At 36.5% G+C, this 72,089-nt stretch overlaps 1 protein-coding gene and 1 pseudogene across 3 annotated transcripts; both read right to left on the bottom strand.

The window, feature by feature from the left end:
- Nucleotides 1-14,137: 14,137 nt before the first annotated feature.
- OLFM3 (olfactomedin 3) lies at nt 14,138-58,435 on the bottom strand. Of its 3 annotated transcripts, none has more exons than XM_045895384.2 (8): nt 58,290-58,435; nt 57,069-57,074; nt 55,924-55,956; nt 48,395-48,530; nt 41,959-42,114; nt 37,025-37,244; nt 18,313-18,419; nt 14,138-17,218 (listed from the first exon to the last, which is right to left on the bottom strand). In XM_045895384.2, exons 1-8 carry the CDS (start codon nt 58,433-58,435, stop codon nt 16,541-16,543), a joined length of 1,482 nt encoding a protein of 493 aa, XP_045751340.1. In that variant the 3' UTR covers nt 14,138-16,540. The 3 variants fall into 3 exon arrangements, with proteins under 3 accessions (XP_045751340.1, XP_045751341.1, XP_045751342.1); XM_045895385.2 differs by lacking the exons at nt 55,924-55,956; nt 57,069-57,074 and adding exons at nt 50,404-50,409; nt 52,298-52,318; XM_045895386.2 differs by lacking the exons at nt 55,924-55,956; nt 57,069-57,074 and having other exon boundaries at nt 48,395-48,541; nt 58,307-58,435.
- LOC123858297 (large ribosomal subunit protein uL24-like) lies at nt 23,295-23,731 on the bottom strand (annotated as a pseudogene).
- Nucleotides 58,436-72,089: the final 13,654 nt, after the last annotated feature.

The following is a 72,089-nucleotide window of genomic DNA, read 5'->3' as shown; positions in this document are numbered from 1 at the left end:
GGATCCCTACCTTTGTATCTTTGGGGTAAATACCCAGTAGTGCAATTGCTGGATCATACGGTAGCTCTATTTTCAACTTTTTGAGGAACCTCCATACTGTTTTCCAGAGTGGCTGCACCAGCTTGCATTCCCACCAACAGTGTAGGAGGGTTCCCCTTTCTCTGCATCCCCGCCAACATCTGTCATTTCCTGACTTGTTAATTTTAGCCATTCTGACTGGTGTGAGGTGGTATCTCATTGAGGTTTTGATTTGTATTTCCCTGATGCCGAGCGATGTTGAACACTTTTTCATGTGTCCTTTGGCCATTTGGATGTCTTCTTTGGAAAAATGTCTGTTCATGTCTTCTGCCCATTTCTTGATTGGATTCTTTGTTCTTTGGGTGTTGAGTTTGATAAATTCTTTATAGATTTTGGGATACTAGCCCTTTATCTGATATGTCATTTGCAAATATCTTCTCCCATTCTGTCAGTTGTCTTTTGGTTTTGTTGACTGTTTCTTTTGCTTTGCAAAAGCTTTTTATCTCGATGAAGTCCCAATAGTTCATTTTTGCCCTTGCTTCCCTTGCCTTTGGCGATGTTTCTAGGAAGAAGTTGCTGCGGCTGAGGTCGAAGAGGTTGCTGCCTGTGTTCTCCTTTAGGATTTTGATGGACTGCTGTCTCACATTGAGGTCTTTCAACCATTTGGAGTCTATTTTTGTGTGTGGTGTAAGGAAATGGTCCAGTTTCATTCTTCTGCATGTGGCTATCCAATTTTCCCAACACCATTTGTTGAAGAGACTGTCTTTGTTCCATTGGACATTCTTTCCTGCTTTGTCAAAGATGAGTTGACCATAGAGTTGAGGGTCCATTTCTGGGCTCTCTATTCTGTTCCATTGATCTATGTGCCTGTTTTTGTTACAGTACCATACTGTCCTGATGATGACAGCTTTGTAATAGAGCTGGAAGTCCGGAAGTGTGATGCCGCCAGCTTTGCTTTTCTTTTTCAACATTCCTCTGCCTATGCGGGGTCTTTTCTGGTTCCATACGAATTTTAGGATTATTTGTTCCATTTCTTTGAAAAAAGTGGATGGTATTTTGATGGGGATTGCACTGAATGTGTAGATTGCTCTAGGTAGCATTGACATCTTCACAATATTTGTTCTTCCAATCCATGAGCATGGAACGTTTTTCCATTTCTTTGTGTCTTCCTCAATTTCTTTCATGAGTATTTTATAGTTTTCTGAGTACAGATCCTTTGCCTCTTTGGTTAGATTTATTCCTAGGTATCTTATGGTTTTGGGTGCAATTGTAAATGGGATCGACTCCTTAATTTCTCTTTCTTCTGTCTTGTTGTTGGTGTATAGGAATGCCACTGACTTCTGTGCATTGATTTTATATCCTGCCACTTTACTGAATTCCTGTATGAGTTCTAGCAGTTTTGGGGTGGAGTCTTTTGGGTTTTCCACATAAAGTATCATATCATCTGCAAAGAGTGAGAGTTTGACTTCTTCTTTGCCGATTCGGATGCCTTTTATTTCTTTTTGTTGTCTGATTGCTGTGGCTAGGACTTCCAATACTATGTTGAATAGCAGTGGTGATAGTGGACATCCCTGCCACATTCCTGACCTTAGGGGGAAAGCTCTCAGTTTTTCCCCATTGAGAATGTATTCCCTGTAGGTTTTTCATAGATGGCTTTTATGATATTGAGGTATGTACCCTCTATCCCTATACTCTGAAGAGGTTTGATCAAGAAAGGATGCTGTACTTTGTCAAATGCTTTTTCTGCATCTATTGAGAGGATCATGTGATCCTTGTTCTTTCTTTTGTTAATGTATTGTATCACATTGATTGATTTGCGGATGTTGAACCAACCTTGCAATCCAGGGATAAATCCCACTTGGTCGTGGTGAATAATTCTTTTAATGTACTGTTGGATCCTACTGGCTAGTATTTTGGTGAGAATTTTTGCATCCATGTTCATCAGGGATATTGGTCTGTAATTCTCCTTTTTGATGGGGTCTTTGGTTTTGGGATCAAGGTAATGCTGGCCTCATAAAATGAGTTTGGAAGTTTTCCTTCCATTTCTATTTTTTGGAACAGTTTCAGAAGAATAGGTATTAATTCTTCTTGAAATGTTTGGTAGAATTCCCCTGGGAAGCCATCTGGCCCTGGGCTCTTGTTGGGAGATTTTTGATGACTGCTTCAATTTGTTTAGTGGTATAGGTCTGTTCAGGTTTTCTATTTCTTCCTGGTTCAGTTTTGGTAGTTGATACATCTCTAGGAATTCATCCATTTCTTCCAGATTGCTTAATTTTTGGCATATAGTTGCTCATAATATGTTCTTATAATTGTTTGTATTTCTTTGGTGTTGGTTGTGATCTCTCCTCTTTCATTCATGATTTTGTTGATTTGGGTCATTTCTCTTTTCTTTTTGATAAGTCTGGCCAGGGGTTTATCAATCTTGTTAATTCTTTCCCAGAACCAGCTCCTAGTTTCGTTGATCTGTTCTACTGTTCTTTTAGTTTCTATCTCATTGATTTCTGCTCTGATCTTTATTATTTCTCTTCTCCTGCTGGGTTTAGGCTTTATTTGCTGTTCTTTCTCCAACTCCTTTAGGTGTAGGATTAGGTTGTGTACTTGAGACCTTTCTTGTTTCTTGAGAAAGGCTTGTATTGCTATATACCTTCCTCTTAGGATACCTGACTGTATTCTGTTCCTTCAGACCATCACATCACTCTCACAAGGCATTTATCTTCCTTTTTTTTTGGTTAAAGCAGTGGGTGTAGGCAAAGCTCTGCAGGATGTTCCGGGGAGACTCTAAAGGCAAGTTACTTATGACTGCAACAGATGTTGCTGATTTTTAGGGAAATGCTGACTTTATATTGTGAATCTCTATCTCTCTTAGGGAAAAATAAGGAATTTCCAATTGCCTGCTAGCTATAAGAACAGAAGGGCTAAACAGCCTAGCTATAAAAATGGAACACTAAAATTCTGACAAGAAAAAAAAATGATGACATCTCTGTTCTTATTAGGAAGCAAATTTCTCTCTCAATAGTTCATTATTTGGTTATGGCTTTGCAGATATTAAAGGAAGAGGTAGAAATTTAACCCATAATTCAAAATGCTTGTTATTTAAAACAAAACAAAAAGGCTGATCCCAAAAGTGGGAACAAACACAATCTTCCCTACTATTGTCAGTCTAGCATTGTTATTAGTAGTAGGAGTTGTTGTGGGAATTGTTATAGGAAGTCTAATAAGCATAGTGTGCCACTGTTACCTCTTACTCGTAAAAACATGAGGTATTTGGCTTTGTGTTATTGCAGACATAAGACTTGAAATTTCTCTTAACCTAAGTAATCACTGTGTTTAAACAAACATATTTAATCCTATTATGAATATAAATATAAAAAAATTGAAAGCAATTCAAAAGTTATTGAGGAAATAAGCAACTAACATCAGATGTTGAGATATACAACCTGGAGTTTTGAGCGAGATAAATGTTGATTTTTTTAATTTATTTATTAAAGATTTTATTTACTTATTTTAGAGAGAGAGAGAGAAAGTGTGTGCACATGACATAGGGCAGGGGGGCATCAGGGAGGAGCAGAGGGAGAGGGACAAGCAGACTCCACACTGAGTACAAGCCCAAGATCATGCCCAAGCCAAAACCAAGAGTCCAACGCCTAAATGACTGAGCCACCCAGGCACCCCTAAATGTTGAGTTTTTAACAATTGATTGCTTCATTCAGTCACTTAACAGTTACTTATTGGGAAACTACTTTATTCCAGGCACTAATTTAGGCACTGCAGATAAAAAGAGGAGTAAGACAACTGTGATCCCAGCCATGATGGAGTTTACTTGCTGTTGGGCACTGTATGAAAATTAGATAAAATAAGCAGATTCAAGGACATGAAATGGAATCTTGCAGCTGAGTCAGAAGAAGCATTTAACAATGTGCTGAATGTCTACTTCCTGTTCTTATGAAATTCAAAGCATACCTAGTCAAGTACTATGTACTGCAAAGTTCATAATAGGGCCTAAGTCTGCCTTTAAGTAATTTCTGCATCCATAGTTTATTTAATAGATACACTGTAAATACTACTGAACAGAAGGAATGCATTGTCTCAGCTGAGAATCAACTTGTGTATAACCTAAATTTCTCCTATTGCCTGTTTTTTTCCCCCCTTCCTTTCCTTATTACACATTCTGATTTGAACTGGCCTCCTCTGTTTTGGGGGAGCTGAAATATAGGGTTCCAGGAAGCTCTCACTGGATGCTTTGAAATCAGTCTAAAGGACAGCCTAGGGAGGTTAAGGTCCTTAAGTAGGAATTTCAGTGTGGTCCACACCTGTTTATGCTATAATAAATATGTCAATTTCTTTTCCGGCTGTTTCTCAGGACCATTAGAAGTTATATCATTCCTCCAGAGTAACATACCCAGTAGGAGTTCATGCAGTGAAATGTTGGTTCAGATATAGGGTTTATTTGAGGAGACTTTATAGCATCATTAGTCAGCTTCTACAGAGGTTGGTCTAACAGAACAGCTTACACATATTTGGGAAAGTGATTTATTGGACTGTAGAGTCAGGGGCAAGATTTTAAGTCTGTTTGTTTTATAAACATGTGAGCTGGTACTTCCCTGAAAATCATTTCGCCAATACCACTATATACTTCTGCAGAGAAAAATCACATGTTTCCTTGCAAATTTCTCTGACTCCTATTCTCTATTACTTTTTTAGTTGTAGTTAACATACAATATTACATTAGTTTCAGGTGTACGACATAGTGATTTGACCAGTCTATATATGTTATGCTGTGCTCATCACAAGTGTAGTTACCATCTGTCACCATACAACACTATTGTAATACCACTGACTATATTCTCTATGTTGTACCTTTAATCACAGCGTCTTATTCCATAAGAGAAAGTCTGTATCTCCTACTCCCCTTCACACGTTTTGCCCGTTCCCCTCCCCTGCTTCTGGCAGCTACTAGTTTTCTGTACTTATGGGTCTGATTCTGCTTTTTGTTTCTTTGTTTCATTTTTTAGGTTTCACATATAAGTGAAATCATGTGGTATTTGTCTTTCTCTGTCTGATTCATTTCCCTTAGCATTATACCCTCTAGGTCCATCCATGTTGTTGCAAATGGCAATGTCTCATTCTTTTTTATGGCTGAGTAGTGTTTCATTGTATTTGTATGTATGCACACACACACACACACACACTCCACATCCTCTTTATTTGTTTATCGATGGACACTTGGGTTGCTTCCAATATATATAGGGGTGAATATATTGTAACTATATTGGCTATTGTAAGTAATGCTGCAATATATATAGGGGTGCATATATTTTTTTGAATTAGTGTTTTCATTTTCTTTTTGTAAAAGATTTTATTTATTTATTTGACACAGAGAGAGAACGCACAAGCAGGGGGAGCAGCGGAGGGAGAGGGAGAAGCAGGCTTCCTGCCGAGCAAGGAGCCTAATGCGGGGCCAATCCCAGGACCCTGGGATCATGACCTGACCCGAAGACAGATGTTTAACTGACTGAGCCACCCAAGTGCCCCAGTGTTTTCATTTTCTTTGGGTATATGCCCAGTAGTGGAATTATTGGATCATATGGTATTTATATTTTTAATGTTTGAGGAGCCTCTGTACTGTTTTTTTTACAGTGGCTGCAATAATTTATATTCCACCAACAATGCACGAGGGTTCCCTTTTCTCCACATCCTCATGAACACTTGAACACTTGTTATTTCTTATCTTTTTGATTCTTGCCATTCTGACAGGTGTAAGGTGATATCTCATCATGGTTTTGATTTGCCCTTTGCTGATGATTAGTGATGTTGAGCATTTTTTCACCTTTCACCTTTCACCGTCTGTGTATGTCTTCTTTGGGGAAATGCCTTTTCAGGTCCTCTGTCCCTTTTTTCAACAGATTATTTGGATTTTTTTTGGTGTTGAATTGTAATAAGTTCTTTATATATTTTGGATATTAACCCCTTATCAGATATATCATTTGCAAGTATCTTCTCTCATTCAGTAGGTTGCCTTTTCATTTTGTTGACTGTTCATTTTGCTGTACAGAAGCTTTTAATTTTGCTATAGTCCCAACAGTTTATTTTTACTTTTGTTTCCCTTGCCTTAGGAGACATATCTAGAAAAATATTTCCATGGCCGATTTCAAAGAAATTATTGCCTATGTTTTCTTCTAGGAGTTTTATGGTTTCGGGTCTCACATTTAGGTCTTTAACCTATTTTGAGTTAATTTATTATTTTTTTAAAGATTTATTTATTTATTTTTTAGAGAGAGAGCTAGTGTACCCAGAGGGGCAGAGGGAGAGGGAGTTGGGGAGAGTGAATCTCAAGCAGACTCCGCACTGAGCATGGAGCCCTACACGGGGCCCAGTCTCATGATCCTGAGATCATGTCCTGAGCCAAAATCAAGAGTTGGACGCTTAACCTACTGAGCCACCCAGGCGCCCCTTGAGTTTATTTTTGAATATGGAATAAGAAAGTGGTCCAGTTTCATTCTCTTGCATGTGACTGTATAGTTTTCTCAGCACCATTTATTTTTTTTAAAGATTTTATCTATTTGACAGAGACACAGTGAGAGAAGGAACACAAACAGGGGGAGCAGGAGAGGGAGAAGCAGGCCCCCTCCTGAGCAGGGAGCCCGATGTGGGGCTCGATCCCAGGACCCTGGGATCATGACCTGAGCCAAAGGCAGGCGCGTAATGACTGAGCCACCCAGGGGCCCCTTCCCAGCACCATTTATTGAAGAGACTTTTTTTTCATTGTATATTCTTGCCTCCTTTGTTGTAGATTAATTGACCATATAAGTGTACATTTATTTCTGGGCTCTCTAACCAGTTTTACTCATCCATGTGTCTGTTTTTGTGTCCATGCCATACTGTTTTGATTACTACAGCTTTGTAGTATAGCTTGAAGCCTGTCTTCTCCCTTACTTTTTAATATTGACAGTTCTCTTTATGGAATTATTTGGACTGAATGGGCTCTACATTTGGCCTAGAAACATAAGCAAAGATTCTGTAGGTAAAAGAGGAAAGAGGACATTCAAAATGTGGATATAAACTTGGAGGAAAGAAAAGTAGTATTATGTATGTGGATAAGGAGGAGGGCTTTATGACTGGATTAGAGGAAGTATGTTGGGTATTAATAGAAAATAAAGTTATAAACGTCAGGTGTATTCAGTCAGAACAGCCTGAAATTGATGTAATGGGAAGCAGAAAACTACGGTTTGCTAAAGAACAGGGAATGTCATAATGTTTCATCAAGATGAACCTGACAGAAGAATGCAGATTAGATTTTGTGAGGACGGTCGGAGACAGAGATACCTGACAGCAGAATTTTGTAGTACCTTTTGTAGGTAGAAGATGGGGAGACCTTGTATCACTTGTGGCACGGGGGTGAGTCAGGAAGGTGGAGGAAAAAATCTCTTGAAAGAAGAAACAACAGATTTTTATATTTTAGTAAGGGTTTGAATATAGGGAATGAAGGTAATGGAAGAATTAATGATGTCTAAAACAGTGCTATTGATGAAATGTAATGGTTTGACTGGTCAAGCCAGCAACATAGAGAACCTAGAGTTTACCAGAGAATACTATGCTAATATAGATGACATTTATGACCTCAAGAGCTCATAGTCCAGGGTGGAAGGCAGAAAAGGAAATGAACACTTATTTGTAGGAAAAGTACTATAATTGAGGCAAGTATAAGATAATATGACAGTACAAAAAGAGATCAGGGAGCATAGCTGAGGGAACAATTAGGAAAACTTTCTACAAGAAGCAAGTTCTTAAGCTCATCTTTGAAACACAGGTGGGAATTAATCACATAAGAAAGACACTATGTATATTGCTATAGGTAAAAGGAATAGCAGGAGAGGAATGATGAGGAGTGAAACCTAAGTATTTATTTGTTGAGCTAAATTATGGGTGGTTGTATTGTTGTGTTAAGGAGAGTAGACTTAAGTAGAGTTATCCTCTAGGGAAACTAAGGTAGGAAAGATTAACTCACTTATGGTTATGCTATCTTTAAGTTAATGGAGTATTTGTGATACTCCATTAGCGTATCACACTTAGATAGCTAGAAATTCTCAACTTGGAGATATGAAATGATTTAGAAGTCATTCAGTAAGCTGAAACCATGTGAGAGGGTGAGTTCTTAAAAGAAGTGTGAAGAGGAAAAAACCATGGATTTCAAACAGTTGTGTAAGTGGGGGGATATCCCGAGATAGGTAGCAAGTTTTAGTCTTAATTGGCTATATAAACAATATGAAATGTTTGTCTTAGCTTTTATATAATATAGGTAATTCTCTAGAAACTGCTTGAAAACTTTTGGAAACTGAATTAGTAAACTTTCATTTTTTGTCTTTCCTTTCCTTCTTGTATTTTACCTTTCAATCTGAGCTATACAAGGATCTGAGTCCCAGTTCATGCATAGCTTTATTGATCATTTAGAATAACGGATAGGAGAAAGAGCTTGGGGACCATGTAGTTAAGTGGCTTTCAACTTCTTTTTTTTAAACAACAAAAAATGTTTTCCAACAATAAAACCTAAACATAGGAACATTTTAAAAGGTAGATAAAAGTGAGGTTCTTTATTGGAAGTGGTGAGTGAGGGTTGTGGTTCGTTTTCCCACCTCAATTAAATTTGTCTGTTTTTTCGTGGTAGATTCGGAAGGATCCCTATAAAAACCTCAAGCTCTAAAGGGCAGTTTTTGAAAACTGCTGATAAAGCCTCCTGCTTTCATTTACAGAAACCAAGAAATTTTCTCAAAGGCATATACTTAAACCTAACTTCAGAACTAATATTCTGCCTCTGCAAGAGTTGCTTGCAGTAGATGAATAACCCATCTTCACTAATGCTACTTAGAAGGCATTACAAGTTGCATTTACTTAGACTCACAGGCAAATTAATGACCATCACATTTCTTATTGGTGCGTCCTTTGAAAATACAGGATAAGGAAGGAGGGGGTAACACGTGAAGAGGGGAGGAATGGCTCCTTTACTTTTCCCTGGCCTGGTAGCACATGCCCTTTTGAGAAAACCCTGTTGTGCCAAAGACAAAGTCTTTACTTATAGGAAAAATAAAGGCAAAATTAGAAATAAAGAAGTTGAGTGGGTGAAAACTTAAATGTTTTTTCCTTTTAAAAATGAGTGTGAAGGGGAGGAATAAGGCAAATAATGAGGGTAGCCCTTTTAAGGTATTTTGTCCTGTAATAAAATTCTATACCATGGAGAGAAAATTCACCCAAGAGAGTAAATTAAGCCATTTTTATCTTCTTTACACTTCCTGTATTTAAAATCTTACTTTAGTAAGAGATGGGGATTTGTTTCCAATAAAACAAATTTGGAAAAGTCAATTTCTCATGATGTTCTCAGAATGGAACAAAGTTTTTAGTGTTTTTAGATATGAGAAGATACTCCATCTTATACTTCTTTGGTTATTAACATTTACTGTGGGATTATTCTGTGTTAGAAACTGCCAGGATATATAAGGAAAATAATTAATTGCCCCTACTCTTGAGAAGTCCATACTAACTTGGAGGAAACAAATAATGTGATGTGATAATTTCAGTAATACAAGATTAATACTTTGGGAGCACAAAAGAATGACTTTTTTATAGACTTCAGAAATAAGGTAATATTTTAAGTGAATTCTAAATGATGAACAGGAATTTAATGAAAGGGAGTAAGAAGTCAGTCTTGACTGTGGATTATGAAGGAAGGTATAAACTTTACCCTTTAATCCGACTTGCAAAATGAAGGGCTTGCTTGGTCAGGGAGCATTTCATAAAGCCATAGCTGATGGAGGTAGCCCTTGGCCAAAGCAAAAGGTAAAACTGATTATATAGGAGAGGAAGCAGGTCAATATTTAAAAGAAACGTTTCCAAATAGGGCACCCAATTCTGAGTATAGAAATGGAGATGAGAGGGTTGATTGAAGAGAGCTAGGAAACACTGAGTGAACTGAACAAATTGGAAGGTAATTGTTGAGAACAAACATCTGAAATAGGCATTGATTCAGATTTTAGACATGTTTAAATTTTGTCATATTTTATTTGTCATAGAAATCCCATAATGTGAGGGAAGGTGCATTTAAAGAGCCAAAGGCGTGGTAGGAAGCAAGGCTGAGGATGGGATGATATTTTTGTTAAGTGAAGTAAGAAGGAAGAGCGGTGGGGGCAGAGGGCAGGTGAGGGAACAATAAGTACTTTGGTTTGGAACATATTAAGTGTTAAGTGCCGTGGAACATCTAAAACATAAATATTCTGCTTTCTTTTTAGGGATAAAAACGTTTGCCCTCCCTATTCCATAGGGCTGTTCTAAAGCCTTACATGAAAGAATAGAAATGAAATAGCCTTGAAAAATAGAAAGCCATGTACAATGGAAAGAGTTCTTTTGGTTATATTTGTTCAGTGCACATACTCTAAGGAAGAATGGCAAGAAAAGCTAATCACAAATTAATTATGCATATTAGCCACTTTGCTGGGCCAAACTTTACCTGAAGGGCAGGAATATCACTTATATAGAAATTCATTACTTATATAAAGACATGTTCTGTTTCTTTTTCAATGCATACTGCATATTACAAGAGTAGTTTCTAACAGAGTTTAATAAAGACACTGGAGGAGAGAGAATAAAAATACTTCCTTTTATTATTTTTGGTTCACATTGAAGTAGAAGCTAATGGATGTCTTCTCGAGTTCTTTGGTTGGGAGGGGGAAAGAAAACATCATTGACAGAAGCAGCTTCAATGCTTTACTGACTGGAGGTTTTTTTTTTTTAATAAAAATCTTTTTATTTTCTGTAGCTGTAGATTGCATACATATCAAAACCAAGGCAAGTGTTATAACCTTTCCTTTTTTGCTGTTTCTGTGTTGCCACAGTTGCTAATTTCAGAAGAGGAGTTTGCAGTTGAATTTGATGAAGCACACACCACATCTAGTCAATTTCAGTCAGATTCTAATGGGGCTGCCAAAAGGCTGTGCTAGAATTGTAAGAAAGTGTTCTCGAGATTCAAATAGTTATAGGAGCCTTTTAATAGAGACCCTGGGTCACTGAATCTGGCAAGAAGGTGCCCTGAAGACTGGATCACAGAAAAATAATTAGATTTGGACAAAATATTAAATCCCTTTAAAGTTTTTATAGGGAACAACTTAATCTTGAGTTCTTCTGAGGAAAAAAATTACCAATAATATTAGGGTGTTGATTTTTTTCCTCTCTGAAGCAAGCTGAAATTCTTGGATTGCAAGACAGATAACAGACATTCAGTGCTTATCATAAAGATGTTCAGTAAATTTGTGATTAAATTAGATTGCATTGACATAGTGGTGATCTTTTGGTCATGGTTCTTTGGGAATGTGATGAAAGCTGTGAATCTTCTACATGAAAGAATGTACAACCACATATATACACTAAATATAGCACATATTTTCAGGGTTCAGCCATGCCCAGAAGTATATCCTCAAACTCCAAGTTAAAAAAATAACTTCTGCAATAGAGACATATTAAGAAATATTTGATCCATGGGTTCTAGGAATGTAAAGGAAGATGTTCAGTTTTGTATGTGGATTGGACTTGTGACAGTCCATTCTTTGACTGAATTTACCATGGCAGGCTCCTTCTAAGAGAAATCGCCCTTTACTGTTCTCTCTTATACATCACTTTCTACCCCAATCCTGCCCCTAGCAAACATCCACTCACTTTTTATGACTTAAGGTATTTATTTCCTTCACAACAATTAGTACAATTAGAACTTTTTTTTCATTAATATTTTCGTTGCAGCCTGTTCTTACTAAATGTGCTTCTAAATGTAAGCACATGAAGAAAATCTTATCTGTTGACAGCTGTATCCTTAGCATCTAGAAATTGTCTAGATACATAGTTTGCTCAGGGATTATTTTTCAAATAAATGAATAAATAATGCAGTATTACCTAGCTGGAAAGCCCAGAAACTACATATTGGTAACATATATGAATTCATGAAGTTAAGAATTACAATATAGACAAAGAGGTTAGCTGGATATGTATTACCAAGTTCAGTATGATAAATTTCTATAACATGCTTGAATTTAAAATGGCTGATGCTTCTTTTTGCTCATTCTTTTGAGGTCTTTTCAAGGCCTTTGTCATACAGTATTTATTTTCTGGAAATGTCTGCTGATAATATGATATTTCTAGGTCTGATTGTGGTAGGCAATGATATATTATGGCAATATTTTGGTTTTATTTATTTATTTATTTATTTATTTATTTATTTATTTATTTATTTATTTTAGAATATGGGTGTGAGCTCTTAGAGGCAGACTATACCGTTGGTAAGGATGCAACTTTGTACTGAACTGCATTTATGTGTCTGGTATCAGCAAATTTCTCATAGCACTAAGGTATTCCTGAGAAGTTCTCCTTATTTACCACATTGCTCCACATCTCTAAATAGGAATAATGTTTTAAGATAGTTATAGTTATGAAAGGTACTAAGTACTCTTGGCAAGGTACAGTTCTAGGTCCTTATATCATTTTCAGGACATGTTTAATAATAACTTATACTTGTAAAACTTATTTATTTAATAATAACTTATACTTGTAAAACTTATTTGGCAATCAATGAACTGAGCTTCAAAGGGGATAAGTTTTCTGCCAACCAGTTTGACATTTTGGAGACAAAGCAGAATCCAAACAGGATTAAAATTGCTCTAAGTGTAATGGAACAGGTCACCCAAAAGGGATAAATTAACATAATTTTAAGATGTGAATCTGATAAATCAGCTTGATAAAGTAAGTTTGGGAGACTTTCTTTCTGATTGGTTAAAGGGTAGAGCAGTTTTCTATTAAAGAGACTGTCATCAGTTGAATTCATTATTTCATAGAAAAATAGCTAAAAGATTTTGAGGTTGGTTTTCCTTCCATAAACTGTTTTCATTGTATTTTTTCGAGTATAAGTTAAATTCAAAACAATATATTTTACAAAGCCCCAGACCTTCTCTGAAGACTCACTGATTATGAAAAATTATTAGCTAAGAGATTTATTTATGCTAAGCTTACTTAATTTTAGAACCAGAAACCATTCCATGATCTTGATTTCAGTATGGATATAGCCTACTGAACTGAGTGATATTTAGTGCCTCTGAGACTTTCTAGAAATCAATGTTTCTCGCTATGAGCAGTCAGAGATGAAGGTTTTGTGTCATCCTGTAACAGCTGAATTTTAATTTAATGCTCCCTGCCTATAGTGCTAGGTAGACCACTTGATAGTAGTTCTTCTTGTGATCCACTTATCATGTGATGATGGAGAAGGCTACGTAAGATTTGTCTGTGAATGCCCATTCTTTTATAATGCCATAGGAACTCAAGGTGTTCATAAAGGATATAATGGTACCTTCCTGGTCAAGTCAGCAAGGTGCCATTTTTAAATTCTGTCTTCAAAAGAAGACAGATTTCAGCTTTTAGAACTCTGCAATGTCTATTTTTTCATATTTGCTCTAATTCGAAGGAATGGTTTTAATTTTGCTATCAGTTGCATTCAAATTTAGCATTTGGAGAAATGATTTGGTAATCCTGAGTGCTAAGGAGACCCGTAGGGTTTTCTTTTCTTCTTCTTCTTCTTTTTTAATCTACTCTTTAAGGAGAATAAAGCTAAAGGATTATCATATGTAAAACTTACCTTCGGAGGAAAATAACTTTTATTTTTAGGAGAACATAAGAACAATTTTGTATAGTTACATTTAAAAAATAATTCTTCTGTGTGAAAAATTTATACTTGTAAGTTTGGTAGTGATTTGAAAGACCATTTTCTTATTAGGAATAAATTGTTTCTGAAGACAAGATTTCATTAGAAGGAGTACTACGGATTACAAAGGATGAAATGACGTATGAGTATGGTGATAAAAACCAGAAATTCTGAATTTATGATAAATCTTATCTAATTACTTGTAATGTTACATTTAGGCATATCATTATTTTCTCTTTTATCCTACATATTAGTAATGTACTGAAACACTATCATTTTGTGAATAGATATAAGTGTAGATAGTAAGTATTGTGATTCAAGTGCCACAAATACAAATGTCACACAAACACAATCAGAGCATAATCATGTTATTATTTGAATGACATGGAAGTTTGTTAATGATCTGGTTAATTCAGAAAATACCAGTTGCACAGTTCATTTAGGATCAAGCTTGGATATCTTTACTGATAAGATTATGTAAATGATTTTAAAGTAGTAAATTATTTCCCTCATAAAATTTATTTGAGATTTAAAAAAACCCCAGTGATTAGAGTAAGTTATTATTTCAGGCACAAAACTGATGATAATTTATTAAGAAAAATGCTTTTAAACTGTAAATGTTTAATGCAAATCACATTTTTAAACTCATGTTACCCCCACTTCTATGACAATAATAAAATCTGTGCTTGCCCTAGCAGCACGTACAAAGAAATTGGAAATGGTGATGATACCTTACAAAGAAAACAATAAAGTGCTTTACAAGCTGCACATCTCACAAAAAAGCCGTGATCATCCAGGTTTTGAATGTATGTGATACTATATTACATAATTCTTTTAAAAAACAAGTAATGAAGACCCAGATATCCATCAGAGGCCATCTACTTAAAAATTCATTCATTTTTGAAATTAACTTTCTTTCTTCATACAAACTCTTGATATACAAAGTATTGGCTGATTATTTTTGTGGTGTGTGTACAATGACAAGTGAATCTCCTAAGTTTTCTAACTCTCAAAAGCAGAGGAGAACTTATATAAACATTTTAAAAGAGAAGACAATATTGCAAAAGGACCCAGAGTGGTCACCAAGTCATGCTAACTTTTTGTAGGCAAAAAAGAAAAGAAGTCTTTGTTTAACAATCTCAAGATTGAGTTATTTAATTCTATGACTTTGACAGTGAGATATTTGAGAATTATGTTTTGTGACATTTGAAATGAATTACTCTTAAGTGTTAGCATTTCTTTACACAATGCTTTATCTGAATTATTATATCCTTACTTTACAAAGGAAGTTGTTATTATGTATGTGTGAAACTAAACATTTACCACAATTTAAGTTATACATTATTTGTTATAGAATATACTTTTTAAACTGTAAAACCAACCCACACTAGTTTCTGTACAACTGCCTTAGGTAAGTATTCTTAACATATGGAAAGGACATCCAAACTCAACGACATGTTTGATAAATATTGATTATGTGTTTTTGGAGTTATTAAAACAAAATATTCTTAAAGCTTTCTTTTTTGGTTACATTATTTCTGTGCACATTATGAATCACGGTAACAAGGGGTTGCCTTCCCATCTTGTTTTCTGAATTGGCTTTTGCACATTTAAACTGCACAGACAACTTCCAAATCTTCCCATCATTTTCTTTTGCACTAATATTGCCAGTAACTCTCCAGAGCTCATAATGTAAATCTAGATGACCTCACAGAAATTTTCTTTTTAAGAGTTTCTATATGTGCTTCATGTACCTTCAGAGTCCTGACACAAGTAATTACATTATTGCAAGTTGTGTGTAAAATTTAAGTTAAAACACTAATATATTTATTTATGAAGAACAAAATTTGGTTGGTTGTATGATAAATGAGTTAAGTCAACTCAAATCCAAAATTTTCTGACTCAGTTGCATCTTTGCAAGCAACAATACGGGTTGCTTTCAGTGGCGTGAACAGAGTAACTCATCTGTAGTGAATCAGTTTTAGCATTCAGTATCAGTGATCCAATAAACTTGGGGTAAAAGAAATATTCTATGTAAGGGATTTAGTTTGATTTTTCCTTCTAGCTTATGAATTTAAGTAAAGGGGTAAGCCGAGAAGATATTTCCTTCTTGACCATACTTGAAAATTGTCCCGTAATAATTACTGAGATTAAATTCAGTGTATTTTATAAAAAATATCACTTACTTTCACAGAAGTGAAGAGATACAATTGCACAATGGTGGTTACAATGGTAGAAATACATATTGCCAATAAAATGTTAGCAAGAGATTTAAAAATGACTGTACAGCACCGCATCAGAGAATTCTATAACAGCAAAATGAGTAATATATTTTTTCCATATAAATAAAATCCTTAAATCTTTTTTTAGAAATAAATGGGAGGAAAGTGCTTTTTTTTCTAATTCCTACCAAAATATTTCCTGATGTAGAGCAAAAGACAGTAAAAAAATGACAGAATTTAAAAAAAAAAGACATTCATGCATTTAAGCCATCATTAGTCTCTGACTCTAATATAAGGCAGAACATTAATCTTTTGCAAAACTATAACTTTAGCCACTTAAGCTCTTTTTAGTGCTTTTCATGACAAGGACATGATAGGCCCTGCAAATTTAGGAGTTAAGATGTGTTTCCAACAGGTTAATTTAGACAGGCTCGGCTGATTTTTGACAAACCAACTTTATAATAAAAAATGCTTTGGAAAAATGATGAAAAGTTATAATAAAGGGAAAACAGAAGGGGTTCTATAGAGTTTATCACAAATGACGCGGTTATGATCAATGAAAACAAATTACATTTGCTTATGTGTCATCCTCTGTCTTAATAATGTGGAAAAGGGTGACATTGAATAGGACCTGGTGACCATTGTTCCAGGCATAAAGAGCTCTATCTCTTGCGTTGTAGTCAAGCATGGATATGTGAAAGTATTGGTTATGAAAGGGAATGTCCGTGTACTCATATGTGGAGGTTTTGGTGGAATATGAATAATACACCTTGGCTCCCGTTAAGTGGGAATTGGTGACATACAGTGTCCCACAAATCATGAAAGATTCCCCTGCACTTCTCTTGGGATAGCCAGTGCTCCAGCTCTTCATCACCTCCAGGGTATCTTGGTTAAGTTGGCTGATGACAATATTGCCAGCATTTTGGTTAGTTGCATACACAGCCCACAGCCCAATCTCATCAGCCATTAGGTCGATGTCAGAGAATCCACCCCATGTATAGGGGTAAACGTTGTGAAAACCAGCATACTCGAGGCTTCGTTGGGCAAGCACTCTCCCCATATCAAAGCTGTATTTGATGATGATGTTACTCTGATATTTGTTAAAATAGAGTGAACCGTTGTAGACAACATGGTTGGTTCCTGCCCATTTGAAAGGGAGGTTGTATGTCCTTGATTCAGCCCCACTGACAAAGTCTGCGATTGATTTGTACTCACGAACAATTTTATTGTTAGTATAACTGTCCATGTACCAGACCTGAGGAAAAGGGAAAAAAAAATAGGAGTGACTAAATTCTGTACTTTTCTGAGATTTCCAAAGTAAAGACAGACTCAGCACATTTTAATATCACCATTCTCAGGATCTGGAAGCCACATTATTTTACTGCTGACCTCCCGCAATGTGATAGCATTGCAGGCAAAAATAGTGGCATTTTCTATGTGGAAAGCAAAAACTCAATTTACTGCCTTGAAGTTGATGTGCTTTCTGTTCTTTTTATGATTTATTTATTTCTTTGACCATTCAGTGCATATCACTGAGTGAACTAAACATGTATCAATGCAAATCACATCACTTTGTTCAGCTGATAGATCAGTGCAATCAGTGATAACTGCAAACAAATATCACCTTCAGCAAATGTGTTCTTTTGCTCTGAAAATTATCGTCTAATTTTATTCATTTATTTCTCCTTTATGGATACCATAGAAACTTATAGTAACTCTTGTTCATTGGATCAGCTTATAGGTGCAGCTGCTTTTTAGTGTAACCATTTTATTAATTTGCCACTAGTCTCATTTGCATGTAACCCTTGAGAATCTTAATGTAAACTGAGTTTTGTAATAGATCATAAATAGCTCTATGTTAAGTTTCCAGTATATTGATTTACATAATACAGGCATTGCCAACTTATGAAAATATACTCCAAAAGTTTCAGTACTATTTACTTTAAAATTACCTCTAGATTCCAGGGATATTTCAGCTTGTTAGTGAATTGGTTGCTCTTGAGTTTTTCACTTAGTGGTTTTTTTTTTTTTTTCCCCTCACACTAAGGAGCAGGTTTTAGAAGGAGTATATAGAGAATTTTGTATACTTGTAATTAGCTCTTTATTAGCATAAAACAAGACTAAAACTAATAAAAATAGGACTTGCTTTACTGGTGAGTTATAGTATGGAATATTTAATAAAATAAGGTTGCTGTAGCTATGTTAATATTATCAAATTGAGAATACTTGCAAACAACGTAATACTTTTAAAGTTGAAACTAATATTCCTAAAGAAAATAAATAATTCAATAGACATAAAGTGCAAATAAGACATGATTCTAAGCAAAGGTGTTTGGGGAAGCAACATACTCTATTATTTTTTTCAGATGCTAAAGGGTCTGTCATCCAAGCGCCAAATCGGGTTCCAGATGTCTTGACTGTAATTGGGCCTGTGATTTTCATCAATTTGCCACATGCTGAAATTGGAGAAACATAAACATGTTGGGTGAACATGACCAATGATTGCAACACAGAGACTTATACCAAAGTCAAACTAATACCATACTCAATCCATACTCAAGAGCAAAGAAAGGGATCCTGAAATAAAGCAAATCCATGAGATTAATATCACATGTTCTGAATGAATGATCATTCATATTGGGTGCTGTGCATTTAACTATAATTTGAACCATGAGTAGCTGCTTTTTCAATGCTCTAAATCTAAAGAGTGGGAGTTTTAAAATAGGAAATGATTTGTACAGTCTGGAAAGAAATAGTGAGGGAAGTCATTATTATTATACCAATTTAGCAGCTGCTTCATTTAAGTAAAGAAGTCAGAGAAATTAAACAAATTGACCATGGGCCTGTTTACCTGATCACCAGCTCTCCTATCTTTCCCCCTCCCCTATGGCTTGAGACTTTGGACAACTTATACTAAGCCAGAAAGATCTTTATAAGCTGATTTTAAGTATTGGTGAATGAGCAGCTCCTGTGAAAGATATCTTTATAGAAGATAGCAATAAAAATTCAATCACAGTCTACCTGAAGGAGGTAGAGTTTTGAAGGGTAAATGCCTTGTGCAGGGCCTGATACGGTAGCCACTGAAGGTGCAAACAAAAAAAGTCCAAAAAACTCAAGCCCTCAAGACCCTGTAGACACATGCAGTGAAAGATATAGAGTATCAGTCAATGCAGTACATGATGAAAAATTCATGACTTTCTTGACTTTCTTGAAAAATTGTAATATTCTTATCACCATAGCTGCAAGATTTTAGGAAAAGCTCAGACTTCATAAATGCCAAAACCTAGGCCAAACAGATACCCAGGCATTTTCTAAGATTTAAAACAGCAAAAATTAAAAGTGACTTATACATATTGTGAAAGGCAATATGAGTACCTATAAATGTTGACCTTTAGTCTATACAAAGGAATACCTTTCCCATCCATTTATGCCCCCTACTTTCCCCCTTATGTTCTTTTTTCTTCCTTTGCTTAAATTTTTTTTTGTTCTGTTTGTTCAGTGTTTCTTCCATTTTCTGCCTATCTTTAGAGTTTATAAATTTCTAGTTAGTTCCTTTTCCTGTGTATTTGGAAGATAACAGATTCCCCAAAGCAAATCAAGGACATTACTAACTGTAGTTTGAAGCTTATTTTGACTCCTTTTTCTTGATATGTGTTCCTCATAAGAATAATTTGTAACTGGTAAAATACTAAGCTGTTCAGTTAGGAAGATGATGGATGATAACGTTATATTTTTTATTTCAGTGATAACTACAAATTTAGTAATCTCTAGCACTTCATGAAACCTGAGAAGAGAAGAAAGTTTAAACAATTTCTAGAAGGCAGAAGGTAGTAGAGTGGTAATTGTAAAACAGTAATTGTGTAAGTGGTAATTGTAAAAGATGTAGGATAAGATAAGATGCATCAGTGTGTCTAAGCAGAAGAGGCAATTGCTAAGGAGGGAGCTGCTTTGAAGAAGAGAAGGGACTCACAAACATAGTTACTGTAAGGGTTCTGGGAGTGATATAGCGCATTGAAAGCATGCCTGAAAAGCAGTCAGTCCTGTCTTCATCCCTAGATCCAGGACCCCAGGAGGCAGCTTTAAAAAAAATCTACAAATCTGTGTTAAATACTTGAAAAGGATTAGGGCAACTAATGTTGGCATTGGAGCTCCAGAACAAAGGCTCCTGCATTCTGACATGGGTAGCCTTCTGCCTTACTCATTAGGGAAAAAAGTGGCAAGCCCTACCTAAATACACAGTTTCCAAGCAGATTTATTGTTCAGATCTTTAAAAATGAATGGATAACCAAGGATTAGCATGTGTTTTCAAAAAGCTTACAATGAGGGGCGCCTGGGTGGCTCAGCCGTTAAGCGTCTGCCTTCCGCTTGGGTCATGATCCCAGAGTCCTGGGATCGAGCCCCACATCGGGCTCCCTGCTCGGCGGGAAGCCTGCTTCTCCCTCTGCCACTCCCCCTGCTTGTGTTCCTGCTCTCGCTATCTCTCTGTGAAATAAATAAATAAAATCTTAAAAAAAAAAAAAAAAAAAGCTTACAATGAGAATGACTAAAGTAAAAGTGCAGAGAAAACAGACCCCATAAGAAGAGAGAGAATACAGAGCAGAAGAGATACTAAGATACTAAGATCTTTAGAGAGTTTTGTATATTGTAGACCGTTCACTGTAAAAGGAAAACACAAAAGAGCTACTAGAAGTTAAAAATATGATTACATTTTTAAAAATAGGTTGGAAGGAGCTATCCCAAAAATTAAAACAAAAAGATAGACATGAATATAGAAGAAATACTAGATGCATGTAGGATCAACAACAAAAGGAGAGGAAAAGAGTAAATTGTCAAAGAAATTCTGCAGGATTCTTTCCCCAGTTACAAAACCTAAATACAGGTATCCTCTGCCCTTCAAAAGTCTGTGTTACCCTGAGCAGTGAGAGTGGTGCCACCAAGCTCCTTTCCTGGAACCATACTCAGAATCTCAGCGTCGAGCAGCTGTAGTTTTGAACTCTGACTATGAGCACCAGTACTTTATCTGGATTTATTTTGTGCATCTGTTAGCTAGATGTGTCCTAAGTTATCAGAAAAGCCTGAAAGAGGTTATTTTTTGGGTCTGGAAATGCTCAAGAAATTTTCTATATAAAGTAATGGTTACTGCTTCTTTAATTTGTGCCATTTCAGCTTCTGAAAGTTTTCATAAGAATGCTCTACTCTCATATAATGGGGGAAACCTGTGTTCATACTAAAAGGGCATGCCATAATGAATCAAAAAAGATTTAGTCTTAGAAAATTACTGTGAAGTTTTAGAAGATTAATAATAAAGGGAAGAAAATGGAACTTTTCAGAGAAAGAATGTGAGTTGGTCACATGCAAACAGGTAAGAATTAGACTGGCATTGGGCTTATCAATACTGGATTCTGGAAGACAATAATCAGTGCCTTTATATTTAGGGGGGAAAATCAGAGGAAGCTATACTAGGAATATTGTCTCACATGTAAACTTTCCAAAGTTTACCTACAATGTACTTTTTCTTGAGAAGTTACCTGAGCATATATTGTAGCAAAATAAACAGTAAACCAAGACAGGGGAAGACATGAAATCAGGAAAACAGTAACTTCTTGTCCCAGAATGACAACTGCACAGTAGACCTTGAGAGCATTTAGTCCAGAATGGACAGACATGTGCAGGAGGGAGGTCTCAGAAATAAGAGGAATTGATCTATGGAAATACTATATGAGATCCTCTAAGAAAAACTGGGTATGGCGAAGTCAATTATTGAAGTACAAACGTAAGAGGAAAATTCATTTCAACTTAACTCTAGAAATTTTCCCTTTTGAATGTCACAGATGATATGAAGTTGGACTTAGAGAAAAGGAATACATCAGAGTCCAGCACTTAGCTCCTGAACAACAACATGAGCATTGTCATAATCATGAAAACATTTATGTTTAACTTGGAGAAGCAGCCCGTAAACTAATTAGAGAATACTTAACAGATATTTAATCTACTCTGTGATTATGGAAACAACAAAATGTTTCCAACCATGATAACATAGAAGAATAGGTAAAATCCACACTATGAAAGAATTAAAAATTAGGAGAAGAGAAGAAAGAAAGATGGAGGTGTAACTGACATCATATTTAAAAATAGGGTGTTAAGAGAGCTTTCCTGTAGTTGATGAAAAAAATAATAAAGACTTAAATCTGAGGTGTGAAATTACAAAGTTGATAAGGGTTGAGCTGTGTTATGAGGAGACAAGGAAGTGCCTTTGGCTAAGTGACTTAAGTCTGCATTTTGCTGAGCAGAAAGTCAGTAAACAATGTCCAAAACTGATACCCCCCCCAAAAAGTGGAAAAATAAGCATATTATTAGAGATACAGATTTAACCACCTGAAGCCCCAACATTGAACTTAAATGTGGTTGCCTCTGGAGAAGGAGACTTCCTTTTTATTCTAAGTCCTTTTTATTCTAAGCATATAATTTTCTAGTCATGTGCATACAATATTTAAATTATAATTTTATTTTATTTTTTTAAGGATTATTTATCTGTCAGAGAGAGAGAGCAAGAGAGAGAGCGCACAAACAGGGGGAGTGGCAGGCAGAGGGAGAAGCAGGTTCGCCACTGAGCAAGGAGCCCAATGTGGGACTCAATGCCAGGACCCTGGGATCATGACCTGAACCGAAGGCAGATGCTTAACTGACTGAGCCACCCAGGCGTCCCTAAATTATAATTTTAAAAGCTAAAATAGTTGCAAAAATTTAATCTTAGCCATTAAATTTAAAAAGCAAAATCACATTTGTGAATTGCCTATTGAAAAATAATTTCCACGTTTTTAAATGCTGTGCTTCCTTGCAGGTCTAGGAAGTAGGTGGAAATTAAAGATTGAAATAGTCTCCAGAAATGAAAGCTGGGAGTATTCTGAATTTTAGGACTAGATTGACTAGTCCTAAAGGACTAGTCCTAGGGCACTAGATTGAAATTATGTTCTTTAAACTTCCATCACTGTCTTACAGTTGACATGGCAATCTCTTTCTCTTTAATTATTTCAACCTTAAAACAATTAGAATCCTTACTATGAATTACATTTATCGATTATTTCATAGAGATGTTAAGAACAGCTAATAGGTGATTACATTTGTTAGTACATGTGTAGGAGCTATACTAAGAGATATTGTGCATGTGATTCAAGTAGAAATGCTATGCATTTTATTTCAAAATAGTGACTATGACCTAGGAAAAATATGACCCACTTTGCATAGGATGAAAAATTAGCCTAAAATTTCTTGAAAAATACCTTATTTTTATTTTTTAACAGTTTTTATTGAAAGTTTTATATAACATTACTTTATTCCTGCATTTTCTCAATTGTTTCTTCCTTATATTTGCCCTTTTCTTTTTTTACTTGGTGAGATTTGGCTTTATGTTCAAGGATTTTTTGGTGGTCCTTATCCAGTTTTAGTTTACTGATAACCATTTTGCTAGGGTGGATGCCCACATGGGTAGTTGTGCCATTTGCCTTCTCCCACTGTACTCATTCAATGTTGGTGACATCGTTTGTCCTGTAAACCTGGGCTACTTTGCAAATTTGCTGACCTTTGTAGTGTCCTCACCCAACCTGCACTTTATCATCTTTTTGTATGGGCTTGCACTGAACATTGTACTTCTGTCTGAGCTTTTGGAAAGAGAAGAAGACATACTCTTCCTGTAGATGTGAGAAGGTGCATGAAAATGCCTTTTATCGTTCTTGCTCTAGTCAGAAATCACAAAGGGACTGAATTTCATTTTGGCTACTGGCACTTCAATGATGGCCACAAAAGGAAAGAGTGAACATGTCTTTTAAAGATGAATGAGCTTTTGGAAAAAAGATACCTGGAATCTCAGAAGTCAGTTAAAACTAGTTCTGGATATAGATCAATATAACGTCTCAATATGAAACATAAGCACAATGGAATGTTCATTTCCATAACACTTTATATTCAGAGGAAATGATGAAATGGAAACACAGGAAGAAATTATAGTGACCTCAAGTTGTTTTGGTACTGAAAGTGAATGGAGATTTTGTAGTTATGGAGTTAACACTTTAGACGGCCAGACTCTACAATTAAAACTCAAAATGAGATTTTTAACCTTCTTTATCAGCAAAGTAAGATCCTCTAACATAGGTAGCCTCTATTGCCTCAAGACCGAAGCACAGTTTGGACAAAGCAAGAAGACACAAAGCCCATATTTGCCTCAGATAAGTGCATATTTCATGTGTTGATTCATTTTATGGGTGTGAATGAGTTTCTGGACTCAGTTTATGTAACATAACTTTAATATGAATTAAGTGGATGGATTAGTTAAAACCTGTACAAGAACTATATTTAGGACTAGGAATTGTGCCTTGAATCTCATATAATCAACATTTCCAAAAACTGACAGCACATCAGTTGCTTGAGGTGTCTTGGCTTCTGTGGTGTTTGGATATAACCCACCTTTTTATCCATATGGCAAAGGGATACTGCTGAGCTTAGATCACCTAGACCAGGAATTAAGATAGAATTTACACCAGTACTTAAAAGCTTCTGACATCTAAACTAAAAATGACTTTGCTTTCTTCTTGTAGCAATGGACATTTTCTTTGAAATACCCTCTAACCAGTTCTTAGTATTTAAATGTAAAATACTTAATTTATTCATTTAACAACCATTTACTGAGAACTTATGTGCCAATATTGTGCTAGGTGCTGGGAATATAAGGGGAACAGAGAGACAAAATAGGTCCATGTGTTGTAGCTTCTCAAAATACCATCGCTTATCCTTTCCATATCTTATTTTCTTCTTCTTTTCCCTTTTTGAATCAATTGAGAAGGAAAGTTAAAGAAGTGATTTCAGACCAAAACTATATATAGAGAAAAAGGATGTAGCATTGAGTGCACTGAATATCTCTTCATATTAAATAAAAATTATAGAAAGTCAGCCCTGAGTACTAAAATATATAAGTACCATGAGAGACTATGGACTCTGAGAAACAAACTGAGGGTTCTAGAGGGGAGGGGGGTGGGGGGGATGGGTTAGCCTGGTGATGGGTATTAAAGAGGGTACGTACTGAATGGAGCACTGGGTGTTATACGCAAACAATGAATCATGGAACACTACATCAAAAACTAATGGTGCAATGTATGGTGATTAACATAACATAATAATAAAAAAATAAAATATAAGCACCTCTTCCATTAAGACAGCCTACTTAGGTAACTTGAAATTTATCTCATTTTAAACCACATTTACCTTTATTCTTCTACAAAACATACTTAAATTGTCAAACAGAAAGAAACAAGCAAGTTCAGCTAGTTTCTCATTTAATTTTCTATAAAAAATGAATGTGAGGGAGTGCCTAGGTGACTCAGTCAGTTAAGCGTCTGCCTTCAGCTCAGGTCATGATCTGGGGTCCTGGTATAAAGCCCTCCTTCAGGCTTCCTGCTCAGCGGGGAGTCTGCTTCTCCCTCTCTCTCTGCCTTTCCCTCACCTCCTTCCCTGCTCCTGCTCTCTCTCTCAAATAAATAAATAAATAAAATCTTAAATGAAAAAATGAACATGAGGGCCAAGAAAGGACATATTTAGCAATTGTATTTATTAGGTCTCACTGATTTGGTCTTGCATATGTGTCTTAATGGTAGTTGTCCTGAGTGTGTGAAGGAAACCTCTCTATAATCTAGCAAGTCAATATAATTTTGCAAACTTTAACTCTGTGAGATTTCAGTGAATGTTTTTGTTTTGTGAATGGATTTTTAAGTTAGATGTAAACCAGTTTTAAAATAAGCATGTGGGGTGCCTGGGTGGCTCAGTTAGTTGAGCGTCCAACTCTTGATTTAGGCTCAGGTCATGATCTCAGGGTTGTCAGATTGAGCCCTGTGTCATGTTCTGCACTGGACATGGAGTCTGCTTGAGATTCTCTCTCACTCCCCTGCCTCCCCCCCCCCCCCCCCCCGCCAAACCGCTCATACTCGCTAGCTCTCTCTCTCTAAAAAATTTTAAAAAGATGCATGTGAAACTATGTGAGCTCTGGTTCCAAATAAAGATATTTTATATGTAGTCTCTGGCCAGAGAGATTCCTGTGAACATTTATGAACTTTGTGTTTTGCATTCTTTGATTCTTCTATGTGATTCCGCTCCATCATTTTCCTCCATGTCTGTCACCCATTAGCTATCTCCCATCTGCCCAGTGACTCACAATGTGCAGTGCCAGTCTTTGTCTTCTTGGCACCACCCTGGGTTTGATCTTGATCCACCATAACTTTCCACCCCACAGTAACATTCTCTGAGTAAACCAAAATTTATAGCATTAATCTACAAAGTGCACCTGAAGTGAAAAATTGTAATGGCTCAAAGTATCAACAATTTAAAAATAATAACATCTTAAATGAGTCATTTATTCATTGACTCATTTATTCATTTCATTACTCATTAATTCATCAGGCTAAGATTTAATGAGCATCAAGCACTGTTCCATATACTAGAATTACAATGGTAAGCAAAACATGGCACCTATTTTTCTGGCGAAGCTTCCATTTTGAAGAAAGGGAATAAAAGAAAGAAGCAAACAAGGAAATATATCAGGTAGGAAAAATTTTAATGCAGATATTTAAGTAGAATAATTTGATAGTGACTTGGGGGGTCTGCTTTAGATTCGGTGAGTAGGGAGGACCTCTCAGAAAGGGTAATATTTAATCTGAGATCTAACTGACAAGAAGTTAGCCATGGAACCATAAGTTGAAGGGACGGACATTCAGGCAGTGGATCAGCTAGATGGCAGCATCTTAAATTGGGGGGGTGGTTTCCTTACTGTCTGGATATGAATACTGATTCTATTATTTACTCTCTGGGGATCTTGAACAGTTTTTAACCTTCCAGTGTCTCATGGATAACAACAGTAATACTATCTATTTCACAGGGTTATTGGGAAGATTAAGAAATATATATATAACTTAATAAATATTAGCTAGTCTCACTGTTCTTACAAAGGTCCTATATCTGGATATGCTTGGTGAGTTAAGAGACACAGAAATTTAGAGAAAAAAAGGAACATACTTGGAAAAGTAGAGGAGGTTAGAGAGGTGGTCCAGAAGAGAAAGCTATGTAAAGTCAGAGTACTTGGATTTTATTCTAGGTATGATGGAAAGCTACCAGAGAATTTTAAGAAGATGGGGGAGTGACAGAATGTGAGCACTACATTTTAAAAAGGTCACTTTAGGTAGCATATGGAAATTAATTACAGAGGGTATACAGTAAAGGCAGAAAGACCAGTTAAGAGATTATCACATTGGTCCAGGTGAGAGATGATGGAAGTGGTGATGGGGATGGAAAATAGTAGATGGTTTGGGTTATGTTTTTTGGTATAAAGTTGATAGGACTGGCTTCAGATAGATGTTAGGATGGAAAGTAAAAAGAGGAATTGAAGAAAACCTTAAATTAAAAAAAATAGTCCATGATAATACAAATTTTGGCTTGTTCAGCTGGAAAGATTGTATTGCCATTTACTCACAGGAAGTGACTGAAGAAGGAATGGGTTTGGGAGAAAAGATCAAGAATTCAGTAGAGATTATTTTAAGTTGTTCATGACTGGTATGCATGCCAGTGGAGGTGTAAAGAAGATAGTATAAAAACCTAGGGAGCATTGACACCCTTTTGAGACACAGTTTTAACAGTCTAGGGAAAGCCACAGGCTAAAATTGCCTCAGAGAGAGGACGTACACAGAAAAGAGAAAATCATTTAGAACAGAGCTGTGGGGCGTTGTGACCCAGCAAAAGAGCTCAAAAGAAGCTACAAATGGGACCTAAAAATAGTGTAGTGTTAAGAAAAACAAAACAAAACAAAACACAGCCTTTTAAGAAGGATGAAGAACTGGCTTGTGGGGAATACCACTGAGATATCTAATAAGCTCCCAGAAATGATCATGGAAGTGAGCAGCAAGAGTCACTGGTGATCACAAGAATCAAATGAAGACAGTGTTAAGAACAGAAGCTGGATCACAGTTGGTTTTGAAGACTGTAAATTAATGCAGCAGCTATAGAAGATTCTTTCAAAGGAGAAAAAGCAAGGGCCATGGGAACTTTTTATTATTGTGCTGACGTTATTAAGAAAAGTTTGTTTGCCTTTAGGGATAACCTAGTAGAGAGGGGAGATGGAAAAGAGAAGAATTAAATAAATGAACTCCAGCAGTAGATGGGAATCTATTTAGGAACCATGAGTAACTATGTCTCTAGGTATCTGTTTATACTGTTTTGGGGAAATGGGGGAATATACTTTATTTTTATTCCCACAAATTCCCAGAAATTTTCCAAGGAAATATTTGTATGGTATATTCCATCCAGGTTAGAATGCTGAGGTGGGTGTTAGGAGATCTGGTTCCTAATCTAAGCTGCAGCATTAAATTATCATGTAAAATTGGATAATGCACTTACTCTCTGGGATGGAGTTTCCTCATCTCAAAGATGGAAGTTCTGAAGCTTGTCATTTTCTTATTCTAATTAAGGAAACATTGAGTGGATAGGGGATCAGCAAACTTTTGTATGTTGCTGGGAAGAAGGTGGTATTTGTGGTTGTGGTAAAACACAGGGTGATCATGGTCATCATCATCATCATCTGCTCATATTCTTGGGAAGCAAAAAAACAGGGCTGTCAATGTTGCTTTCTTCCCAGTTGAAGTTTATCTTCTAAATATTTATTTGATTCTGAGCTAAAATTCATCTTGGTAAATGAAATTGGTAAAATAAAGATGCAGGAATTTATAAACAACTGGCTGCTTTTTTAGTTATAATTTTATGGATATTAGTGTTAAGTGAACACAGGTATTTTCAGATTCTGAAGGAATGCAGAAATTGTAGAAATAAAGTAAAATAAACAATAGAAGTCATTTCTGTTTCTTGGCTCCTCAAAGCTAGTTTTTGTTCAAATAAATCATTATCTTTCTTACTTCACTCTCACTTTCTGTGAGGACAAAGCCAGACAGAAAGTATAATTTCCCCAAATGCCTGGAAGACAAATGTTCTTGCAAAAGAGGATGGCAAAGAAGGAAGTTAAGAGTCTTGCTTCAATGATTTTCTTCTGCTATGCGCCTCTGTCTACAGTGAGACACATGAAAATATTAGCATTTTATAATATATTGCATGTGTATGATTGTATATATTCAGAAAATATACTGAATAGATAGTTTAGGAAACTGACTATTTTATTTTCTGATGACTTTTAGACATTAAACTTCTTATGATTAGTTGCAATCCATATTTATCAATCAGTAGCTCAGGAAAATATATCATTTGGGATTCAGCAGATCTGTTGTTTGGATCAATGAAGCAAAAAAACCATCTGTCTTTTGTTTATTTCTTCAATATATAATTGTATCTTGTAACATCCTGGACTAACAGCTTCTGGATTTAAATCCTAAAGCCATGCCCATATAAGTAAATTAAATGGAGTTGTGAATATTTTTATGACAGAATGTTATTTCTTTTTACTTAAGGCCCCTGGAGAACTCATGTAGCAAGAAGTAGATATGATTTGATCTTTAAAGTCTATTAAAGCTACTGAAAATAAGTTTGTCTCTGCCATACATAGTGAATTCTAGTAAAGTATAGTAAAATCTATGTATATTACTTAAAATTTTATTTGTATATTTAATCTTGGCACTTCCACTACTGAGACAAAGGTGGTAAAAATGATGGACCTAATTGATTATTGGATAGGGCACGAGAATGAGTTTTTAGTGGGTGTCTGGTAAATAAGGCCAAGCATAATATGTTTCTAAATACCTGTGTCTTTCCAAAATTAAGTTTTAAATTTATTAATTTATTGTAATTAGCATTTTATAATGTATTGCATGTGTATAGTTCTGTATATTCAAAAATACAATGAATAGGTAGTTGAGGAAAGTGACCATTTTATTTCTCTTGATTTATGTAACTATTCTTAAAATTATCTCAACTTTTTCTGGGATAGAGCTTATATTATGAGCATATGTTTCAGAAGAAGCCTAGTTAACATCCAGATTGAAAGGAGCAAAATTGTATTATGAAATCCCAAATAATTTGGTAATTCATGCTTGCTTCTGAAAGCACAATTTTTATATCCTTGGAAGTTTTACCATTTAGTTGTAATCTAGGAAAATGTAGGACATAAAAAGAAAGATAAATAATAAATCAATTTATGGTAAGATATACCAATTACCCAAAAGTGTGCTAAAATAATGAAGGTTCCAGGATTCTGGAAGAATGAGTCATCACCAAGTACTTGGATACTGGAGCAATTGCATTCTGTATTACAATCTAGAATTTTAGGGAAGGTAGGACTGTCCTTGCTAAATAACTCATTTGAAGATCTTCTCAATTTAATTTTTGGGATTATTCTTGTAAATTTCCCCTATTAAATTTCCAAGTTAAATCTCACTCCACTTCACTCCAGGCACACAGTTTGACTTTTCTATTAATTCCCACTTTCACTGAGATTTTCAGTGTCTCTTGTTTTAAGTGCTAAGTAGAACCAAATATCATGTGTTTTGTAACGAAATGTTGCATTGCCATTGAAGAAAGGACAGATGGCAACAGAAACAAAGGTTAAAGAAGGCTGTGCTTTTGTTGTCTTTTTTTTTCCCAAAAGAATTTTGGCTTTGTAAAAGATACAGATGTTTTATATATGACATATACTGATTTATTTCTTGAGTGCAACATAAAGTTTTTTGTTTTAAAAATATTTGCTCTCGGGGCACTTGGGTGGTGCAGTCAGTTAAGCGACCGACTCTTGGTTTTGGCTCAGGTATGATCTCAGGGTCATGAGATCGAACCCTGCGTCAGGCTCCTTGCTCAGTGCAGAGTCTGCTTAAGACTCTCTTTCCCTCTCCCTCTGCCTCTCCCCCCCTTTCAAATAAATAAAATAAATCTTTTAAAAAAATATTTGCTCTCAAACCCTCTGTTGACACTAATTTTTACCTACTATGTTTCAGGTGTTTTATGATGGTCTAAAAGAATTCAACTGGAATAAGACATAGATGGCCCCTGATCTCTCAGAGGAGGGGAAACTTGTCTTTAAGGGGGTAAAGATTAAAAAAATATAAAAAAAGGTGTGCCAAGTTTCATGGGGAGTGGGATGGGGGACTCTGGGAGACTGTGCCGGGGTAGCCAACCACATACAGGAGCAATCAGAGAAGGCTCCATAGGAAACTTGGTGTCTGGTGTGTAAAATGCAAAATCATTAGAATTTGGATAGGTCAGGTGGAAGAATCTTCTATGACAGGGTAGAAGAAGGTCCGTGTCCAGCCAAGAAAGCATGCATGACTGAGGAACTGAAAGATTAGAATGGCTAAAGCTTATAGTGAGTACATGATGAGAACTTGTGAAAAAAGGGCTGGAGAATTAGGCAGAATCCATGTCATCACGACAGACCATGAAAAGCTATTTGGATTTAATTTTAAAAGAAAATCATTTAAACATACGTGTAATATGATTAGATTTGCATTTGGAAAAGACTACTCTAAACACCTCATGTGGTGGAGAGGGAATGACTTCAGGTAAAGGGGAGTGGGTAGGAGGCCCCCTGCAGTAACCCAAATGAGGGATGATGAATGACGGTCTGGGTTAGGGTGGTGGAAGTGAGGAAGCAGGAGAGAGGTGGTTTTAAGAGATTGGTTGGAGAGAGGAATGATGTGAGTGCACGTGAATGAGGCTTAGGAAAGGATAAAAATGTCTCTCTAGCTCCTTTCTTTCTACAGCAACAAAGAAAGAAATCTGGGGATGAAATCTGCCTTTGAATTCAGAAGGAACTTGGGTTTAAAGATGCTGCCTCCATCATGTACCTTTGGTAAATTAATTTAAACTGTCTCAGCATGAATTGCCCATAAGAGTGCCTAACCCAGAGTTCTTGCGGTGGCTAGAACTAACACAGGTACAATAGCTGGCCAAGTGCTCGTCAAACAGCAGGCGGTCAGTACTGATGTAGTGGTCTCCTTTTGTGCGTATTGCAACTTCTTAACAGTAGAGGGAGACAGGGTGCTACTACTCATCTTTGTATCACCCAGTACCTACCAGAGTGCCGGTACATTCTGGAGAGTCAATAAATATTTGTGGAATGAGCAAATAAGAGTATTACCACATAGACAATTTGCTTTCCCTTTTAAAATCTAATTTGGCATAAACATGCCAGTAACCAAATTTCATACCTGTGACCTAAAGGTTTTTTTATTTTTAAGATTTTATTTGTATATTTGACGGAGAGAGAAAGAGCAGAAGCAGGGGGAGAAGCAGAGGCAGAGGGAGAAGGGGGCTCCCCGCTGAGCAGGGAGCCTGATAGATATACGATATATAGATATATACGGGGCTCCATCCCAGGGCCCTGGGATTATGACCTGAGTCAAAGGCAGATGCTTAACCGACTGAGCCACCCAGGCGCCCTGACCTAAAGTTTTGAGTGCTCCTGCTACTTCTTTCTATTGAACATGAAGCCTCAAAACTGTTAATAGAAAGATGCATCCTGTGGTTCACTAGATGGCACCACACCATTGCCCTAAAGTAGAATTAACTTGAAGGAGTGGGGGTGTGTGTGTGCAGAGGACTGGAAAGACTGATTATTATCTACATTAAACATCTATTGATGCTCTCAGGGTGTGTGAGAGCTTTAACTGTGCTTTTTTCAGCAAATTCTCACATGCATATAATTATATTTTGCATGTCTAGGAATGGGATATTTAATTAAGCACACGAGACTTTATTCTGTCTCTCACAGGAGAAAATTAAGCAGTTAGGAAAGAGCATTACTGTACCTCATTCAGGCCCACTAGGGTGCATTACTGTTGAAGCTTTTTCTCCCCCTTAATTTCTATTTTCTCCAAAACCTTAATTCTCTAGTAGAAATAAGCTGAATGGCGCCCTAGTGCTCTCAATGACTTGTGATTCCTTTAGCGCCTTGTTTACTATTTGGGAGTAACTTAGACCTTGCAGGCAATGAGGTTAGTTTGTTTTTTAGTATCTTAAAATTTATGTGATGTATAGTGTGACATTTTCCCTAAAAGCAAATTCACTGAAAAGGTGAGTGGGAATGCATTCATCATTGTTGCAATTTTATTCTCTTGCCCCAATCCATTTCTGCCTTCTGCTAATTGGTTGTGTGCATTGAGAGGCTTTTGTAAAGAGTGAAGATGCCATTGATGGATGAACCTTCTTGCTCCTGTTACTATACTGAGGATACCATGATTATCCAATGTCCCACTATAGATCCAGACAGCAGAGCAACTGGATTTTAGATGCTTTGGAACATTGAACCGCTCATGTTTTTTTCCTGTACATCTTCTGTTAATGATCCTGATGTTGATAACATCTGTTTTCTGAGTCCATGTGTTCTGATATTTTGATAATTGGGCAGTTGATAGGAGGCATGGAGTTAAAAGAGTTCTCAGAGATAATTTCATCCAATCTTTATTTAAAGTCCCAGGAAATAGAAATACAAAGTGGTATGAGACTATTAACTTAAGGCACCACTCTCAATTATGTGTTTGTGTTTTCTTCTGCAAATATATGTTTCAGATACTTCCTTTCAAACTGGAGTAATTTTTAAAAGGACAATATGAAGATTCTGTTATTTATTTTTTCAGGGACCATGTAACTTCATACTCATGGCATTAAGGCTGTCTGTCTCTACCTGGATATGTTCTTTACATTGTAATTAATGGTTGTGATCCATTTGATAAATATTTTTTCTGCTTAGGAGACTCTCAGTAAGTAGTTCTGATTGTTCTGTAGATCTGTTCTGATGGAGAAAAGTACTCAGTTCTTGGGACAAAAAGCATAAATGAGTTAGAGTCATTGCGGCACCACCTCTTTACTAAGTAAATAGGGATCTCAGGACTACTAATAACCTAGGAAAAGAGTTTATAACACGTGAGAATTAGTTCTAATCTCTTGTGTAAGGTCATATCAATTAACTCAAATTGCAGACATCTCATTAAATAAGAAAGTTGAATACTATTTTATTGCTGTTAGATATTTGCACTGGTAGCTAGGTTTTGTTTTTGGTTAGTTAAGATAAAATTAAATATTAACTAGTTAATGCAGTTAATTTGACAGTTACATTCTTTCAAACTTTGTTGTCCGTGAGGACAAATTAATAAAAAGAGGTTTTGATGTTAAAATATATATATATTGTGGATCACAGTCCTAAGGCCTGAGGGCATCATGGAAACATTATCCATGGTTCAGTAAAAAGGAGTAGGATGAATTTACGTCCACTTAAATTTATCCCCTTTGTCCCAGATATCATTTTCAATACTGAAGGAGGCTGTGTGTGGGAGAGTTATATGTGAACTGAAAAAAACAAAACAAAACAAAATGGGATTGTGAAAGAGCTGAAAGGAGTGTCGATTTCATTTCCTAACTGCAACATTATTTCTTGCTGAGTCAACTCTGAGAGAATATGTGTTAGAAGTGAAATTCATTTCTAAAGTTAAGCAAATTCCAAGAATTTCCCATGACAGTCCCTCAAAAACCTGACTGGCACACTTTAAGGTCCAAGGTGTTTACTAGCTAGAACTATTCTATTGCCTATCCTTCCTTTAGTAGAGTGCAGGTGTACTTAGCAGATATCTGGTCTTAGTGTACAAAGCCTGTGGCTTGAGTTTATTGTGAGCTGGTAGGAATGACCAAATGAATTGATTCTCAGAATCTGGAGTGATTCATCTGTAACAAAGAGACCTCTTCCAAAATAAGTCAAAGTCCTACACAGACCAATCCTATGCACTGTCATTTACAGAAAATCTGTAATCAAATATTTTATGAGCTAATAAAAATGCATCTGGATATTTCTTTGTAACCCCCAAAGTAATTTAGATAGTGAAGGCACTCAGTTCTTGGACTGAGATTTTCTCCTCCTCTGGTTTGGTGGAGACATCATCTGGCAGGCTATGTAATATGTGCATCAAACTAAAGGCATTTTTAAAATTTAAAAATAAAATATAACAGAATTCACTTATGTCAGTAATATTTACCTATTGGATATTACCAATAAACTTCATAACATTAATTATAAAAGAACAGCATATAAGGAGGTTATCTAAGTGCTATATCAGATAAATAATTCCTCCTTTGCTTAGTCTTAGTCAATCCTGTGCCACCTGACTCAAATAGGTGGCTAAGAGAGTTTTTTTTTTTTTTTTTAAGTAAGACTTGAAATAGCTTCTACTGTCTTGAAAGTTAGAAATGGTTACTATATGGCTCCTTATAGAATTAACTTATTTGGCAAATATTTATTAAATTTTCTTTGTCAGGCAGTTTTCCAGGCATTGGGGGAATACAAGGTTTAAAGGGAGGATCATAGACATTGGAACAAAATCTAGAAGATAGCTATCCAATTACACATGCAATGATAATGAAGCATGAAAAGTCCAGTCATTGGTGAAATAGCAGTGTTTGGGAGCACCTAGCTGGGACACATAGTATACATAGGGAGAGCAATGAAGGATTCTGGCAAGACATGACATTTAAACTGAGACCTGAAAAATGAATGGGAGTTTGTCTCATGTGACAAGTAAACATGTGTTGACACAGAAAGGATAAACAGGAAAGAGCGTTTCAGGGGAGGGGACAGGCATCTCAACACTGCCCTGTGATAAGAAAGTGTGGAACACACATGACTGGGATGTAGCATGTGAGGGGAAGGGTGGCAGGACCTAAGATGGGAGAAGTAGGGTGGGCTACATATGGAGGGCCTCATAAGCTGTGGACTATATCCTAGGATTTTCAGCAGTGCAAACTAATTTCAGATTTATGGTTCAAATAAATCCTTTTGGCCATAATGTGGACAATGGATGAAAAGTGCAAGAATAGGAGTCACAGAATCTACTGGAGTCATGATTGTTAGGAGAAGAGTTATAGGTGAAAAAGTGTGGGCCTTGACTGATGAGGAATAAGGAACTGGGGGTGCCTGTACAAGCATTTAGCTTTAGGGTTTGTGTTAATTGCCTTCTGAGTAATTTTGTCAGAATCTCTAGGAAATCCTGGGTTGACTGCAGTGGGGCCTCTAATGTGATTCCCCACATTGTTTTGAACTGTACTAAATGCAACGTTTTGTATATTCACTCTCTTTTTTCATTTGGATTGCATTTGTAAAATAGTCTTTAAGGTATTCATCAGCCATTCAAATTTTAAGTGTTTACATTTATTCTCTGAAGTTGTCTGTACTAGAAATTATCTTTTCCAAATTCTTTATTTCTCTTTTTAGTTTATTTTCAATTTCAGAAAAGTTTTTCTTTCCATGGAGGGAACACTTTTCTATGGTTATTGATTTGACCTCCCTGGCATGTCACTTCATGTCAACAACCAAAACACTGTTCCTCAATGAACTAACAACCCCTCTTTAATTCAATTTGTGACCACATATTTATTTTGCATTAAATTACAGACTAATGCCAGGATGATTTCAGTTGAATAATTAGCTCATGGGTGAAGTGGAAGAGTTTGGAAACTTAGACCAGGTTGAACCACACATTTTAGGAGTCAAGATCTAGAGTCCATATCCCATGTCATATGCTTGACCCCTTGCAGAGTAGTGAATATATATTTGAGTAGGTGCCTCCTTTTTATTTCTTGAGTGGATCAGAATAGCTAGCTGATGGCAATTCTCTGTAGTAGAGGAATTGTTTTTATTTGATTTAATCACTGCATAAATCACTTCATATTTGGTCCCAAGGTAACTACCTTTTTCCCAGCCTCTGACTTTCTCCACTACTAAAAATGCCTCTCCTCCCTTCTAGCCAAGTAATGATTGACCATCACATATTATCTGTCTGGAGTAACTTATTGCCATTAGTGTAGCCAATAGAATTGTCTGTATTATTTCAAGCCACCAAATGGTAACAGGGTGTTCTGAAAATTAGGCAACTGTTAATCAAATAACACTGATTACACAGGCGTGCTTAAGGCGTTAAGGAATACTTAGAAAGCAGGCTTTGGTTTCTCTATAATTAGGTATTCATGACTATCTGCAAAATGTAAGAATGCAGTTTTCATTGAAACCACTTAAAAGCACAACTTAAACAAATGAAATTGTTCTACTTACTCAGCTTTTTCATGCAGTCACGAAGCCTGGTTTCCAGGCTCAGCACCCTTTGATGCAGTTCCTCATAGTCATAGGCACCGATTTCCTCTTGAATCCCAGTGAGGACGGCAGACAGATTGCGGATTTCCTCCTTGAACTGGGTGATTAACTTGGCATCTGTTTTGTACTGTTCTAGCACGGGGATCAAGGGCAGGAGTTCATCCATCTTCTCTTTCAACTCCTGTGAAAACCAGCCAATTGTTCCTGAGAGTCATTGAAACAGATCAAGCAGCTATGTTCTTTTTAATATGATACCTAAAGGAGATTATTAAAACAAATTCAAAATTCCTTTTTTTGAAAATTAAAAGAAAAATTTTATTAATTTATAATCAGGATACAACATTATATTAGTTTCAGGTTTACAGCATATTGATTCAATATTTGTATATCAAAATTCTTATTGATTTTGGGTTAAAATTAGGTACTTTGTGAGAATGTAAGTGGCTACATGATCATTAGTAGTAAATCCATTTATCTCAATACAAGAACCTCTCTTTAAATGGTTATGTGCTTTTCTTTTTTTTTTTTTCCTTAAAGATTTTTTTTATTTATTCCTGAGAAGCAGAGGCAGAGGGAGAAGCAGGCTCCCTGCAGGGAGCCTGATGCAGTACTGGATCCCAGGATCCCGGGATCACCACCTGAGCCGAAGGAAGATGCTTAACCGACTGGGCCACCCAGGTGCCCCTGTGCTTTTCTATAAAACAAATTGATCCTTATCATAATTATAAAAACTTTTTATGATAGCAGTTAAGGGTTAATGTATTATTTCACTTTCTGGTAGCATTTTATAATGTGAACAATGCATTATTTAGGAAATATAATCAGGGTCCATCTTCTAATTGTGAATTACTAGAAATAGCTCACTGACTAATTGTCTATGTTATGGGGGTACTTACAAGAAATTTTGTATCCTGGAACAGCTTTTCTGTAACACTTAGAATTGTTCCAACTATGGCTTTCTCCCATTCTATCCCTTCCATTATGCTCAGGTAGTCCTCATTCTTTTTAACATCCATCTTAGCACAACATCATTAGGAAGGTAAGTTCAGCAAGCATAATAAATCATGCAAAGCTCCTTAAAGCTCAAAGAAATGCATGTTGCTGTTTACAATTTTGAATTATTACCCACACTCTGACTCCATTTGCTCTAGCATAGATAATTTAGAGCTCTTTAAGTAAGGCAGAGTTGCTCACCCATGTAGTGAATTAACTCTTTTAACTCTTTCAGGGACCAATGTGCTCACAGTTTATGTAACAAAGGAACTAGTTGTACAGAGTTGTTCGAAACTGCAAAGTTGATTTTCATCTGGAGAACAAGAAGCATATTTTGCCAACACAGTGTCTCTTATTTCTAGCATCATGGGACTGAGCCTCACCTGCAGTTTCACTTTCAGTTTCTAGGTGTGTCACCCTTTCTTCTTTTCCTTTAATTTGGTGGTAGTGGTCAGTGAAAATATTTCATGAGTGTGAGTCAGTTGTGTGTGTATGTGTTTTTTTACAGATGATCTCATTTGTGGAAAGAGCTGTCACTGTTATGATCATTTGAGAATAATCCATAGGTGCTGTCAGAAACCATGCTGTATACTAACTAATTAAAGGAGCTGAAAATTGCATTTTAAAATTACATTTGGAAGATGTTATTACTATAAATGCATTAAAATAGCAGGAGCTCCCATTGCTGCCTTGATTTATGGGCTTATGTCTCTTGTGGGGAAATTTCCACTTGCTCTGTAAGCTCAGAATTCTTCAATTTTGTCTATATGTCCATGCTGAGTGGGAGGGGACAGAGTCTTCATAATGAGAAAGATTCATAAATATCACAGTGAAAAGGTGGAATTGCATAGCTCTACTCATTTTGGTGGCTCATTTGGAAATAAACTTATTAGTCTGAGCATCTTATGGCATCCCAAGAGGAAGACACAATTGCTTCATTATGATTTTAATAAGAAGAGTTCTGTTGGTAGCATTTGCTGCATATTATAGCAACAGTTACAATGAAGAGTTTTATGTTACACTATGGGAATACTGAAAAGAGAGCAATTCAGTGTCATAATTTTGGGGACTTTTTTTTCCCTGAACTAAAAAAAAAAAAAAGTAATTATATTTTAGGATCTTTTCAAAAATTCATAATTTGATTATTGGTAATCAATTTTGAAACTCTTGATGCTAGTCAGAGAGCAGTGGAAAGTTCGACCAATATACATATCAAATACTTAAAAGGTTAAAGTAGAATAGCACAGATCTGTACTTACTAATTTCTTCTAGAATTTCACTTTCTACTATGTCGCTCTTACAGCAAAGGTTGTAGCTAGACTACCTTGCCCAACCATGATCTTTTCATATAAGAATGATAGTCTCAAGTGTGATAACTAGAATAAGATTTTCATCCTAAAAAGTACAGAAGACAGAACCTACTTAGCGTTTTTGATAAGTTGAAAACGGTGTACCAGAGTAGGATTTTCTTCCAATTTGAAAGTATTGTTTGATGTAAACTTACTTTTGGAATGTTCCAGTTCTTTGTCTCAAATATGGCATCTCAGCACCTAGATGCCGAGTCACCATTGGACTCATGCTCAGACTCAGTGAATACATAAATTCAACAAACATATTTAGCATGTTATTATTATAATTAAATTTCAGAGAGTTATAGTCTACTTGGAGAGGCAGTATAGAACTGGTAATATTAGGCTTACTTCTAGAGCTGGATGTTGTGGTTCTGATGTATATTAGGTATTTAGTGCTGAACAAATTGCATCAATTTCTTCATCTCAACGATGGAGATAGATATGGTGCCTACTTTATAGTATTGTTGAGAGGATTAAATTAGCTAATATATATTTAAAGTTGTCAGAACTATGTGTTGAATATGTGTAACTCTTCAGAAAAATATTATTGCTGTTTGGATTTTTACATATAACTGAAGTATCTACTTGGATATGTGAATTAGTAAAATCAAAATCATTAGGTCATGTGGTGCTACCTGAAAATTAAGTTTTCTTACTGATAGCCTGGCTGCTGCTAGGCAAACTTCTAGAAAAGGTAAATCATTTCCTTGAGTTTCTCTCAGCTTTGTATCTTTTTGTTTACTTCTGATCTTCTCCCAACAGTTCCCACAGATGGACATGCTTCATCATGTGTCCCCAGGCAGGCCAGGCCTGGCACCCTCAAACTATCCCTTGGCATCGCAGAGTTCTGCCTTGTCCATCTGAGCTTAAATAATTTTCACTCTGTGCCAGACACCCTGAGCATCTCTCCTTCTGTCCTCTTTCTTTTCTGGGAATGCTCTCCCTGTAAGTGCCAGCTTACCATTGCCTATCTTGTTGATGGTCTCAGCATCCAGCTCACGTTACTCCTCTACAGCCTACATCCTAACCCTGAACATTGCAAATGTTCTGGTTTTCTCCAAGTCCTCTGTGATTGTGTGTGTGTGTGTGTGTGTGTTGGGGGGACTAGTCCAAAACTACTTTCTTGAAAATTGCCAAATCTTGTAACTCTTCCCCTGATCTTCTCTGAATGAAATTAAATAACATTACTCTTCCCTTTGTGCTGTTAAATAATATTTATGCTTCTATTTACTATCAATTTTACCTGTTTGTTTTAGTTGTCGTTCATAGAAGAGAGATCATTATATATCCAGCAGTGGGCCCAACTCTGCCTTGCACACAGTTCATGCTCTAATGTTGGTTGATATTAACTCATTTCCTCCTCAGCCTTATATTTTTCGCGGTTTACCATTCCCCCATAAATTCTCTATTCATCCAGTTCACTCATTCTCTCATTTCCAATAATATTTACATTTATTGTATCTTCTAAGCCTTGTGTTAATTTGTTCTAATTTCTTAACCTCCTGGCTTTGTGTCCTTTTCTCTTCAACTTAAACTTCATGATTCATCCCTTCAGCCTCATCTCTTGTCAATACCCTCAATTTTCTTACCCTCTCTTCCTTCTGTTGTACCTCTCTGGTAAAACTTTAAAACTGGTTCACTGCGAAACTGTTTTCTATACCTACCTACTCGGCTCCTGACCACCACTAAAGAAAATTACAAAACCATGAAAATTTCTGCCAGATCAAAATGTGCTATGTGGAGATCCTATCACATGTCCCTGACTAGCTCTGTGTCCATCATCATTATGTGTGAAAAGCACTTCTGATGCTTAAATTCAGGCCCATTCCCTTATCATCAGCAGTGACTTTCACTAGAGAAGGGAAGGAAAAAAGAAACTATTATGCTTATAAAACCACAGTATGTTTTATAAACTATGTGCTATCGCTTTGGAGGCAGATTATTTCTTTTTAATAGAGGCTCAAGTGGTATTATCATAGTCAGATTTTTAAAAATATGGCACTGTCATACATAGGTACTAAACATCCACATAGCATGCTTAAAAGCACTATTTCTCCATTTTCAGTGTTTCTGGATAATAGCCAAAAACAACTTAAAGTCTAAGAAAAGACTTGGTATCAAATTATGAAACATCCATCTTTTTATTTTTGTATGCTATTATTAATGGTATTATTGCCTCTTTTAATAATAAATATTCTCTATATGTCTCTTGATATTAGCAGGGCATAAAGTCATCAGAACAAACTTTGATAAATTTAATTATTAATTTTCCTTGAGATTTCCCCTTGTCTTAGATATTGAATTGCCTGTAAATATATCCAGAAACTCCACCAAGCTCTAGGAGGATTAGGCTCTTTTTATAGCAAGTCTGCTATGCATTCCTACCAGCTAATGGTCAGTTTCAGTGGAGAGATGATTGACATCCCCAGTGAGTCTTTAACCTTGCTCGTATGGGCCAATGCACAGTTATTTCTAGCTGATTGCCATGCTGGCTGTCCATTACACTCAGTGTCTGATTTGGATTGACAATATTGCAGAAGTCAAACCTACTTGAAAATGCTTGGTCATTAGTGTCTTCCGATCATCTTCAATCTGCCGAAACTTGGCTTTCAGCCCTTTCATTTGGGTTTCCATTTTTAGAACATATTGGAAATCTCTCTGAGTTCTCAAGTTTAAGACTTCAATAGACTGGGACATGTTCTGAACCTGTTAAATAAGAAAATTGGCCATACATTATTTTCTGTGTACAGGAGCATGCAATCACTACTGAAGTAGCAAAAAATGACATTAACATAAAGAACTGCCAAGTATCAAATCCATATTTGCAGCCCCACACGATATGTTTTCAGAGAGCAATTCTTTGTGATAAACAATCAAAAAATTCAGCAAAGGAAAATTAAACCTAGGTGGGAAATAATAAAATTTGACATTTAGCATTAGAGATAAATAAATATAAATAAGAGTTTAATAAATCAGAAAAGTAAATTTTAAAAACAGAAATTTCATTCCAGGGGTATGTAGGCTTATAATGCCCCAAGCTGTTGAATGTTAAAATGAGTTGTTTCTGTAAGTACTAACTCTGATTTCTTCAAGATCGGGATGTTTAGCAATTGTGGATGGTAGTGACGTGTCCAACAGAATTAGAATGCATTCATGTCAGTACAGTTATTTCAACATCTTAAGTTCTCTCAGGAGTGAGACTGAATTGACCAAGATGCATGTGGCAATGCCGGGACACCCCCAAACATAGTGTTTAAGAGACCTGGAAAATGGCACTGTATCAGGTGTTTGGTAGGTAGACAGTAAACGCCGATTAAGCTGATGGTAACTTCTTAGGTCCCTAGGGCCCCAGGCTATGTAGAAGTAGGAAATAGGTGACTTATAAAACATTTAGAAATGGGAAAGAAAGCCTGCTGTAATTTTTTGTGGTAGCAAAAACCTAAAAATAAAGTGAAAATGTCTAATAGTTGGAGAGCTAGTAAATGAATTGGGGAATGGAGGACAAATACACTGTTCTAAAGGGTAAGCTAGGTTTCTGTACCTTGGTACTCAAAGTATTGTCTACAGAGCAACAAGTTTGGCATCACTTGGGAGCCTGTTAGAAATGCAGACTCTTGGGACCTACCCCAGAGCTACTGAGTCAGAATCTGCATTTAGAATCCCCAAGTGATCCCCGTGTTTATTAAATTTTGCTCAACATGGAGGAATTTCCATGAGAAAAGCAAGTGAAAGGAGCGAATGTAACAGCCTTTATATAATTTGATCTTTTATTCTAAATCAAATTCTCTGTGTGTGTGTGTATGTGTGTGTCTTTCTCTCTCTCTCACACACACATACCCATAAAAGAAAATGGGGCATATGAGCAAAAAATCATGGTGGAGAGAGGTATGTAAGGATTAGAAGAATACATATTGGGATGTTAGTTTTTTGGCAGGAGGTGAGATGTGGGTGAGAAGACATTTTTGTTACTATAAATATTCTAGAAAGGAGTCCCTGCTAAATAGAATATATGTAAATTTGCATAGAATTATGTTTTATTTGCATGAAATGAATACATGAAAGCACCAAAAAAACATTGTGGTGGAATTTCAAGTGAATTTTACTTTGTTTCATACATTTTTATGCATTATTCTTTTTATTTTTAAATACGCATTATTTATGTGTAAGTGAAAAGTTATTTTCATTGCAACAATTGTGAGTTACAAATAAGGAGGTAGTAATTTATTCAATTTTTGTCATCACATATGTCACAAAGCTCAGTGGACCAGCTAGTTATAAAGAGCCCATTGTTGGTGCATTCCTCAGAACTGGAACATTCCGAAAAGGCAGTGCATTCTGCAACCTTGGCTTGCCTACTTCTACTTATTAAAGAAGGTTATATTTTCCTGTTTTGTTTTTCTTTTCCTGCTGTTTCACCCATAGTGCTGCCTTTTATGAATGCTATCTTTTCAGGTGTTATTATAGTCTCGCTTATATTAAAACTGATTGTGTATTGTGTGTATTGGGTCGGAGCAAAGAAGCAGCTGCCCTTCTGTGAGCTCTGTCTGTGAGCTTCAAACCTGAATCTTATTAAAATCTTTTATTTCCAAGATCTTACACAGAACCAGGCACAGACTAATTGCTCAATAAATACCTATTGGGTAAAATTATCTTAGGCTTCTGATAGTACTAATAGGTAATTAGTCTTTTACTATTTTAAGGAAAGTTCCCTCCTTCTGTCACTGTTACACTATACCATTACATCACTCTCAAATATTTCTTAATTTACTATCATTCCTACTTAGGCAGCTTCATTTTTTTTTTTTTTTAATCTTTATTGCAGCACAAAATTACTGAGACAGCATTGAAAGATGGAGATGGTAAATGCATCTTGGATAAATCTGATGCTCTCAAAATAATTTTCAGCTCCATTATGGTTAAGCATGAATAAAGAAAAGCCATTTGTATTAAAGAAACTGTCTACACATTTGAATATAGCATTTGTCTCCGAAGATACCCATCATTGGCATGACCATATTTTCCTAGGAATTCCATGTACCTAGGCAGAGTCTGTACAGTTAGAAAATGATAGGCAAATGAGATATTCGGAATAGCCTCTCTTTTATTTCACCTCCGACTAACCCTATGGAGTTAATTTTCAACTTTATTTGTGTTGTGAGAAAATGTGCTGAGAGAGTTTTTGCTGAGGCTTGATTGTGACCATCTATATTGTAGAACTCTGCATAATTATAAGAGCTACCTTGGGGGTAATATATATATATATATATAAAAGATTTTATTTATTTATTTGACAGAGAGAGAGACAGCAAGAGCAGGAACACAAGCAGGGGGAGTGGGAGAGGGAGAAGCAGGCCTCCCGCGGAGCAGAGAGCCGGATGCGGGGGTTGATCCCAGGACGCTGGGATCATGACCTGAGCCGAAGGCAGACGCTTAACGACTGAGCCACCTAGGCGCCCCTACCTTGGGGGTAATAGATAGAGGTAGAGCTGGGTAGTTGAAAAGGATTTGGCTTTGGTCTGTCTTTTGCTTTTCCTGCTAGCTATATCTGAGAATGTTTACTTTCCCACTGTTTACAGAGACCCCCTGAGTATGTTTCCTGACGATACCTGAGACTGGATTCCCACAGTTACACCTGTAAGAAGGAGACCCATCTGCTGTGGTTCCTCTTTTAGTCTGTTTATCTCTCATGTTCTACAGCTTAGTTTTTCATGTGTGTCCCTGTGTTTAGACCCTCTCTACATCATCTGGCAAGCTCACTGTCTCCCTGATAATTTTTTAAACTATTTATCTTGGTTCTTTTTTTTTTTAAGATTTTATTTATTTATTTATTTGACAGAGGGAGACACAGCGAGAGAGGGAACACAAGCAGGGGGAGTGGGAGAGGGAGAAGCAGGCTTCCCGCAGAGCAGGGAGCCCGATGCGGGGCTCGGTCCCAGGACCCTGGGATCATGACCTGAGCCGAAGGCAGACGCTTAACAACTGAGCCACCCAGTTGCCCCTATCTTGGTTCTTTGTATAAATAAAATGTCTGAGGCCTTTCTGACCTTAAACACAAATTAACTTAGATTTTCACTGTAATTCATAATTATTGTGGAGGCTAACTTGGAAAAAACACAGCCTACAGTTCAATATGTTTGGAGAGTGTTGGTATTAACAAAACTAAACAGATTCTTTGCTGTAGGTCTTCACAGAACCTTTAGTATTGAAGTATGCTGGTGTAGTGGAAATCATCAAGAGCGAAGTATCACGTACAGTGTTTCTTAAAATCATTTTATTGGGTGGATGTCACTGGCATCCTCTTCCAAAAACCACACTTTAGGAAATATTGTCCTAGACAATGTAGGACATCTTCAACTGTACAGAGAAGCTACACAGCTAACAGACATTTTTTAAGTGAACAGTTTTAGTTTGGGTGTATGAAGACCTGAAATATTGTGAAACCAATTGTAATTCTTTAAATATTAAGTAATATAGATACTGATTAAAAATGTCTTGACAGTACATCAGTTAAGTGTGGGTACCACTGGTGACATTCTGGTTGATACCAGCATGATGCTGAGAAAATGCCAAGCTTATCTGGTAAAGCCCCACAGCCTACTGGTTGAGTGACATTGGTAGGTTCTTCCACCTCAAAGAGCAGTTTCTTTTTATGTACACTTAGAAGGGCAGGACCTCAGCTGTGAGGAGTGAATGGACAGGGTACAGATATGATGACATACGGGACATACTGTTATCAGCATTATTCTTCTTAAAAATATTTCCTTATTATACGACTAAGTCAATTCTTTGGTTGATAGTGAATGGGCTGCTTAAACTCATGCTCCTGTTTTTACATCTGGTGCCCGTAGGTAGATGGGAAGCTATAGAGAAGTCAGGAGGGAACTGGCTCAGTCTGAGTAAGGAGTGCTCGTTTCACAGGGCTTTTCTTCGGGTCAGTGCAGCAAACTAGTGCTACTTCCTTCCTTCAAGCCACTCTGTGTACACAATTGACTATTCCTCTTGGCCTATTAATACTCTCCAGTGAGGAATTTAATACGCTTAACTTGTAGAGACCCAGATTCTGTTAATAAATTTTGTGGGTTTTTGGGTCACTGAAATATGATGATTTTTTTGAAAGTGTGATTTCCTAGAATTTCTTTAAAACATTAAACATGTTGCATATTAGATGGAGTGGTCATAGACATTTCAGTGATTGCTTTCAGCCAACCTCCTGGGTTGTATTTTTCTTTGCCTTATTCATCCTGCACTAATTCCTGGTTTTATCATAGTTCTGGAATACATTTCACTTTGGACCTGTAGAGGGTATTATCCACTTCCTGACACTTTATTTGAATTTTTTGACTGATTTTTGAAGAAATGTCTGAATCTCTATAGAGGTGTGTATATGTAATGCTATACTGAAAAACAGTGACACAAATAAGATTATAGTGTTTAAGAATATGTTTCTCACCGTAGCTGATATAGAAAAAAGATGCTTTTGCACAGAAAAGAATATAGGAGCAGAAAGTCTGTAATTTGAGGAGAAATACAGTTTAATAGAAAATAAAAAATTGGATTTAAAAATTTAAATCTTTTTACCAGTGTAATTAATTTCCCTAGTAGCCAAACAATATGAAACTATGTATTTGGATTTTTTTCATAGAAATAAAGAAAATCAAGATTGGTAAGCAATACCGAAGACAAATCACAGTTCATATGTCATGCTTTCTAATAGCTAAGAGGCACATTAGCTAGGGTCATTAACTTAAATGAAAATGACATTTGCTCTTGTCTGGGAGACAGATATTGAAGGAACAAGGGAAGATGGGATCTTATAAAAAGAGACTTAAGAAGAGAGAGCCAATAGATTGATGATATCTCTAAGGAGAGGGGGAGGAAAAACAGGACTAATCATTGTATAAAAACAAGAAAAAAACTTTCTTAAAATCTTAGCACATCAATAGACTTCCAAGTAATGTACACAGAGGGAATTTATTTTCATTATATGGTAGTAGAAGGAAGTTATTGTTGCTCGGCTTGCAATTGCATAAAGTCAGCATGTCTTTATTAACAAATTTGATGCTTTCGTTTTCCTAGCTCTTCTTAATTTTCCGTAAAAAGTTCCTATTCACTGCCATCATTGTGTGAATGATCATGAAAATGATATTGCACAGAGTGAATTGTTGAGTATGGTGTCCTCTAAAAGCACATACTACCTTAGTTATCTTATTATCCCTGAAGGTATTTAAAATTCCAACATGTTGCCATCCTTCCATCAGTCTGGCCACCCAGCTGTCCTACTATATTCAGAGCCCAACACAGTGAAATTCTGAACGAGAATAATTGAAAGAACCATTCATTGTTTTTTTTTTTTTTTTTTTCTCAAACTAAACATAAATAACCTTTCATGAGCTGACTTCTTTCTGTAAAAAAGAATAAATCAAGGGCATTCTGCATTTGATTGTTATGGATCTGGCTTAAGTAAATTATATGGAGAAAATGCTATTGAATGAAATTGAAGAGCTTAATGTTCAGGAAGGACTTAGAGAATGATGATAAATACTTGAAATTACTCATTATCTGTTCAGAAAGCTTGCATATTGCATTCCATTATTTTAACTTCCTTGCAAGGTTGTTAATGGGATTCAAATGCATGAGCTCAAAGAGCCTAGTGTGATCCTGGGAGTTGAGGATAAATTTCTGGCATAGGAGTAAGACTGCTTGCCTTTTTTTTTTCTTAAGGATAGACCAACTGGATATTAAGATACATGATAACCAGTCTTAAGAAGGTAAGATTGAGAAAAGTAAAAAGTAATATAAGTAGAACAGTAGAGCAGGAAGCTTGAGGTACTCCTTTTCAGGAAGGGGAAAAAAAAAAGTTTATTTGAGAAGGGGGACAAAAATTGGAAGGACCTTCCTCACCATTGCCTGCTTTCCCACATTTCCTTTTCAAGGAATGGTAGATTAAAAAAAAAAAAAAAAGTTCACGGAGGATGGGGATACCTACCTTTTCCAGAAGCTGGCGAAGCTGCCTGCTTTTGGCATCCCGGGAACACAAGTTTTGTTCTGGAGCCACCACCGTGCATATGCATCGTCCGTCGGGATCCTGTGCTGAACTGTAGACTTGCCACCCTTCTTTGGGACTAATCTGAGTCTGAGGAAACCAATGGCAAACACACAACAGAGACCTCCATTACAGGATAAAGAGAATGTGGGTTTGTAACATTTTATTTTTATTTATTTTATTTTTTTTAAGATTTTTACTTATTTATCTGAGAGAGAATGAGAGACAGAGAGCACGAGAGGGAAGAGGGTCAGAGGGAGAAGCAGACTCCCCGCTGAGCAGGGAGCCCGATGCGGGACTCGATCCTGGGACTCCAGGATCATGACCTGAGCCGAAGGCAGTTGCTTAACCAACTGAGCCACCCAGGCGCCCGGGTTTGTAACATTTTAAGCAAAACATCTTTTTTGATAATTAAAGTTTCTGTTTTTATTCTTTAAAGTTAGAAAGAGATTAAATAACTTCTATAGGTAGCCTAGCTTCATTCAGTTACACCTTCTTTATCAGTCCCCCAGAAGGAGAATTTTTCTTTCTATATGCTCATATTATTAACTACTTACTGACCCTACAGCACTCCCTAATGCTTTTTGTCATATTTGGACATTTTAGTGCAACTTTAGAAGCATCTGATAACCACTGAATCACATATCACTAGTCTTTCTACATAAGATCTGTTACCTTGTCTTTCTCAACAGTAAGTGGTAGTTAGTAGTATATATATATATATATTTATCTGATTATTATTCATGTGTGATATTCTGAAGCAAAGCCCTATCTTAAGGACCTTCCTGTGTATTGAAGGGACAGTTATTAATAAAGCTAGAAAAGTAGCATATAAGAATATAGGGTAAAAAGAATTAGATCAGTATGGTTTTGCAAAGGAAGCAGAGTCCCAGAGAGGTTAAGGAGAGTATTTTGACATAGTCCGCCAAATTCATCTCCTCAAATTACTTCTGTGCACTTAATCACCACCCTACCTCTCTAGAACGCTAGCTTAAAGTGGCTTTCCTATCTATGAAGGAGGCAGCTTAAAGTCAGCCTCCTATATCTTCCTATAGGAAACTTCTTTCCAACCAAATTGGTCTGTGTGTGTCCTGAAAGGATGCCACCTTGATTCATATCTTTGTATGTTATTCATTTTGTTTCTCCTGCTTGGAATACCTGTTTTATAAACCTTCAGTTTACTAAGCCGTTATGGTTTCTACTTCTTCTGAAAGATTGTCTGTATTATTCATTAGGCATTTAATGTGTATTGTCTAGTGTTCTATTTGCCTTTCATATGTCTTATTTCAACACTTAGTTTATATCCAACTACTAGATAGTTCCTGTCATATCAAGTACATTCTATCAGGTACAAAGATAAGTACCCTCATCTTTTATCTAGTTACTTTGCAGAAAGAACTGTGCTTTAAACGTATACTCTCCACTGTACAAACAGAAGTCACTGCGGATGACATGATATACTGCCCAGAGAAGCCCTCATTCATTCCTCCAGCTGCTGCGATTATCAGTAGCTTGACTCTCCATTGGGTTTCTCCTTGGGGATTGCCTAGGCTGAAGAATGCAGCCTGTTCAAGGTCAGGCCCTATTCCAAGGGACACATCACATGCATTGACTTTGATGATGCAGCAGTACAAAGAAGCACCCTAAGAAGCAGGAATTATTATTTCCATTTCACAGAAGAGGAAATTGCCTGGGAACGCTCAGCTTGGATGTAGTAGAGCTCGTATGAAACCAGGCAGTATGCTCCAGAGCAGCTGTCAAATGGAAATATAATAATTTTAACTTTTCTAATAGGCTTGAAAAAGGAAAAAGAAATAATCTTAATGTATTTTATTTAACTCAGTATATCCAAAATATTTCAACATGTAATCAATATAAAAATTATTCATGAGATACTTTACATTATTTTTCCTCTTTTTTTTGTACTGTCTTTGAAACTGTGCATTTTATACTTACGACTTACCTCAATTTAGATTAGCCACATCTCAAATGCTCAATAGCTACATGTGGCCTCCTTATTGGACAGTGCAGCTCTAGAGCCCTGCTTTTAATTACAATGCCATATCAGTCTGATGTTGAACAGCAAGATAATTGTTTTTAAAGGTCAGTCATGTATATTGAAAAAACTACCTAACAGATGTTACATAGACAAACCATCCAATTTGATCTGAATTTGTTTTTCCTGTGGAAATATCAGATAAATCAGTGGGCCTCTTTCTAGCTAAGTTCTGGCTTACTTCTATAGCTAGGATCAGAAATTCATCAGCCTTTCTATGGTTTCCAGGGATTCAGCTGGTAGGTATTTCTTGTATGATCAGGAGAAGAGGGAGATGAATTTAGTCTAGAAAATAAGGTATTTAATGAATCAGATTGGAGGGTCAAGGCTGAGGAAGAGTGAGAGAAGGGCTAAGGGTTGGGAACTGAGATGCTGTTAGGAACAGGAGGCGAAGAGAGGCCAGCAGAGGATTGTCTTGCAAAATGCCCAGTGTTACTGGACTCAGCTGCTGTTTGCCTATAGACCTGGAGTGTTTTGCCAGGCTAAAAGCAGACTCTTTAAAGAACTAATGCAGGCTGACTTCCCTCTCCACAGATCTGCTATCGCCTGTGAGATCTTCTGTCGCTAGAATTCACAGTGGATACTGATACAGTTTCCTACCTATCCTGTCCCAGGTCCCAGATCACTGCATACCATCAACCAACACACAGTTCTTTTTCTTTTCAAGGGCTTCAGCAATAATCACTAGAGGGAGCTGATAGGCATTCTGACAACAATCATGAACAAATATCAGAGAAGCTATAAGTTATAAACTCAAGAAACTCTTGAAGATGTCATAGTCCTTGTCCTTGATCTATAATGAGAAGCAAATGGTGCCAGTGCTCTTTTTAATCTACCTTTTCAGATAATTCATGGAGGCTTCCTATGCTGCCTTTTATTTCTGAAGCATTGGATTCATTATTATTCCTTTCTTTTTCATTCTCTTATCCCTTCTAGCATTTATGCCTGAATATCCAGTTAGGATAGAAAGATGTACTTAAAATTATATATTATTAGAGTCAACATCTTTTTTATTTTTTTAAATGTTTTATTTATTTATTTGACAGAGAGAGAGATGGCAAGAGAGGGAACACAAGCAGGGGGAGTGGGAAAGGGAGAAGCAGGCTTCCCGCTGAGCAGGGAACCTGATGCAGGGCTTGATCCCAAGACCCTGGGATCATGACCTGAGCCGAAGGCAGATGCTTAACGACTGAGCCACCCCTGCGTGCCTTAGAGTCAGATAGCATCTTAAAGATTATTGTGTTACCCTTTTTGTATTAAAGAAGAAAAATGCAGAGATCACAGAATGGAGATGGGAATGGTTTAGCAGAGTAGTTTCAGTGATACAATTAGAGGTTTAAACTAAGTAACAGTATGAGGCTTAAATATCTAGACATAGGTCCTGTAGTTTCAGTTAGACCTCACCTAACATTGGACACAAATCTCCAGTATGTTAGAAAATTAAATCTTGTCACTAGGATAAATTTAGCTTTTGGATAAAGGAGCTCAGGTCACCCAATTATAATATTAAAATATCTTTAACAGCAGTGCAAACACTGATAATTAAACCTGGCAGCATTAATATTGGTGTTCACTCCCAAGTGTTTGGCCAACTAGTGAAGAGCTTATCATGACAGGGCAAGGTGTCATTTGCTCTCTAGAATGACGGAAACAGGAAAGGTGAATACGGTTTGATGTTCATTTAGCATTCTCCCTCAAGTGTCAGCTTAATAAAAGTAGACTCCAGCCTTGTTTGTACTTCCAGTTGTCTTCTTGTAAGAATCACTGAAAAGAGCCATGACCTTATCTACTACAGAGTTAGTTTGAATGATCTCAACTATAACAAGTTACCTCTTGGGCAAGAAAAAGGTAACTCAAAAGAGAAAAATGCTGATATAAAAGATGAGTGCCTGACAGTCCTGTGGGTTTTGATAGAGACCTCTTTGTCAGGATCAGTGATAAATAAAGGAAGCTTTATGAGCATCTCTAGTGCTCTCTTTTAGGGTATCTATAACTGGCATTGAAAAGAGGGTCAAAATAAAACCAACTAAGACCTCAGGTGGAAGGAAATATTTAGACAATTTTTGGATACCAATGAAAAAAGACCTGCCATTTTAACTTACAAGAGCAATTATTCAGGTGTCTGTAGAACTCAAAGTAATAGCAAACATTTATGCAGTCAAATGCTCTACCACTGAGCTATACCCCCATAGCAAACATTTATGGAGCTCTAGCCATTACTTGGCAGTTCACATGTACTATTGCCTTTGAATATCACACTAACCTTATGGATGAGGTTATGTTATTTTACCCATTTTATAGATGAGGGAAGTGAGACTTAAAGACCGTAAGGAACTTGCTCAAGGTCATGCAGGGGTAGTCAGGAGAGCTGGGATTTGTGGTTTGATGTCAGTTTGATGTCAGAGTCTGAGAGTTTAACCACTACATTGCACCACCAGTTATCTGAAATTGCCTTTTATAAATGCTAAAGATAACCCTGAAAGCATTTTGGGAACTGCTGTGAAGGCCAGTGCTTGGACCTGGAGGGTGCATGTGGTTTATTACTATCCAAAGCATTGCTAATCATAGTGGTTACTGATTCAGTTCTCTTTGAACCTTTTGTGTTAATTAGAAGAACTAAATGAACTATTTAGCAGTTTTTAATATTGCAGAACTCATGAAATATTTAAGAATGCTCTAAATAGGAGAATTAAAATGATAATTTTAACAATTAGATTTCAAGTCTGGATTCTTTCCTTATAATTTAATTACCAAGCTATGCTTTGGTAGCTACTGTGTGAGAGTTTTCCCAAAACTCCAGCGGCTTTGTACCAGAAAAGAAAGATACCGAGGTAAGAGTAAAAATAAATAAAAATATCTTGCATTTCAGTTTGTTTTTCTGTTTATAAAATCCCACCCTTTGTATTAATCTCATTATTTTTGAAACAACTACCCTTCCTTTGACATAGACATTATCTTAGTTATGAGGAAATTGAAAATCAACATAAGCAATTTTTTTCAAGTCATCCATTTAGTAAATGTCGTGTATAGGACCTCAGACCCAGTTTTCTTCAACTGTCAGCCCAGAGTCTTTACTCCCATCCTCTGCAGATAAATGCGGACAGATAGTCTATGTCCACTCACCAAGAGCCAAAAAATTTTCTTTGGAGGAAGTGCACGCAGGCAGATGGAGGGCATTATCTAAACAGTATGGAAATAAGTAGCGATTGGTACCCCAGAGGAGCTGTTAGCAGTAAAGACTCAGCAAGACAACTGGATGTTCCTGTGGTGGGCTCTGCAATCATTTATCAGGGCCCAGGTGGAGAGGCGGGCGAAGGACAGAATTCTGATCCTTCCAAGGGAACCGGATCAGCTAGTTGAATGTTGCTAGGTCTTATGTTTTATCTTGAGTTTCTAGGCATTTCATAGAAGTACAGACTGAGGCAAAAAAGAATAAGGAATCTACCTGTTGGAAGTGGTGTACAAGGTATACAAAATAAAGCAGAGAAAAATCCATTTATTAGCCCCTATTTGATTTAGAGTGGAGATACCTAACTGATGATGAAACCCCTTATAAATTTTTTGTCTGAGGACATGTTTGGTCTCAGAGAGTGAAATGTGGTTTAGCATGCTCATGGCTCTAGTTGTGAAGAGAGGAGAAATGTGAGGAAAGGAATGGGAGAGATGTTGACAGACCATGCTGAACGAAGTTGTGTTCCAGAGGATGTGTTAATAAAGATGTCACTGCATAACAGTTTTCTTCCTATTTCTTATGAGACTAGTTGGAACTGAAATAAATGCATATTTTCACTCAGGAAAGCCTCAAGGCTCTAAGAAAAACGACTACTAAAACAACAACAACAACAAAAACAAATGACAAACAAAAAAACCAAAGATCTAAGATTTAGGTTGGTTGAACAGCTGTATTCATGTTCTGGAAATCACAAAGATTTAGAGTTGGGAAAGACTCAGAGGTCAGACCTGGTCCTGTGTCTTTCCACTCAGTCACGCTTCTGTCTGTTCTTGTGTTTCCACTCGAACTCTGCATGATAAGAATTTCACTGCCTCAGAGGCAGCGCCTTCCACTGGTGGAAAGCTGAGGGGCTTGATCTGAGCTTCTGTCTTTGTAATTTTCCTCTTTTGGCCCTACTTCTGCTTTAAGTACTTAAACAGGAATACAGCTACTCTTGTTCACTTTTCTTCTCTAAAAAGGCAATTATCACTTTCTCTGTGGCTCTCAAGATTTGCAGTTATTTTTCTCATCCATCTCCCACTCCTTAGTTTGTTTAGTTGCCCTTTCACAAAAAGGGATATTGCCTAAGGATTTGAGGAAGAAAAACTGTAAAACACAGAAGTCAGGTGTCTTCATGCAGACTGAAAAAAAGTTGGTGAGTTGAGAATAGAAATTTAGAAAGTATGGAGAGTTTGTGTCAGGGTATTCTACTCATTTTACAGAACTTAAAACTGATTAACTCAGTGAAGAAGTTATTTATGAGGAGAAGTCAGATAGATGTTTGAAACTGTAGCAAAACAAATCACTTATGCCCACAGGTTCCCTTTGAGGCCTCTTCCCACCACAGCAGTCGGGCTGACTGGGAACAGCTGGTGTCTGCTGAACGTCCTCTGCTTATTTAATTGCTCTTTTCCAGGTTCTTCCTGGTGTGGAGTCCACAGCGTGGGGGATTTCTCAGAAGCTCAGCCTCAAGGGGCAGTTACCCTGTGTCAGAGAGAAGTGCCAGAGGGAGTCTGAGCGTTCTGAGAGCCAAGGCTTCACCTCTGCAGACACCAGCTTCTCCAAAGGCTGATGGGCCCAGTGATAAATTGGAAAGAAAAAAGAAAGGAAAGAAGAAAGAAAATAGGGCCAAAGAGGAGAGTAAAGAAATGTTTCTAGATTTTAACAAAAACGAGAGGGAGCATAGTCCCCTAATAAGGAGCTGTATTTAACTGCTTACTAACAAAAATATCCTGGAAATTTAAAAACCTCTTTCAGCTTTTGAGACAATCAAACGCACACTGCCTATTTCAGAGACACTTGCTATAAACAGATTTAATTGCATTTAATCATGGAAACTCTTTTTTTTTCCAGGTTACTTGAAACTACCCTTCTAAAGAAAGACTTCGTATTTGTGTAAATCTGTACTTTTTGCCATCTGCACATTCCATAAACACTCATAAAACAAATTTTAAGACCTACTCTTTTTTTGTTGTTTGTTTTTGTTTTTGATGTTTACACAATTTCAGGCTCATCCCATTCATACTGTCTAAAGTGAGGACATACAGCAAGAATGTTAAAAAGGGCAGGATATCCTAACTAAATCTACTAGGAAGGGCACTCTTACCCTTCCATTGAAGGGAAGTGGAGTCCAGGGTGATAGGAAACCATCTGATCAGGGCAAAACGAACCTACTGTGGCACCAGGGCCAGACGGGGTAAGGACTAGTTAGGGATGAGACCACTCCTCTGATCAGGACTGTGGTCAGGTGATTTTCTTCTTCCCTTGGCTCTCTTATTCACCAGCTGTTTAGTCACTTACACATTTTGGGTCATTCCTCCCACTTGCAGCATGAGGAGGTTGGATTAGATCATTCATATTTCCATTTGAGCTCGAGTGCTAGAAGGTTTCTCTGGAGGAATCTTGCCTAGGGCAAGGGGTTGATTGTGTGGGGAGGGAGCAGATGGTGGAGGCCCGATAAATGCCCCCCCATCATTTATTATTTGACCCATGATCTGTTTTACAGATTGGATTTCCACTTCAAGTTTCACTCAACAAATATTTATTCATTGTGTATTACATAAGATTTAATTTGTAAAAAAGGCACCACTGCCAAAAATAGTGTGAAGATAACTGGCCTGGATGGTTTCAGAAATCCTTTCCACCATTAACATTTTATGATCTTAATCTAGGAAATACAGATTCATTCATTTTTCACTGTGGGAATCATAAGGTATGAGCAATTATCTTGAATAATTAAGGTAGGGAAATGTCATAGCCATTGTTCTGTAAAGTATGCCACTTTTGTAAAACATTAAAAAAAAAAAAAAGCTTTTGCAAGCTGGTTTCTCCTTTCTAGTGAAGAACACCACAGTGTAAACTTCCCTGAGGTTTTTTTTTTTTTTTTTTTTGTCACCCAAAGGAGGATTTGGCTGTATCAGAACCTTCACAGACCATAGCAATGCTTTATATTTTTCAACCAACAGATTACTCATCAGGAAGTAAAGAAAATGAATTTACTTTAACCTTATAAGATAACTAGAAGTCCTAAAAGGATCATGCATACTTTTGGAAATTTGATTCTCCTCCATCAGCAACAATAGGAAATAAGAAAACCGATGTCTACATACACAAAAAAATACACATATCAGAACCAAGCTATGAAGTTTGGAGTATAACTCATTCATGAATTTCTTAGTTTAGATTCATTTTCTGAAAGAGTTAATTCAACAACTAAGTTGTTGAGAACTGTCAGGTTCTTGAACATTGAGAAAATTTGGCTCAGTGTATATTAATGTAAATTGATTTGATTTTATAATTGTTTACTGATGACATATCATGCTTTCTTTATAGCTAGAAATCTCTTTTACGTCCCTCTTGCCATACATACATCATGCAGGTAAGGAGGGGAATTTCAACCGTAGGCGATTTAAGGTGACTTAAATGACCTAAGGGAGATAAACATAAAAGTGGGTCAAAGTGTGCTTCACATGTGCTCTGCCCACGCCCTAAGCACTGGCTGAATCTAGCAAATTATGTAATTAATTTTTATTTGGCTCTATTCAGTTAATTACACATTGATAGATTAATTATTAGTAGTACCTGCAAATAAGTCTTGAAAATGGAAGGTTGCTTTTCTTTTAGTATCGGACTTTTCGATCTAATGGCAAAATCCAGCGATTAAAAATAAAAGATAGGATAAAAAGGTAAGATAAAGATAAGGTAAAGAGCTCCATATACTAATTCTTTCTGTATCTTTTTATCTGAGAGCAGGGAAATGATTTTTCGAGGATATTCCTTCTGTTTGAATTTGTAACTTTTGTCTGAAAAACCAGTAGTTTTCATTTTTATTTGAAAGGTTTTAGAGTATTGCTAACTAAACCATGGTTCAAACTACCAGAAAAGACTTCGTTATAATGTGGGAAGGGTTAAAACGACATTAATTTTAGGTGAGTGAAGGCTATAGGAGCAAGACTTGTGATAGGAGAGTCTTTATAAAAAATTAAACAATTAAAGGGAGATGATTTATCAAGTAAGTTTTATATTGCTTATGTTTCTTAGCTCTCTTAAGGTCTTTTTGGCAGGCTTCAAATTGCTGAGGTTTTTAAATTTGTGTTTAAAAGAGGTTGGTTTCTCGGACTGAAGGCATTCAAACAGTCCTAAGAATTGAATTCCAAGGAAGAACCTGCTATAGGAAAACTAGGTTAGACAGAATATACTCAATAGCATACTCTGTAGGAAAAATTACGGGAATTTTACAGACATTAAAAGAAGTAAAATGATAAAAAAACAAAACACATTTCTTAAAGAATCCTTCCAAACCTCAGGTTAATATAGTTAAGTTAAAGCTTATCAGTCTTAAGTATTTAACGAGTCAAGTATTTCCTTTCACAGCTAATTTCTCAGACAGTCCATTTATTTTTTTGGTGTAGCTTTAAAGTGTTCACAAAGAAATATCCATGACTAAAGTTAGCCCATAAATATTGTATCACTGAAGCCGCCCTGTAAACAGAGAAGCAAAATCTCAGCCTTTGCAGTTTACAAAATCAAGCCCACTGGTTTAATGCACTTACTTCCCAAGATGGCCAAACCCACCGGAGTGACTTACTAGAGTATCTGGCGTCGACAGCCTCGTGGTGTTCAGTCCTACCAAGGATGGGAGAGTTTGGGACATCCAGTTTGAGATCATTGCCATGGTACTAAGCACAGCGCCAAGCTTCAGCAGTGGAGGACTCATTGCTGTGGAGCTAATGAGTTTTCATAGTGACTGATTAAGATCCCGGTGCTGGGCTAGCAGCGGGAGGCGTGACTGCAGCACGCCTCATCCACAGCATGAAAAGAGATCAACTTGCCCAGCTCTAATCGCTGGGGAAAGCTCACAGAACCTCTTTCCCCCCACCCTCATGGGAAGTGCCTTGCTCTTCCTTTCCCTTCCTTTCCCAACACTTTGCTCGTTCATTAAAGGAAATATTCTTGATAGGGCTTGGTTGGTAATTATGAGAGCGAAGGTTGGAGGGAGAGGGAAAGTTGAGCTCTTCCTGTTCCCCTGTAGTCAGTTTCCATCAACGGAATCTATTTCCTCTGGGGTTTCTGTGAGTATAATCAGCTGCTCTTTATTGTTCATAAAAAATACACCTTTAGATGGAGGTCTGCCAAAGTGCACATTTCAAACATCAAACTTAATATCTACAGATTTCTCCCAGCGTAGACAGAATACTTTTAGGCAGAGCATGAAAACAAAGTTTGCAAAGAATTTCCAAGATGATCAGATATTGAGAGTAAGAGATTTTAAAGTTTTTTTAACAGTAACCTAAAATTAACATTGTTGCCTCTAAAAAAAAAAAAAGTCAAAGATTAATAGCTACTGCCTGTGAACATTACCCTAGGCAACTTACTTGTGAATAGACAGAAAAGGCAGCCTTAGAGAAAAGCTTTTGTTATGGAAATTTCATGTTTCCAGTTTTGCTTTTAAGAATGAATGCTTCTTCAAAAAAAAAAAAAAAAGAAGAAGAGTGAATGCTTCCTAGTTGGTCAGACAAAAGACAAACTCCCTTAACTGTATTTTCACCTTGTGAAGAATGACAGACCAATACCAGAAGTCTGTCATGAGAAAACATGTGACTTATTAAAAAAGAGCACAGAACTTGGCCTTAGGGAGCCTGAGGGTCCAGTCCTTTTCTCCTCTGGTTAGTTGAGTGACTGGCCAGTGACTTAACATTCTTTGGCTTTCATTTTTCAGGTTTGGACTCCATGCTCTCCAAGGCCCCTTTCAGCTTTAAAATTCAATGATCTGTTTATTAGAGTTCCGTTGGCAAATGTATATTTTGAATTTGGGGCTTATGGATAGTATTATTATATTCTTTTTACAAATACTATGAATTGCCCATATCCAAATCTCAGGTCCTGAATGGAATAAATCAGAGGCCCTTGTCTTGTACAATATATGTGTTCTAAAATGAAAAAAATGTAGAGAAGAAGACATGAAGGGAAATATGGCTGAATGAAAATTAAATGAAAAGGAACCTGTTATAAGAAGGAAACATACTATTTTGATTCCTTAGGAGAATTCTGGAATTGTTTGTAGCTTGAATTCTCAGCCAAAGATATATATATTTCATAAACAGTTTGGCAGGAGAAATAAAGGAAATGTCTTTAATAAAATTGAAAAAGATACATATTTATAGAGGTGTGTATGCCTTTTATTCTCAAAAAGAGCTTTAAGAGACTCCTCAGGTCTTTCTTGCTTCTATTACCTAGGAATTTAGGCTTTTTTTTTTTTTTTTTCCTCCAAATGATTTTAGTTGACTCTTATTTTTTTTTTTTTAACCACAGGCTTAGAAAACCTAATATTACTTATTTGTGTCTTTCAGAAATCATATGATATGAGAGATCAATAAGGATAAAAGCACAATAGTTTATATATTAAAGTTAGCCTTGAATAAGAGTATTCATAGAAAGGACTGTGAAATTTTGCATTAGTATTACAATGTGGCAATAACAAAAAGCAAAGTGGATTTACAAATCTAATTATTTGAAAAGTACACCTGGAACTTTACCTGATTTAGGAGGGGGAAGTGTCTTTTCAAGAGCTTAATTTCCAGAATTGAAAACTAATATACATGCAATTGCTAGATAATTTAAGATGCAACATGCAGCTGGTAATTATAGTTATTAATGAACTATCAGTCAACAAAATAATAGTATCTTTAGAAGAATATAGGATTGAATGTCAGGGGAACCAGTGCTCTTATTTGCAAATTAAAAAAAAAGAAGAGGGGCGCCTGGGTGGCTCAGTTGGTTAAGTGTCCAACTCTTGATTTCGACTCAGGTCATGATCTCGAGGTTGTGAAATCGAGCCCCTCATCGGGCTCAGTGCTGGGTGCAGAGTCTGCTTGTCCCTCTCCCTCTGCTCCTCCTCTCTCTCTCTCTCAAATGAATAAATAAATAAATCTTTAAAAAAAAAAGAAAAATGCATACTTTAAAAAGAAAGAAAAAAAGAAAAACAACACAAATGGAATGCTTGTAATTTCTCAGAGATTCAAGTAACTAAAGAATGGAAAGAGAACAGCAGTGAAAGTTTATAATTCAGTGGTGTTTATCAATAACATCAAATCTATAATGTGTTGTTTTTAGAATAGGTTTAAATGGCACACATTGAAATAAAAAAGCTTAAATTATAATGATTATTAGCTGTGGGAAATAAAAATAGCTACTATTTGTAAAGAGCTAAATAGTTTGCTGTGCTCTCATAATCCAGTGAAGTGATTATCATAATAATTTCCATTTCAGAAGTTGAGTTCTAGTTTGCAGATGGGGGAGGTGATTATTCTATGTAGAAGTAACAACCTGTTTTCAGGGCAAGAAACCCTGTGGTTACAGAAGTTCCATAAGAATAGTGTGAATGGTGGTGATGGAGTAAGTAGCAAGAGATGAAGTTGGAAATACTGGCAGTGACCAGCTCCCAGACCTTCAGGGTCACCCAAAGATGTTCGGAAATTATCTTGTATGTAATTCAAGAATTTAGAGTAAAGCAGTGAAGTCATTAGTCATTGAGATTTATATCTCAAATTATTATTACTTTGGCGTTTTTGTGATAGAGGATAGACAGATGGGTATTGCAGGAACAGCAAAGCAAATCCGAGACAAAAAGTTCACTTAAGGGCATGTTCTCCTAGTTCAGGCAAAAAAGGATGAGTTCCGGGACTAAGAAACTTCGTGAACTTCAAAAGGATGGATTCCATGAAGATTTGAGGTGAATTGATAGCACTTAGTGATTGAATAGATGTAAGAAGTGAGGGAGAGGAAGTTACGTGGGTGAATTTCAGATTTGGGGTTTGGGTGGTGAATATTCATCAGGATAAGAAATACAATTGTCACATACCAGTGAAGAGTCACCTTTGGTAGAGGAAATCCCTGAATGGTAATGTACCATACATATGGAGTTCAGAAAAGAGTTAATTTCACTAGATCACAAGGGCCTAGTAAAAATAATGTGTCCTACATAGATGACAAAAGTGGTTAATTTAGCCACACACTGTCTTATTAAACTACCAATGATTTTATTTAGACTTTAAGATAATATCTAGATTTGACTACCTGTACATGATTACCTATATGCTTTTCTTGAAAAATAATAAGAAAAGTTCTATCACTAGAAAATAGTGAAAAAATTACTATATCTAGTAATCTAACAGAAAACGTGACCTGACTACACACTTATTTTTTTTTTTTTAATCTCAGTTAGGTCAATAACTATAAAACCCACAACAGTGCATTATTGCTCATGGACTGTTGAAAGATATTGATTAATGAATATATTCATTAGATTTTTTTTATGGTAGCCTGTCTTTTATTACCTAGAAAATGTTTCATGGTAAACCTATATGATAAATAATTAATAAGCAAATATTGACCAAGAAAAACTTACAGGTGATCTTATATAATACTGGCATATTCTGTCATTGGAATTTTTTCCACTTGATTTAGAGCACAAATGTTTAACAATACTTTAAAGCTCAAAACACTTTCTAGTTTGGGGGCTATTTGTGTAGTAGGTATGTGTGGGTTTTTGGTGAACCCAGCTTAGGCAGTAAATACATGAAAAGCCCTGATGGGCACATAAAATATGATAGAAAACCAAAAAGTTTGACTTTAGGCAAAATGAGAGACTCATATTACTTGTTCAATAATAAAAAATTTAAGAAGGAATAGGCTACTCATACTTTATTTTTGTAATTTAAAAAATTTAAACTTTGTGGATGGTTTGAGAAAGAGAGGGAAATGGCATATTAGATGTAGTTGTAAAGATAGGACTGTAGGGATTGATTGATGAAGAAGGGGAAGGAGGAGGAGGGAGGAAAGAAGGGGGAGGGGGAGGAGAATCCGGGGAGGAGAGTAGTATTTGGGTAATATACTGAAAGATGAATTGTATTGATTGGCTAAAAGAACAGTTACTCTAAAGTAACCTCTGGAAAAACAAAGTGGACTCCTGTTAGCAACTTAAGTAGGCGAAGTAGGAGGAGTGGCATAAAATTGAGGAAAACAGAGTGCTTGTGTTGAAATCACTTTGGTGATGCTGTATTCCCTGGAGAGCGTGGTTTGTGAATGATTAGGTAAATAAACAGTTCCATTTATGAGTATCCTGTTTTCTCATCTGTAAAATAATGGATAAATGAATCAATGTGGAAGGACTGAATGAGAGAATATATTTAAAAGTGCCTGTAGCATGGCGGATGCTCCATAAATGGTAGCCTTATTTTTTGGTAAGAAATGGCATGATTGAGGCAGGGCCAGAAAATGTAGATCAGTTTAAGGAACATTAGGCCCTGAAAAGGTGGGAAGTTTGTCTTTTCAAGGGGTAATTGAGTTGGGCTTGGAGGATATGAGGACATTAATACAACTCTGCTATGCAACACAATGTCACTCTGGGTTTCTGGAACTAATAGTCCAACTCAAAGCAGAAAAAGGGACTAGTATTCATGCTTCCTCCTTCATTGAGAAGTCAGAGTAATTACTAGAAAATTTTCCGTAAGGTCCCACTACCATATCTACTTACCCACCTCACCTAAGCCCACATACACCACCTTTTCTCCTGTTGTTACAGATGAATTGTCTGTGTTCTAGGTGAGATTGATCCCTCCCCTTTGCACTAGGTCAATACCTTTCAGAGTATCATGCATAGGAATTACCTGAAAAGTTTGTTAAGACCTACAACCTTAGGTCCCACCCTTAGGTCTTATTTATTGGCTCTAACATCGGGTCAAATAATTTGCATTTCTGACAGTCTCCCAGTCATTTTTGGACCACCGTTTGAGTAGCCTGCCCTAGATCACATCCATCTGACCTATTCAAAGACAGCTCTCTTAATTCTTTCTGACATTGAGAAATCGTCCCTCTTTAATGGATCACTCCCTTATATCTCTTATTTTACATTCAAACAGTACTTTCTTGATCCTATTTTATATCTATTTATTCCCCTATTTCTTACATCTTTATAGCATACATTCTTGAAAGAGTTGTCTATACTCACCATCTTTAATTTATTTCTTTCTAATCAGGTTTTTGTCCACACTTCTCTACTCCACTGGTATTATTTTTATCAGAGCTACCGATGATCCCCACATTGCTAAATGATCCCACATCTTGTAGTCAAATCTCAGACCTCAACTTTCTTGACCTATGAGCAGCATTCATTAGACTTTTACTTTCTCCTCCTTGAAGTAATTTCTTCACTTGGCTTCAAGGATATCACACAACCTAGTTTTTCTCCTACTTCCTGACCTATCTTTTTGTCTCTTTGTTGAATCTTCCTCATCTATATGCTAATGACTCCCAAATTCATTTCTTCCTAGCAGACCTCTCCTATCAATTCAGACCTGTATATCCAATTATCTACTTGACATCTCCACTGGGATGTTTAATAGACATCTTAAATTGAACATGTTAAAAAATGAGCTCCTTCCCCATCTCCAGCAGACAACGCAAAACCAATAAATAAATAAATAAATAAAATAAAATAAAACACATACATGCAGACATTCCTATAGTCTTCCCATTTCAAATCCATGGTTAAGTTGGTCAGACCAGAAAGTTAGGTTTCAAATTTAACTTTTTTTTTTTCCCCCACATCTCTTATCAATTCCATCAGCATGTCTTCTAGTCTCTACTTTGAAAAATATATCCAGCATTTTACACCCTATCACAGTGCCACCATGCTGCTCCAAGTCATCATCATCTCTCATTTAGTTTATTATAAAAGCTACCAGTTGTTGACCTTGTACTACTTCAGTCCATTTTTAACTTCCTGAACCAGAATGATTCTATTAAAATATGTCAGATTATGTTATCTCTCTGCTTAAAACTTTTTGATAGATCCTGTCTTGCGCATGGTAAAAGTCAAAACGTTGAACTGTAAGGTTATACATAATCTGGTTTCCTTTTATCTTTCTGATCTCATTCCTTACAACTCTTCTCTTTTTTCATGTCACTGGAGCTACTCTGCTCTCCTGGGCATTTTTCTCAGATACAAAATAATCTTCCAACTCAGGACCTTGGACTTGTTCTTCTCTGGTGGAATTTTAATCTCTTAAATCCTTTTTGTTTTATTTAAAAAATTACCTTCTCAAATTAAAAAGATAAAAAAATAAAAATAAATAAAAATAAAAACTTACCTTCTCATGAGGTCTTTGCTGATCATACCATCTCAGATTTCTACTCTTCTCATTTAGTTACTTCTACTGTCTTTTGATATTTACTTTTTTTCTCCTTAGAATTTATCACAAGTTAGCATCCCAGTATATTTTATTTATTCATCCTGTTTATTATTTGGCTTTTTTCCACTAGAAATTAAGCTTCATGAAGGTAGGACTGTTGCCCGTTTTGTTCACTGGGGTATTGTCAATGCTTAGGAGAGTGCCTAGAACATAGTAGGTTCCCAATAAATATTTATTAAATGAATGACTAAATGAATATGTTACTGTTTTCTTCCTGACTTGCCCTTGGTTTTAAAAGGAGATAATTTTCAGTGTGGAATTACAATAGAGCCTATTTTTTGCAAAACGAATCAGTGTAATATATTGCATTTTGCATGTGTGTTTTTATGTGTGTGTAATGGATATATATATGTGAGTAAAATAATAGCGTAAAATATTGAAATATTATGCTTAAAGTTAAGCATGCTTTTTCTGTCCAGATTTCAGATTTAGAATGCAAGCACTTTTGGTCTAAGCCAGGAAATACTGTTTCTAACTCTTGTTATGTCTTCTCTTGATAAAGGGCTCAAATCACTGGAACCCAAAATAAATATGGAGGCAATTTTTTCTTCCTCTTGCCTTTGGCTAATAAAGTTTGTCTCTAATAACGTAGGGAAGATGGAAGAGACTGCAGGCTATGGAAAGGATGAGTTTAAACAAAATGAGTTAGAGAAGATAGAGACCTGAGTGTCCATTCACCCAACTCCCCTTCATTTGGCCCTTGGCAATCAATTAGGGACCACTTGTAGCTCCCAGAATTCAGTGCTTTGCTACTCTTGCCTTGAGCTTTCAGGGTTGTCTTAAAAGTGTTCACTAATGAAAGAGTGAATTTAGAGTGAAAAACATTAGCAAAGTTCTTTAAAGGAGGGATTTCTGTCTTTTCATCTTTGCCTTCATCTGCGAAGCCGACTGATGCTCTATAAGCCCGAGGGATCGTTGTTTGGCAGCTGTTGTTGCTACTTCAAAGGAGAAAAAAATGGATGTGTGGGGGGAGGAATATATTCAGGGCAAACATGTTTTTTCCCCTGACTTTCTACTCAACATTGAAGAAGTGGGAAAATATAAATCCAGGATTAGACTAAAGGAAAGGAGGATGCAGTGTGGTGTGAAAGAGAGACCCTCAGACTAAGGCAAGAGACTTAGATTTTGCATCAGCTTAGTCACTGTCTTGCTCTAGGTTCTTCAACTGGGAAATGAAGATATTAAACTGAATTTCCTGTGTAGCCCCTTCCATAATTAAGTGCCATCCCTAAGAACTCAGCTTCTATCCCTGTAGTCACACAGACACCTCCTCATTCTCTGCTCTGACACTTCTAGCTAGCTCTGTGATCTCCCAGAGCCTTGATTTCCCTGTGTGTAAATTGGTGATAATAAGAGAACCTGATTCCTTAGGAATTTGTGAGGATAAAATAAACTACATATAAAGCACTTACTATAGGACCTGGTAAACAAGGAACTTTCAACTGATGTTAGTCATCATCTAGTGCAAAAGATAGTTATGTACGTTTTCTCCATCTTTGTGGAAGAAACAATAGAGATAAAAATTATTAGTGAGAAGTAGTGATGATCATCAAACTTTGTGGTGAATTACCAATATAGAGGCTTATCTTTAAGAGTTTTAAAAATGCAAAATAGGGCGCCTGGGTGGCTCAGCCGGTTAAGCGTCTGCCTTCGGCTCAGGTCATGATCCCAGGGTCCTGGGATCCACCCCAACGTCCTGCTCCCTGCTCAGCAGGGAGCCTGCTTCTCTCTTTCCCTCTGCTGCTCCCCCTGCTTGTGTGCTCTCTCTCTCTGTCAAATAAATAAATAAAAATCTTTAAAAAAAATCAAAATGCAAAATATTTTTTGATTCATATGGTTGATTCATAGGGACTGACTGCTAACAGTATTCTAGAAAGGTTCTAAAACATGCCCATCCTACAGGCAGCCTTGAGGAGATGCCTGTGTAAGTCTGCCTGCCTGGCACTGTTCTAAGAACTTCACTTGTATGAACTTGTTTAATTCTCACAAAAATCCTATGAGGTTGGTATTGTTACTAAAACCAGTTATAGATAAGAAACTGAGGCACCGAGATGTTAAATAAGCTAGCTGAGGTCACACAGTTAATAAATGGAAAGGCCAACATTTGAACCCAAAGGTCAAATTCTAAGTATGTTCTTGACTATTATGCAGATACACACACACATAACAGCAAATGCTGATGTCAAATTTCGTCTTTTAAAAAAATAATTGGTATTATTTAGGAGAAGCACCGAAGTTTAGTCATTGGCATGTCCTTGGTAAATGAGTTCTTTTTTTTTTTTTTTTTTAAAGATTTTATTTATTTACCTGAGAGAGAGAATGGGAAAGAGAGAGAGCATGAGAGGGGGGAGGGTCAGAGGGAGAAGCAGACTCCCCACTGAGCCGGGAGCCCGATGTGGGACTCGATCCCGGGACTCCAGAATCACAACCTGAGCCAAAGCCAGTTACCCAGACACCCGGTAAATGAATTCGTAAAGCTAAGCACACAAAAGGAAAATAACATGTCTTCACTTATTGAGTTTCTATTTAAGTGTGACAGAGCAAGGCTCTCACCAGGGAGACACTGACTCTCAGGTAAGTTGAGCCCCTGCTTCATTTCACTGGAATCTATTTTCAGATTTTTAAAATTCACCTAAATCACCAGGGCTGACTAAAGTGTTAAATTATTGCCAAAAGCTTTTCTGGAAGAAATTGTTTAGGAAGAGAAATCTCAAAGAGGTTGAAAAATTGCCTGGTGATCAGAAGGAAGGCTGATTTCAGTGGTAGCATGAAAGAAGGAAATTGGATCCTCAAATGTGCAATTTTCTGAGAAGTTGTTATAAGTTGTCTCAGAGAGTTTATATCTGTCATGAAATGTGAAGTGTATGTTTAGCAGGAATCAAAAATCTGGTAGTAGTAAATAACCCCAAACATCAAAGTATGAAAGAAGATTACGTTTGTAGCCTGCTTTTTAACAAATTCGCATCATAGCAGTTCTGCAGAGCTAATTCTTATGTAACAGCATTAGCTAAATTATTTGTCAGCATTGCCCCCTCATCAGTATGTGTACACAAGGTTGTTTTGTGATTTGAAAGCTCTGGGCAGACAAACATAAACATATGTGTCTAAAGATCCGGACTTGAAACAAATCAGGCATGCTTTGTCACTGAAAGTGTTGTGAGAGTTATTCAGTTTTATAAAAGGGGGTCAGAAAAACAGAGAAGGCCAGATCATTAAAACAACCACCACATAGGTGAAGCTGTACAAACTCATTACTTAATTCCTTGTCCTTTTTTGTCTCAATGCAATTAAGAACTATTAACCTTAAAAACAGTTTTAGGAGGACATAAGTAGTAACTTAGAAACAGCTCCCTTTGTGAACACCCATCTAAAGAGGGGTAATTGACTTATATAAAGTGTGAACTTGACAATAGATAAGTAAAGGAAAACAGTGTTGACAAAGGTTGTCTCTTGTTATTGGAATTAAATAGATACTTTTTTCTGCTTTGTAATATTCTTCACTGCACATTTTCTAGCTTAATATTATTTTCTGCCGTTAGAAAAACATAAGCAAAAGTATGTTATTACTCTCATAGACTTTTAAAGGCATTGATTTATTAAATATTTATTAAGTGCATTCTTTGGGCCAAGAACTGAACTAAACTGAAAAATGCAAGATTAGTATGATATAGCCTCATCTTTTGAGTAATTTATAAATCTGGGAATGTAACAGAACATAGACAATTATGCTCATTTGAGTTGAATAGGAATCTTATAAGTATTGAGATACAGTGGAATAAAAAGAAGGAAGAGTCAGTACCATGTAGTGAAATGGTCAGGAAAAATTGGTCAGGAAAAATGTCACTGGAAAAAGATAGTGCTTGAGCTAGTTTTAAAAGTCCAGTTCTTAATTTCTTAATTTCTAACTCACTCAGGGAAATGGACTGTCATTTATTGTGGGTCCTTTAATAAGATAAAATTTAAGTCATAAGAAATTTGGTTCTGTGCTTCACTAGTAGAGATTTATGTACTTCAGCCCTTCCTTTGTCAGTATGCGTCTTCTGTCATAGTATTTTACATTTGACCTCTCTTTTGATTAATAAAATAAAATCATGGTATTTACACAAACTATAATATTGGGCTACCAAGTGTAAAGAGACTATGAAAAGAAAATGGACATTATTATGAAAAGAGCATTTTTCTTGAGAAGGGAGACAAATAGAAATACCGGAGCTCCTGAAGGACCTTGCATTATTAAGAAAATGGTTTTCAAAATTTTATGCACATGTCAGCGAGGGGTAGTTTGAATTCTAATATTTACACATAATCTGAGTGGTAAAGTATCCAGCCAAAAATTTAAATCTAGTGTAGAGGCTTCTTGTCAGGTCTCTGCAGAAAGCTATGCAGGTACATTACCCACATGAGGAGTGCTGAAATATTTGCCATTATTGGAAGCCGATTGTCCTTGTAATGCATTCTCTCTCTCTCTCTTTCTTTCTCACTCTTCTTTTCTTCCCTCCTCCCTTCCATCTTCCTATCTTCTTTCTCAGCCCCCCTCTTTCCCCTTTTCTCTTTCTTTTTGCTATTTTTCTCTTTCACCTTTACTGAACTTGATTGAGCCTTCCAGGTGTCCTGCACTGAAGTAGGATCTGAGTATGGTTTTCAAGAGCTCTCCTGGTGATGCTGATGTGTTCCCTATTTTTTAACTATTGCCTAAGTTGTATGTCTGCAATTTAAGCTTGGATAACTCTAATATTTTGTACTTCAAATCGGAAGTTTTATGTTTTACCTCTCTACTCCTTCAACAGTATTTGAAACAAAACAAAATAAACAAAAGTTCTCTTAACATTCAAGCATGCATGCTTAAGCTGTAATCTACCTCTGACTGCAGTTCATAAAGTTTTCAAGAAGGTATCGAATTTGAAACTGGGGACTGCTCATAACTACTGTTAGGTAAAGGTGGTACATCATTCATGTGAACCTCATTAATAACTTTTTCTTCCAAGAGTGATTGATAAATATGTCAGTGATAAAATATAAGTTTCTTCTCATATATTTTTGCTTTCAATAATATATTTATTAATATCTATCAAAATACACATATAAGATACTCAATATTTTTCTACAAAATTACATTTAAAATTATTTGAGGAGCAAGGTTTGTTTCATTGTGAATCATTTATGCATTTAACAGGGATTCATTGATCATCCTCTATATGCTAGACACTGAATGCTAGAGATCAAAAATATATAAAATTCACTCTCATTCAAGATCTCATATTCTGGTTGGGTTCTGATAAGAACAAGGAACAAATACATCTATAAAAATTATTTCAATATAATGTGATAGGGAGTGTGTACAAAATGCAATGGAACATAAACAGGTCAGCAATTTCTGTTTGGGTGGGATAGAAAAGGCTTCAGGGGAGAGTGGGTTTAGGTGGATTCAGTAGAATTTCCTAAGTAGATCAGGAAGGAAAGGCCATTCTCCCCTGTAGAGGAGAATGTGAAAATGTACCACTGAGGTCACATTATTTAGGGAACTCTAAGTGGCTTGGAGTGAGGGCAATATAGAGTGAGTGATGGGGAGGAGGAGGGTGGAGATAAGGTTGGAGAGCAGGAACCAGCAGATGCTTGTGGTTCTCTCAGGAGATTAGATCTCATTACAGCTAGTCTTTCAAGAATTGCAGAAGGGGGAATGATACCAGGCTCCTTTGATATTTAGAGGGAGATCACTCAGAAAAGATGCAATAAATATTGGGGAGAGGGGTGAGAAGGAAAATGACAGCTGGGAAAGCAGGATATTGGTGCCCTGGTAAGAATTAAAGAGAAAGACAGAGAATGGGGGCCCTTGATGTAGAACTTTGTGAATTATTAGATGTAGGGACAAGACTGACCTCTAGATTTCACAAAATTGCATTAAATGTGCTTGAGAATCTTCTAGGACAGGGCTATTTAAACATTAAGGTGCATATGAATCACTTGTGGGTCTTGTTAAAATGTGGATTTTGCTTGAGAAGTGGGGAGCAGGGCCTGAGGTTCTGTTTTTTTTTTTTTTTTTAACAAGAGAGAGAGGGGGAGAGAGAGAGAGAGCATGCAGAGGGAGAGGGAGAAGCAGACTCCCTGCTGAGCATAGAGCCTGACACAGGGCTCGATCCCAGGACCCTGAGATCATGACCTGAGCCAAAGTCAGACGCTTAACCGACTGAGCCACCCAGGTGCCCCAATGACTATGAATATTGTGCCTTACACAACTTTAAAATGGCAAGATTTGGGTAATTGTCCTTGGATAACTATGACTTAGGCTTGACTAGAGACTTAAGCAGAGTAAGCAGGCAGCCATGTAGTCTGATTTTGGGCTGGGGTGGCAAAGGAAGAAAAGGATGACAATTTCACATAATTCACTTATTTTAGGAAATTAGTATATTAACTATATCTAAGAGGTTCATGCATTGAATGTCAGCACCTATGGAAACTTGAAAGACATTAGTTTGCTTTGGTAAACTTTCATCTGTCATAACTGGGAAATATCTGGAGTTCTGGGTACTGCCTGAAGTTACAAGTGTTAGAGTCTTAGTGAAGACTTGGACTGTCCCAAAAGCCCCACAAAAATACTGGGTCCACACAAGGTGCAAACAAACAGGGAAGCCTGAAAAGTTCCCGATTGGCAAATGAATAAAAACAAAACTACCCATGTGATGAGGGTTAGGAGGTCAGGATATCTGGATTCCAGTCCTAATTCTTTGTTTAAAGTTAGCAGGATGAAATTCCTTAGTTCCCTTCAGTTCCAACATTTTCTGATTTTATGTGCATTGTGTTAAGAGCATGAAGAGTTTGAAACTAGATATACCTGGGTTGGAATTCCAGTTCTGTCACTTACCATGTGATCCTGTGTAAGTTCTTTTCTGAATATTATTCTACTGATCTTTAAATTAAGGACTATAATAGCTACTGATAAAGCCCATCTGATAAAGAATTCTAAGGATATACCTATACACCAATAAAGTTAGGCTTATCAACTTGTTGCAACAGTAAAGACTGTACATCAGAGGAGACATGGGACATCTCACCAAGCAAAGGAAAATGCAGGGTTAAAAATAAGTCTTGGGAGAGACCAGAGTTTAGACACTATTTAAAGAG

This window comes from Mirounga angustirostris, unplaced genomic scaffold, assembly GCF_029215605.1.
Source record: "Mirounga angustirostris isolate CCGP_5_RB_7025 unplaced genomic scaffold, mMirAng1.0.hap1 SCAF_4, whole genome shotgun sequence".
In the NCBI taxonomy this organism is placed as follows: domain Eukaryota; kingdom Metazoa; phylum Chordata; class Mammalia; order Carnivora; family Phocidae; genus Mirounga; species Mirounga angustirostris.
Note: the sequence above shows the minus strand (reverse complement) of the source record. Positions and strands in the feature narration are given on the sequence as shown.

What these genes read in the sequence shown, in the direction of transcription:
- OLFM3 (XM_045895384.2), bottom strand. Translation starts at nt 58,435, where the DNA reads ATGAGTCCTCCACTGCTGAAGCTTGGCGCTGTGCTTAGTACCATGGCA. An exon ending in TTCGCCAGCTTCTGGAAAAG is followed by an intron (nt 42,115 to 48,394) that starts GTAGGTATCCCC and finishes CTTATTTAACAG; the next exon opens with GTTCAGAACATGTCCCAGTC. An exon ending in TGACTGCATGAAAAAGCTGA is followed by an intron (nt 18,420 to 37,024) that starts GTAAGTAGAACA and finishes CTCCAATTTCAG; the next exon opens with CATGTGGCAAATTGATGAAA.